Raw genomic sequence first — 72,089 nt, 5'->3', positions numbered from 1 at the left:
CTTTTTAAAAACTTATCATATCAAAACTTCTCATAGACAAACTTTTATTTTCCTATGAGAAATTTTCTTGCTTTCAAGTGTGTCTTATCAGAAGTTTTCCCATTGGCAAACTTAAAGTCTAAGGTTGCTCACAGTATGTCAATATGATAATGCAATGAAGTTGAACAAATATGACCATTGGAGCTACCAAAGCACCTCACTTCACATTTTAAGAACAAATTTCAACTGATATGGCAAAATGAAACTGACACCCAAAAAATTGAACAAGTTTTTTTTTAAATGATATTGAAAACAAAACATAGTAGAAGAAACCTTGGTTTAGGAAAACTGATTAAAGAGGAAACATTCTCAACATTAAACCAGACTTAAGAGTTAAAATCCAACTAAGCTTTTTTATTTCATTCAAAAGGAAGTTCATTCATACATAGTCTAGTTACAAAATATCAAAATTCATTACAAGTGAAAGTCCCAAAATACACAATGGTCCCAAGACTAGAATGGATCCATGATCCAACTCCAGAGATACTCAGGTTCACCGCATCCATCGCCACCAAAGCATGCCTACCTGTGGATACCTAAAAAAGAAATAGTAATCAGGGGTGAAACCAACACATGTCTTAGCAGGAAACTTGACCTCTCATCTCGCAATAGCTAACATGGATAGGTCAATGAGCCTAACTGAACTCCAACCAAATGAACAATTCAGCACGATTCCAATGCCCGACTCACCATGGGATCTGACTCGACTTAACTTCTAACTTAAAAGAGAAAATAACACATGCACAACCTAGATGCATGAATATTTTTTAAATACTTTCTTCATTTAAGTTATTCTTTTGCATTTTACATGATGCAAATACAAATACTTTGTTTCAATATTAATTATTGTTTTCATGAGGGCACTATTGTCTTGGGCTGCTATAGTCTCACCGGTTTACATGAAGTGTATTTTCAAATATTGATATTTTATATCTTTTATTAATCCCAAGAGCACTCGGTTACACCATCACCAAGGTTCAAAACCTTTTGTCAAGGAATTTCTTTTCCTGGACAACATCATAATACACTACTGCTTGTGTACATAGCAGAACCTCCAATACAAAGGTGTATGTGTCCTGTAAGCCATTGTAGTTAGGAACTAATCCACCCTAGTGACCAAGATGGAGCCCATAACAACAACACACCATCATCAGCTAAGGAATTCATCATCAACTAAACACATCCCATGGAGTTGGTGTAAAGTCGCTCACTAGACGAGTACAAAGTCACTCAAGGTGACAGGTTACCCCATCTTTCAGGGCATAACACATAGCACTGTGTAACTTGTTTCTCTTTATCTTTAGTACCTTGGGCCCTTGCCCAAGCTACATCATGAACTTAAATAAACATTATGTTCTATTGCACATATGAGGTCACTCTTGTATCCCAATCTACATCATGTCATGCATATATCTATGTATTGCTCATCCTTACAGTACAAAACAGAATTTATACCTATATCGGCACTACAGCTTCATATTGCCATATTTACAAATATGAACCACAACCAAACAAGATCAAACATGCTTAAACCATGCAATGTCATACTTTCATTGCCATAACAACTTTTAATCAATAATACTGAAAAGAAAAGATCATGAATTACATTCATATGCATTATTCCATGCATGCATACTTGCATATATGAGCATCTCAACACAAACTGGGTCCCTTCTTGGACTACCAAACACATATCAGTGCATCACATTTAAAAATATGGTAAAAGTAGGTCTTCCAGCATGTTTTTAGGGTTATTTACTTGAATCTCAAGCTTAACAACCCTTACCCAAGCTCAAAACATCAGCAAACCACAAATTGAAATGCAATAGTCGACTCTTTTGAACATAGGATTCAGCCCTTAGGACAAACATAACTTAAACCATACACAAGAGTCGACTCTCCCAATTCAAGAGTCGACTCTTAGGCCAAACATCTCATAGGAGTGGACTCTCCTGGTTCACGAATCGACCCTTCTATAGAAGAGGTCGACTCTTAGTCTGCAGAAGTCAACTCTGCAGAGAACAAGAGTCAACTCTTTTGAAAACAGGGGTCAATTCTGTTAAAAGGAGCAGACTCTTCCAAATAAGAGTCAACTCTTTTTAAAAGCAGGAGTTGACCCTCTTCAAAGAGAGGAGTTGACCCCCAGGAAGCAAGAGTCAACCGTCGGGTCTTCCCAACTTCTACAAAGCAACATGGGTTGACTCTTATGCTTTGCATTCTACCTCACACAACACTAAATAAGAAAAACAATGAGGAGTCGACTCTTGTTCTGCAGGGGTCGACCCTCAAGTCAAACAGAACCTGCAAAATACACAATACTTGACCCTAGAACTGTAGGAATCGACCCCTAAGATATTTTATCTCGATTCCACACTTTTAGAACACTAAAATCTCAAGGTTTGAAGCATCCAACTCATATAAACACATCTAGGGGTGTCTCAAATCGGTTATCCATATCAACAACCACAAACATCACCAACAATCAAAATTTTCCAACATATGAAAATATTTGAAACATGATATTTCACAAACATTACAACACAACTACATGTAGTGCTAGCATACTCACTACCTACAAGATAGAGAATCGACCACCTACCTTGCAATGATATATCTGACAAGAATAGGGCCACACAAACACACAATATGAACCACAAACTCTCTATGCACAACTCCCACATGACACGAGTTTCCTCTAGTTGTAACCCATGAGCTAGGAAAACCGTCTACACCAAAACGGAGCCCTCCTGGAGACTGGGATACCTTCACACGTCATTCCAACTGCAGCAATACTCCTACGTTGGGGTTGTAATATCAAAGAAATTTTGTGAATATTTTAATATATTATTGAGGGATTTACTAGTTCAAAATTGAATTGTTAAATTTATAAAGTTTAAAAAAGTGTTTGGGTTTAGATCTCGATAAAGGATCCAAAAGGACCAACCCAAGTAGACTTAAGTTCAGAAATATCCAAACAGAATACACATGATCCATTGATCTTAAGAGAGATTCAAATTGTTTGACCCACATAATTTGGATTTGGATCTAGGAGGAGATCCAAATTGATCAAACTTACATGACTAGGATTTGGATCCAATTGGTGGATTCAATCCAAAGTAGAATTTAGTTTCAGTTTAGATCTTGAGGGAGATCAAAACTAATCAACCCACATATTTTGGATTTGAAACTTGATCCATTTAATAAACTCCATTCAAAGTAATTAAATAATTAATATACATTAAATATGTATATAAATACTTAAATATATATAATATATATAGTTTGGGGATCAGATCCAAATGGATCTAACCCAAACTCCTCCCCTCATTTAAACCCTCACCTAATGGATTGGGGTTGGATCTAAGAGAATCTAACCCAAGACCCAAACTAAACTTAAACTTGGTTTTGAATCCAAGAACCAAATGATGGGTTGGGATTCGTTTGGATGCCATCACTAATCACTCATCACCACTCAACTCCCTTTTTTCTCCTCATTTTCCTTCCTTTTTTTCCACCCTATGGCCACCCTATAGCTGCACCCTACACCCCTTTTCCCCCTTTCTCTCACCAACCATGTACTACCCTCTCTCTCCCTTTCTATTTAAACCCCTTCTACTTCCTCACTCTCAATCCTCTCAAATTCCCTCTCTTTTCATTGGTGTCATTTTTTTGGACTAAAAGAGCTCATTCTTTTCATGATTTTGAGAGTAGTCTTTAATTACACTCTATCTAAATTCACAAAATTAGGGTAACTCTCAAGTGTGGGAGCTCACTATTGAAGAAGTTTCTCATTTTTTGAGGTTTTCATAATCTTTAAACAAGGTACGAGAAAACTTACACTAACTCTGATGTTTGTTCGATTCTAATGCATGCATGTGAGTATACGGTTTTATACCAATTACTTGATAACTATATAATATTAAAATACATATATATGTATATGCAAGATTTGAAACTACATAAAAAGTACATGTGCATGACTTGAATGGCATACATAAGAAATATGTATGCTTGAGGTTTAGATGTTTCATATTATAGAATATGCATGCATGAAATTATAGGATTTAATATGCATGCTTCGAGGTTAAATTTATGAACATATGAATAGTATGAAATACAATGTTATGATATAATATCAAATGTGATGCATGTATAAAATAATTGAATTACATCATAATAGAAATGAAATATGTAACAATTACTTTTAACATGAGATCAACTGATTGATCGAGCCCAGACAGGTGGTTCCTGACCTTGTGTATGGTCATCTGAATTGATGTGTGTTGGTGCTCCAAAGTGGCGGTTGATAATCTTATATTTGGTTAATTGAATATATATATATATATATATATATATATATATATATATATATATATATATATATATATATATATATATATGCATGTACCCGAGTTGATGGTCATTGACCTTGTGAGCCGTTAATTGTGTTTATGCATGTATGGCAATGGATCCACTGAAGAACGGCTTCAAAGTGAATCTTTATGCATGACCAAGATCGGGTGATCCAGCATTGGCGGTAAATCTCTGTGAGGAGGTACATTGTTCGATATCAAGAAATCCTCTAGAACGGTAAATCCCAAACTCCCTGTGAGGTTGTACATTTTTAAGACCAAGTGATCCAGAATGAAATTTGTTTTCATGATACGATGAATTTCTAAGGATGAATACTGAAAATAAATTCTGATATACTAGATTAAGGATGTATGTTTATGATTACTCATGTTGACTATGATAGAAGGTTTAATTTGATATATTGCATGTGCCCTTGAGGTTTCATATCCTTATAAACTATGAACCTTGGCATGAGATTATGATTGAACAGGTTAAACATGTTAGTGAATGATACATCACACCTACTTAATTACTTTGAAAATAAATGTATTATGTTTTCCTGATTGAAATATATCATATATGTATACCATGTTTGGTATATATCGTGGATATCTGATTAAATGAATTATGTTATCATTAATGTGATATATGTATCAGCTTTGTACACTCACTATGTGTTATGGTGTATACATACTAAGCTTTCATGAGTTTAACTCTTTTTATGGGATTTCAGGTGATGGGTAGCTACAGAGTGGATATAGAATATTTAGGCGGCATTGAGAGCCAATCATTTTTCTTTTTCGGATACTAAATTGTGGATATATGTTATTAAAAATGTTATTGCTTATTGGGTTGCAGTATTTTGAATGCAAAAAGTTATCTGCATTAAATTTGATATAATCATTACTGTGAAGAATGAAACCTGTCTGAGGTTTTGAACCAAAGTTAAAAATGTTTTTGTTGATGATCATTTCAATAAAATAAAAAGGTTTAATTTTTTATGTGTTTTACAAGTGGTTAAAAATCTTGAGGAGTTACAAGTGCAGCTCGACCACAAGATTGTGGTGAAGCAGGTGGGTCATTCACCAAGGCAAAGATGAAGGTGAGAGTGTATAGAGAAGGAGAGAGTGAGTGTGAGAGTGAAGGTGGGCGAGAGTTAGCCAAGAGAGAGAAAAAATAGAGGCATGGCCTGAGAGAGGTTCAAATAGATCTCCCAACATAAATGGGTATGGATCCAGATTTGATTGGGTCCCAACTAGATATCAACCATCAAGGGGCGTGGGTTCCTTGTTAGCCCACTAGTTGGGTTAACTAGGTCCCAAACTAGTTGGTCTAACCCAAAAAGGAAACAACCAAAACAAGGGCATGCCACTTGGCATGGGTCTAGCTCACTCGAGCAGGTCTAACCTGTTGAGGTTGGCTGAGCTAGGTGGCAGTTGCAGCTGCTGTCTCAGCCACAAAGATTGAAATGCCCTAAAAAATAAAACCTTGGCCACACAAGCACATTAAACCCACTTCTAGCCTTTCCAAGACCCAAAATTACACAAATTCCACTCAAACAACTTAAAGAATTTTGGATGTGTCCCCCATGCAGTTGACTGACATGATCAACTTTGGATTGGATGATTATATCCTTTGGGATGAAAATGCCCTCAGAATAGCTAAGAATTGACCAAAATACCTCTGAAACTTGTGAGACATACTCTGAATTCGTTATAACTCCGATTTCAATAAAATAAAGATCGTTCTTCTCAAAAAAACTATAAGAACATAACTAAACATGTCAATTGCATGAAAAAATTATCTATATAGCAAATTTCTAAAAATTACAAAATCCAAGAAAAATATCAAATATTACATAAACAAATTTGCTCAAAAGCTACCAATTATTCTACCTCACTCAAAGAAAAGTTAAATTAATCTTTGCATCAATTATTACATGAAAAAGGGTAGACAATTCAAAATCACCATATAACATGGAACCATTAATTATGTTCATACCTTGCCAATTGTAGATGTGGTGTTTCCATCAGCATCAAGGGCATTAGTTCTCTCACAGATCCTATGGCTCATTTCAGCCATCTTAGCAATACCACCAGCATTGTCACTAGTAGGACCATAAGCACAAATGGCCAACCCAACAAGAACAATAATAATAAACATTAAACTTTCTTGAGTTGTTGATAGTTGATTAGCCACACATAGGTAGTAGGAAGAAATAAGGAATCAGATTGATATAAAACTTTAAAGCCATCTTTCATTCATTCCACCTTAAGATTTTTCCACTAAATTTTAGCAGAGAATCTTATTAAAATAGTTGATGCCTTGTGTTGAACATGCAAATGATCAAAAGCACTACTATGTGCAGAATTATGAAAATATATGTGCAAAACTAGGAAAATAAGGGCCACCCAAAATAGAAACATCACCAACAACTCCATCACCATCATCCAAAAATGCACCCCACCAACCAAGTGAAAGAAAAGGGGCAAATACAAAATCCAATTCATCTCATAACACATACGTAGTCCAAGCATTAAAATCAAAGTCATTCAAACTTAAACAACTATACAAATTTAACATTCATAGTCTTAACATTACAATCATAGTTTCTCATAAGTATTTTTCTTATAAATCAAGTAATTGTAAGACGTTGGTATTTTCTCAAAAGCATGCTTGCAATTCTTAAGCGAAGAACTTTATTTCTTCCTCACGCAACACTTCGAGAGATGACTTCAGCTTCTTTATTAGGATGATGACTTAGGTTTCTTGTGACATCATCTAGTTGAAAGTGGTCAGCATTTGAGTTTTGGTCAAGTATAAAATTATCAAGCACGCATGTTTCAAGTATTATATTTACTTGTGTCGCATACTTGTATGTTTTAAGCAAAGGAAAATAACCTTTCGATAAACAAAATTTTTGCTCAAAAGCATTCCTCAATAATGCATGACGATAATTAAATATTTCTTCCTTCTTTTTAGGTGAATGAGTTTCAAGATTTATGTATTCTTACAAATGGTATCGAGCTTTTCTAAATGGTGCTAGGAATCCAATTATATTGGGATAACTTGCATATACATGGTAGTACTTTCCTATACATATGAAAATATGTAAATGAACATGTCAATATAACAATTTGAACATATAACAAAACTTTTTTTAGATTTTAAAATATACCTTGAGGTACTTGGAGTGAGTAATCTCTTCTATCAAATTCATCATACAAAATTCTTGAATCAGATGTTGAATCCTCTCATCCAGACAATACATAGTGGAACTTTAGATCAAATCCTACTACAACCATCACATTTTTTGTGAGTTGATTATTTTGATTATAAAATCGCACTTGTTCTTTTTTTGGTACACACACAAGTATATGAGTCATGTCAATGGCACCGATGCAATCATGCAAAACAAGAATATTATTTGAGACCTATAATTATTATTTATTCAGATGTCCTATGAAAAAAGCACAAAAAATGTGTTTACCTTGAAATATAGGTAGAACCAATGATCACCACTTATTGAACATCTTGATTGCAGTGAACAAATTATAGTGTCTGGCATTCGAATATACTTTGTCTAAGTGAACAAATTGCATCTAACACTTCATTAAAATATCTGCTAATAGTTTCACTAGAATGCTAAAATACATATTGAACATCTTGATTGCGTTCATCATGTCCGAATGTTAACAAAAAAAAATGACAACCAGACCCGGACCATAACCGGTAAAATAATATTTTTTATCATTTTTACATTGAAAATTTATGGGTCTTAATAAAAACTTGGGTCAGGCCTGAGTCTGGTATAAAATTTCACAAACTATACCTGAGTCCATTTATTAATCAGACCTAGGTCTTCTTATTTGTCACCATACCCGAACCCTATAAGGTTTGGCCCTGGTAAACTCAACCCATTGACACCCCTAATAATGACTGGTGGAGGTCTGTCTAACCCCAAATTGCCTTTTTAAAAACAATACATATCGTTGATCACATAACAAACCCTTTGTTTTTAATATATTACATAATTCTTGAAATGTCACAGGCTCCATGCATAGTTAATCAAAGCAATTTTGACGATTTGCATATAACAAGTCCCGTATAATATCCACTCCCTTATGAATGAGATCATGGACAACATTTTTCATATAATTTGTTTGGTAGTAGCTCACAAGGAAAAGTATCGTAATCTATAATAATAATACAAATATAATATCTTTATCTTCATCTTCATGTCTCATTTTTTTTAATGAGAGAGAATATAATTGTTTATGAGTCTATAATGATAATACAAGTACAATGTCATCATTTTCCCTAATGAAAAAAGAGCATACCCATACATTTTAAAGATTATAGTAAAGAAAGCATGTATAAATTGCATTGCATTAATCATGACATACACATAATGAGTCGTCAACAACTTAGGCATATCAAAAAATATATGATAAATGTTTTTCATCCCCACCTTAGCCAAAATAACAAAAAGATGAACAACTTAAAACTAATACAAAATGAGGAGAAGTGCCCTCCATCACACAAAATATATATAAAATTTTTCATCTCCACCTAGATAATATAAAAATTTTAAAAACTTCTTTCATCTTCATATCTAGGTACAAAATGAGGAGAATGTCTTCTAACTCATTCAAACAATGGGTTCACTAGCCTAACTTATTAAACAACAAAAAAAAAAACTACGCTCTTCCTTTATGGCAAGAAAAGCACGTACCTTCCCTTCATTTTCAAATAATCTAACTCCATTGCAAAATGTTACATTGTTAAGGTTTATAGTTTCAAAAAATTCAATGCATTTGTCCATCTTTGATGTCCTTTGCTCTCTAACTAACTCTCACACAACTTCACCAAAATTGTTCACTGCATCTATAATGAAATCTTCGAATTTTATTTTTCTTTTTTATCCTTCAACCCTCACATTCCTCTCAAGAATATCTAATCATCAACCTGAATTGCTGCCCTAAAAGATAAGGAAACAAGGTCATCATTGTCAAATGTGATATGAATATATTGTTCTACTTGATCTTTCATCGGATTTAACGATGGTCAAACTTTAGGAGCACTCACTATAAAAGATTGGTATTCGGTCATCGACGAAATAGCAAACCAAAGGGCTAAATCCTCATAGTCAGCAAATGATGCATACCTAAATTTCTTATGCTTGGGATATGCCTACATGTAAGTGCAAAAATCTATTAGTCAACCAAACTATAAATTAATACATAATATAAACCAAAATCAAATTATTTTTTCATTGCTTACCATCATATATTCAATCTATATAACATTAGTAACTTCACTTAGCTTTTGTGTTAGAGTGTGTACACACACTACTCAAGCTTATAATCTGTAGCTGAATCGTGTATTTGGCCTTCAAAGTCTTCAACTTATTTCTTATGCTATCTTTGTTGTACTTGAGACTAAAAATTCATATGCATTGGTTCTCTATATCGGTATGAATCCTTCACTTATGAATCCTTTGGGCATCTTCCTTCCATCAGCTACTTGGTCTTTTATTGATTGAATATGAACATTATCATGTGTTTTGCTCCATATAATATTTTCTTTTTTTTAGAGCAATGAGACTACTCTTGTGTCTCGAGTACGCTCTCATTAATGTTAATTGCATCTTCAACCATCCATAATTTCACATTTATCACATGCAAATCTATGAATAATCATGAGAACTTTTTATTATAACAAAAGCATATGATGACTACATAATAACCAATCAATATGCCATATAAGACAAATACTTTAAATTTGTTTTAGACCTACGTATGATTGGATGAAAACCAAGTTTACCAGTCTAATCAGAATTCTCAAAATTATTTGCATGTGATGTTGCCCCCTCTTTTTGTAACATGTTAAGATTAAAAAAAAAACAAGTTAACATGCTACAAGTAAATGAAAATTAAAATCCAAGCAAACTGATCAAAACTCATCTTAGTGAATAAAGTCCAAACAAGAAAGTAGAAGAATCAACAATTCAAACAGATAACAAGAATGAAACCCATCTTTTTGAATTAAAACATTGAGTTTTGTTTGAGGTTGCTTAGGGTTTGATAGACATTGAGTTTTTTTTGCACTGCACAATCCAACTAAAAAGAGGGAAAAATTGAAAAGCACAAACATGTCACAAATTTAACAAACTAATAGACATGTCCAAACATTATTATTAATAAATCACTACATTTAAAACACCAAAACAATGCCCTCCTTTTTATCACTAATACAAGCTCCTAACCTATATAATGGATTTCAGTAATTGAAATTTCATTAAGGGACAAATAAACATAATATCATACAAGCCATCACAAATTTCTTGTTTGCCACCTTGTTGAACCATTTAGTCGAGCAAGTAGTGTGCATACCCTTCCACACGCATACACACACATAGAGACAAAAGCATGCACCTACAGAGAGAGCCAATGTATGACTTTGCCAAACGGTGCAGAGCTCCGATAGTGTAGGTTGACACTGGGAAGGGAATAAGATGAAAAGGTCCCATTGGCGTTAGAGATAAAAGCAACAATATGGCCAAACCGTTTGGAGGATATAGCCAATCGGTTTGTCCATCCTCTTTTGTTTTGATTATTTCCCAATGTCCAACTAGTTTGCTCTGAAGGAAGAAAACATCAGCGTTGGCGATGAAATACCAGAGAGAGAGAGAGAGAGAGAGAGAGAGAGAGAGAGAGAGAGAGAGAGTCACAAGTTACCTAAAGCTTCAAGCCAAGATGAACAAGGTCGCCAGGTTGCAGAGTGGAGGAGGCGCCTCTCCCTGGTATGCAACAAATGAAAGGGCTTTGCCCTAAGTTTAGAAAGTTTTTGATATGAATGATTCCTCCACCCCCTTGGAGTTATCTTTTCTATCAAAAAGGTACTTTTTAGAAACACTTTCATAGAGAAACATTTTCTATAAATTGAAAAGGTAAAAAAAACCATACATTTTTTTTACCTTGCTTCACTTCTCGTAGATGTTTCTCGCTTCCAAACATGCCCATAGGCAAACTTTTCTTTTCCTATGAGAAATTTTCTCGCTTCCAAACATAGTAGATTTAGAAAAAGTGAAAGTAGAAAAGAAAAAATTATAATTTTTTCAACGGTTTTAAATGAGAATTTTTGAAAGAAAAGTTTTTCTAAAAAGTATGATTTTTGATAAAAAAATTCCTCCACCTTGGAGGATGAAAGGATTTTTCCTATCAAAACTTCTTTTTTTATTAGGGCAAGCAATCACCCATAACACGATGTTTCATGGGGGCTGCCACAACAAGAGCTTAGTCTTCATCTTCCTCCCACCCACCACCATATTGATGTTTCTCTCTCTGTCTTGGGTGTGGTTGACCCACCTCTCTCTCACATTTTTCTCATGCTATACAAATAAGTGAAAACTTTTCATTTGAAAAAGTTATCATATCAAAACTTCTCATAAGCAATTTTTTTTCCTATGATAATTTTCTTGCTTGCAAACGTGCCCTTAAGTAACTAAACAAAATCAAATTAATTTAACTTTAAACCAAAATTTGCATTTTCCCAAGCCTGATAATTTTTTAGGAGCCCTTTTTTTTCATTTTTTTCCAGAGAACATAGTATAGGGTTGTCAACATATTGGACCTTCACCAGGCCTCAATGGGTTCAGACCCAGATCTAACTCTGAGGTGTTGTACCAGGTCCAACCAGACCTATCCTAAGAATAACCAAACCCTGGTCCTATAAAGATAACATAAACCAGACCCATGCAATCCATTTATGGTAAAATAATATTTTTTATGTTTTTATATTAAAAATTGCAGATCTTAATAAAAATTCGTGCAATGCCCAGGTCTCGTATGAATTTTGATAAACCATACCTGGCTCTATATACTATTTTGATCTCATCGGTTCAACCCGGATTGTAATCGGACCTCTTTGTTTATTGCCGAGCCCCAATCTTATTGAATTTGGTATGGGTCAGCATTGGTTCATACCCAACCCACTACACCTCTAACTTAGTAGGAACCTTTATCTGATCCCCAGTTAACTAAGTAACCAAACCTAGTTTAATCAAATGTAGGCCATTAACATTTGGACTTGGCTTTGAGATAAGTAGATCCATGTCCATTATACAAAACACATACATGAATCGAGATCGGATCTTGGTATGAAACATCAAACATAGAAAAATAGATGCAATAAAGGATAGGATCCAATAACTACTTGATTTTTTATGTGGGTGGGGCGGGCGATTTAACCTAATGCAGGACAATGTCCAAATCCCATGACCAAATACCAAAAAACTGGACCTAAATTAGGGTCTACATTAAATAATATGGATTTAACTCCAAACAGACCCAGGTCAAACCCCTAACTCACTTTTAACCCCATCTAAGCAAACCTTATTAAAGAAACTTGGGTTGGCCAAGGACATCTGGTTCACACCAAGTCATCTATATCACTAAAACAATACAATATCCAAGCCAAAATCTGATCCTTTGACATCACTAAACCGGACTATCTGAGTCAAGCCCAAGCAATTTGCATCACTAAACTATATTCATCAACTTAGCCTAGATTAGAACATGACCATTCATATGGATTCTGTACCAAGTTAGACCGCGCGAAGACCCATATGAGCCATGCTTGGTCTGCGAAATCCTATAGAAATGTGAAGCTGTGCATTTTGAAGCTTAGTTCCTATGGATTGGGACACATATCCAATTTGATTTTCATACCGATCTCGACAATTTATATAAGCAAAAGGCAATCTACAGATGGATCGGGTTTGGTTGGACCACCGATCCAACATTAGTACTTTATTTCTGCATATGGATTTTTAAATAAGATCCAAAGTTGTTCAAATGGGATTAGGGTTAATAGAAAGAACATTTTTGGATTAGAATAGGATTCAGGTCAGTGTTTTGATAATGCTCAACTTCATTTCAATGATTTACAAAACCTTCGTATACATAAACCACTGCCCTAGATCCCTCAGTCGTGCTTTTCTTCAGCACATTGATTTTGAGCTCCTTTGCAGCAAACATATCCTTCAGTTGTCTAATCTTCGCCTGCGCAAGAGCCAACTGAGTATTTGATCCACTTGTTGGATACTTTTCTCCTTTTCCTTCCCGTTCTTCTCTTCTTTCACCTCAACTCTCCTTTCAGAGGGACATAGCTACATGATCGTCATCATTAGTAATTATCATGGAGGACAAACAAATGTCTTGGTCGCCCTTGCACTAGTCTACAAGTTTCAATTGAAATAGGGTGGGGTAATCCTTTGACTTATCCTTGATTGTCATGAAGACAATTTTGCTAACTACAGTAAGGTCGGTTCGTTGGTGAACATAGCCAAGTTGGTTTTTGGCCATTTTGCCAAAAAGGTGAGAACAATAAAAAAGTTCATTTTATCACTAGATTTTGGCTGCTGATATTTGGCCTAAACACACGTTTTGTCACTATGGTTGGTTCAGATAATGGCTATTTGGACCATCAACAATTCACACCGATAACCGATAATTTCATAACATCACCAATTTATATCGTTTTACACACCTAGCAGATATTTTGCTGTTCTTCAAACACATAAAATACCCTTAATAGGGATGGAGGACATGAGAATGAGATGGAGGCAGGGATGGAGGTTAAAGTCAAAACCCGTGAGGGGATGAACTTATGCTTTCTTGCCCTACTCCGATCCCCCGCTTTGCCCCGCCCCGTCCCCAATCTTTTTTTAGAGATGACAATGGATCGAGAAAAAATGAGGCTTCATCCCATTTGAATCGGGGATGGAAGACATGAAATGAGGATGAAGGTTAAAATCAAAACCCCTACAAGAATAGGGAAGCAGATCAGGTCATGCCGAACATGAGCGTTTTTGCTCATGCTAACATCGTGGCCGTCTGTTTGCATTTTGGATGAATGCCACGTAGTTTTGTTGACTTTTTATCTTTTCAAAATACAAATCGGATGGCCATGATGTTGGCATGATAAAAAATGCTCATGTTCAGCATGACCTGATCTACTTCCCAAGAATAGAGGCAAGGGTGGAGGGTAGAATTTTGAGACGGGATGAAGGTAGGGATCTTGTTTTCCGTTCCATCCCTAAAAGGTACCTTTGCATGTACCTGAACCCCTCTCCCAACAGGAATCGCTGAAAAGTGTCCAGCGTTTGTTTTTGGCTCCCTTTCCTCGCGGAAAGAGAACCCCATGTTCGTTTTGCCACTGTGGGCCCAGTGAAAATGAATCGACTGTCGTGCGTTTATTGTAAAGCCGGCATACGAACGGAACCTAAAACTTGTAGGACATTCAAAGTTTTTTCCTTCAATATATCTTTTATATATTTTAAACGTTACAATTCCGATATTATCGCAATAAAAAAATTATTTTATTTTATCGCTAGGCCTTGTCGCACCGATAAAATCCCGATACTGAATTTGTGAGATTAGCGGGGTTTTCGCCACAAATGAGACAAACAACGTCGTCCTTTTTTTTTAAAATAACGCTCGGCGGAGAGCGCGCCTCTTTCCTCCGAATCCGTTTCCTTTAGGGTTAGGGTTTCTTCTCTCTCTCTCTCTCTCTCTCTCTCTAAGGTTTCCTCTTCGCTGTAATCGCTTCTAGGGCTCTCCTCGTCTCCTTCGCCGGGATTTTGGACTTGGCATTTTTTCGGATCTGCAACCCTAGGGTTTTCCGGCGATGGAGAGCCATCACTACGGCTACGATCAGGGTTACGGAGGACCGGGGCGCTCTTCCGTCTACTCTTCGCGTTTGACAGGCGCCGGTTCCGTCGCCGACCCTTACGGATCGGACGCCTCGCGTCTGTCGTCCTCCCGGTTCCTCTCCTCCGACCGCCCTCTCCTCTCTTCCGACTCGAGTTACTCTGTGTTGGATAGGTCTTCGTTGTACGCTGATAGTTTGAGGTACTCCGGCAGCGAGATCTCCGGAGCCGGGAGCTACTCGGCGAGGCCGGTGACTCCGACTCTCTATTCGCATACGTCCTGGTATGGGTTGGACAGCCACAGTATGCTGCCGCCGCCCGGAGTGGAGCAGTCTGCGGCGGGCTTGAAGTGGCCCAATGAAGGTAGCAAACCTTTCTTTCTTCTTTTTTTTCGCTTGTGAATTCCTCGCTTTTCTATTCGGCGAATTGTTCTGCTACTTTGGAAGGTTTTGGTAATTTTTTACGCATTATGGTTGCAAATTCACGTATCTGTGTCGTTAGTTGCTATGGATTTGGCTATTCAGCATACTTCATGAAAATGTTACGGCTAACTCTCTTTCTCTTCGTTTCTTTCACATGGCTTGCTTGAGTTGGTTTCACTAATTCCTGGAAATTACATGAATGTTCATCAACCTAAACTATGTTTGTTTTCCAGTTTCTTGGCGTGATTGTGAATGCATTGGGTGATCTTTTTATGTTTTTTTCCCATAATCGTGCTTATTGAAGGCTATCACTATCTTTTGTTCCTTAATTTTTTGAAGACCCGCTTCCTTGATTAGTGGTGTTCCCACCCATTTTTTTGGAGTATCTTGAGTAAGAAAGCAACGAAACATTGTACTTGGAGCTTTCGTTACGTTAGTAGGGTTTCCTTTGCATGTTTGTGTACTATTAGTCGCATTAGGGGTACTAGAGTTACCAAGTTGCTCATTATACATTCTTTGCACTAGGCCATCAAATTGACCAAAAAGGTCCACGCCACAATATGCCTACATATCATTATTCTGCTTGAAAACAGAGTATTGGCTGTTAGCTGGTTTGTGATATTCTTTTCCCCTTATTGTTCGATTTGTAACTTTCTGTTTGATTTGTGATCATGATGCTTGTATAGCACCTCATTTTCTGAGTTCCATATGGGGAAAGGGCTAAGACAATGTGATTCACTCTCTCCTCTGCCCTTTGATATTGCTTGCGAAGGTTTGTGTGCACTTTGAAAAAGTGACCTTGAATGGATTTATTATGGGATGAGGTGCAGGGGCATCCCCACTCACTCACTCACTCACTTTTTGTCGACGATTTTGTTGGTCCTTGATGAGGCGGAGGAAGAAAAATTTTGGAGAATCTGGCTATTGCTTTGATGTTTTTCTTTAGCATTGGGACTGCATAATAATGAGCCCAAAAGTGAGCTGGTTATGTTGGAGGAATCTCTCTCTCTCTCTCAAAAAAAAAGCAGCCATCTTTGAAATACCTGGGAGTGATCCTTCAATTGTATCTGCAGGCCTAAGCATTGAGAGAATGTGGAAGATGAAATCCTGGATGTCTGGGTATGTCTCATTCGCTGGTGGACCTAGTATTATCAAACATATCTTAGGAAATATCCCTTCCTATCTGCGTACTATTTTTCAGTTACTTAAGAAGATGGAGAAGCGGCTATCCAATTTTTTTGCATCATTCTTATTGAAAGGATTTAGCAAAGGAAAGAAGCTACTCTTAGTGAAAAGGAGCAAGCCTTGGATTCAGAAGATTGGGAATGATGAATAAAGTTTTTTTTTTATGATGGTGGTGCAAACTTATGATGGACGATTGTTGGTGGACATGTTTCATTAAAAGTAGATATGGTGTTGGGCTTTCCTTCTAAGTGAAATGGGTCTCTCAAGGGGAGCAAATGCTCAGTCTTATGGAAGGGCTGGTGTACCCATGTAGAGGACTTTAAGGATAAGATCTCAATAATATTCAGAAATGGTTTGAAACTAGCTGTCCAATAGATCCACGGGCTTTTGATGGCTATTTGCGGATTTGATTTCATACACATCTCAGGTTTGCTATTGAAAAAGGTATTAAATAATTAAAGCTGGGAGTTACTGGTTGAGAATGGCGTTTAGGACATCATCTTTTGAAGTAACTTACCATTGAGTTAGCTGGATGAGTGAAAAGATTACAGCAGATCCTAGTTAATATTTGTTCTAAGACTGAGGGAGTTACGGTTGTTTGGAACTGTGCAAAGCGTAGGATATTCATAGTAAGATCTTGCTACAGGTTATTGCTGGAACCCTTGAATGCACCTTTGCAGGGAAAATATTATTGGGCCTCACCCTAATCAGGTAGCGGTGGCATTTGTGTGGTTACTCTCGTTGGATAGGGTATTAGCTCAGGAAAATTTTAAAAGAAGCAGCTTCTATCTTTCTACTATGTGCCACATGTGCAACACAAGTTAAAATAATTCTTTCTGCCTGTTTGGGTCACACACTTTCTTTTCTACTTTGATCCATTTGGTGTGTCTGGGCTGGAACCCCAAGCAGGACTGGTAGATCACCACCTTAAGACAAGCTTTCTTTTAACCATGGTTTAATGGCAAAGGAAGGAAATGAAAAGTGTTGTGGTGCTGTTGTATTTGCTTGGCCTGGTGGTATGCTTGGTGTGATAAATAAAAGAACTTTTACAGGAAAGGAATATTCACGGGAGTATTCAAGCACATATTCAACTTTTTGTTTCAGGGAAATGGAATAATACCAAGCTACGGGCATCTTGTGGATCAGATGTTCTAGATTAGGATATTGGTGCTAACTGTTTTGCCTATGGTTTCATTTTATATTCCTTTGCTCTTTATTTTCTTTGCATTGTTGCCTTTGGTTTGGTGATTTCTTGTCACTATTTTACTTTAACTTCCTTTCTTTCCATAAAAAAAGTATCTCGATCTCCCAGTTACTATTTCTCTTGGTTTATCTTATCTTTTTTGTTGCTAAGGATACTATTATAAAGATGCACATAGATGTGTTCACTTTGTGCTTGACTATTATGTTTCTTTAGGAAAGGGGTGTTGATTTTTTTCCTTTGTTTTCCTATGACACGTGTTTAGAACTTTTACAGAGAATTTGCTTGTAATTGTTCTTGTGTTAATTATTCTTCTGGGATTTAAGAAAACCACCTCTTTCCTTGTAGTCGATTTATTGAGACCTTGTATAAACTTCTGACTAATTTAGCCAAAATGTTTGAACCAGTAATATATAGATCAAGGTCTTCTTTCTAGGATATATCATGCATTTTCCAATGAAATACCCACGCTAACATATGATGCTATTATTTATGAAATTTAAAGTGTTAAAAGATTTTTAAACGCATCATAAAAAAAAGAATCTGCAACTAAAGTATAGGTAATTAAAAAGTATTATGAAACTAAGTAGTTCAAAAAAAAACAAAACATTATAAAAAATGATTTATAAAAGATACAGAATGTGACTTCATGTGCATTTTTTGATGTGGTGTGCAAACACTTTGTTGTAAGAAAACACGTTCATTCTTGAAATTAAAAGTTAATAAATTTTACTATTTTCTTAGTTATTAGTGAGTACTCTTGTTAAGTTACACAGAAAAATAAATAATTTAGGTATAGTTTGATAACCATAATAGGAGATTGACTTCATAATTTTCATACTCACAGGGAGGGGACTAACTTTGATTTTTTTCTTCGAAAAAAGGTATAAAAATGAAACCGAAGCCTAATGGAAAGATGCTTTTTCTAAATAAAACCAGCTGCAGTGTAGTCTTCAAAGGAATCTTAAAGACATGAATGGATAACTTGTTAGAATGTATGCAATTTATTGCTGAAATTAGACTATGTGAGACCAAATAAAATGTAACACAATGGTTTATTTGCAGATTGGGTAGCTTCACCGTCACATCCTTTTATAGATCTCTATTGGAGCCAGGCTGAAGTTATTCTGTATATATATATATATATATATATATATATATATATATATATATATATATATATATAGAGAGAGAGAGAGAGAGAGAGAGAGAGAGAGAGAGAGAGAGAGAGAGAGAGAGAGAGAGAGAGAGAGAGCTGCTAACCACTTATCTAGTAAACCACCGGCTAACTGGGCTTTTGATGGGTTTTTTCTTTGTTTTCCTTAAATCTGACCGTACAAATGTGTTCTACATGCTTGATTTTATAGGAATCGACTTTTGGATCATCTGATTTCGATACCCTGGTAGGTTTTTATAAGGTTTAAACATTGTCAGTATAAGATTTTCATAAATATTCAATGCTTAAAAAATCATGTTTTTTATTGAAAAAACCTGATCCAAGTGTCGTTTCCTAGCAAATTAAGCATGTTGAACACATCTGTATGGTCATATTTAAAGAAAACATGGAAAAACCCCTTAAAAATCCGGTTAACTAGAAAAGTGGTTAGCAGCTACCACCTTCTCGTATGTATATATGGGGTCCAGGTCATTCACCGAGCTAAGTCATTTCCGTGGTTATCTCCTTGGATAAGGTGAACACTCAAATAAGTTTGAGGAGGAAAGGAGTTCAAGGGGCAAGCCAATGCATTCTTTGTTTGTTGAGGAAGAATGTACATCCCTTTTGTTTTAGAGCTGTATTTTTTTTTCAGGGATTAGTGAGCTGGATATTCATTTGGAAATGTTGGTTGGTAGATGGCCCAAAACTGATCTGTCTTACTTGGGCCCTACTTTTCCTCTTAAACCAACAGCTTAGTAGGCTCTTATTGAGTGATTCCTTCTCACCTAAGTTCAAGGGACTGTGCATAGTTATATTTCTATTAATGATACAGTTTTCTTTTCTTTCAAAAGAGTAAAAAAAGCTGATTGCAGTCTCTTATTGACTTTGCTTGAATGCATGAATAGAGAACATCGTTGTAGAAGGTCAAACATGGCCTCACCATATGCTAGAAGTTTTTACTAAGTTGGATAAAATAAGGAACATGAATATCTTTGGCTTTTCCTTTTATGCATTTGTGGCTGAATTTGTATAACATGAATAACAACTATAGGGTGTAATCATCTATGTGAAAGTTAGAAACATGGCCAGTCTTGTGAAATATCTAATTAGAATACGTAATCAGGCAATAATGTGAAGTGGTAAGACCGTAAGAGTAATGTGATATAGCTCTTATCCATTTGATTAGGCATGTAGTTTGCCTGACCACAGTTGCTAGAGCAGGAAGTGGGTGCAATACTGCAATTAGTGATTCACAAATGAGGTGAAAGTGAGCGATTCAGATATGGCCTAATGTGCAAAACCTAAGAATTTGAGAAGCATTAAGAGAAGTGAGTAGGAAGTGACATGGTAGTGGTAATGGAAGCAATAAGCAACTTGGGAGAGATATTTTACTTAAGTGCATTTTCCAGCCTTTTTACCAAAAAAAGATCCTTGTACTTTCAGGTTTCATAGGGGATTGTGTGGTCTTAAAGGGGAAGTGTGATTCCTCCAGCGAGGGGTGTGCACTACCAATATCATGCTAGAGGAATCACGCTTGAGTGGGCCCTGCTTTCATGAGGTGTACACTTATTAATCAGAAGCATACTTGGACTGGTTCATGTAGTGCTTGTTTATCTGCCCCACCTCTTCCCAAAACACACCAACACACACACACACACGCACGTCATGGTGCTTCTGGTTTCTTTCTCTCCATATATCTTAGGGGTGCTTTTGTTTATATTATTGTGCTTCTTTTGATACTATGCGAATTCTTCAAATGAATGGAAAATGCTTGAGCTGCAAACTAGAAAGTTCCATTCATTGGTTCTCAAGCAGATCATCTTATCAGCGTTCAGGACCAATAGTAGCTGTGTAGGCATAATTTTATATTCTTGAAATATCTTTCAATTTATCAATTTAAAGAAAGATAAATACAACACAACCAGGACTCAGCCATAGCAAAGGTAACTGACATGGATGCGCCCTCTCCCTGTCAGATGTATATTTTCATATGCAAGTCATATTTTTTTACTGAAAAACATGATATTTTTATATATTCATGGTACCGATAAATGGCAATGAAATTGCTAATAAGAATTTTCTTTTGCTATGTTATTGCTTCTAATTTTTTAACTGGTTTCTGGTATTATATGGTATGTTGATTAGGGTTTAATGTTTGTACTTTCATTAAAGATAGAATCTGGAAACTAGTCAAATTTGAGTAAATAGTTCTATATATATTACTATATTATCAAATATATAAAATTCTTGTTTCTTATGATATTTTCTCTCTATTATCTACATATAGCTTTGTACCACCAGAATGTATTGGGAACTCATAACAGTATTGCACAAAGTGAAGCTCTGTTTTCTACAAATCCTTTGGCCAAGCGTCCTAGAATTGAAAGTGCAAGCAGTCTTCCTATTTATCCTCAGCGTCCAGGAGAGAAGGATTGTGCTCACTATATGTTGACCAGAACCTGTAAGTTTGGAGATACATGCAAGTTCGATCATCCTCTTTGGGTTCCTGAGGGTGGGATCCCAGATTGGAAAGAGGTGAACTTTATTTTGTTTGTATAATATATATTTTATCTTGTAGCCGGATCTTTTGAAAATTGTGATATAAATCAGTGTTTCTTTCCTATTATTTTAATTTAGTTTTAGTTGGCCTTGGTTTATGGCACCCTTGCACTTGTACAGTATGCCTTGTATCTCTCTAATATATCTTACATCATTAAATAGTTTGAGATTATACATTTCAGCTTTAGCTGTAAAACCTACAGAGCCATATCAATATATTGGCTGTCAACCTGATTTATGTATTATGTAGTATGTATGTACTATGTGAACAAGTTGGTTGGTATTCAACAGTATCTTGGATGTTCTTTCTTAGCCCAGTATAAGAGCTTGAATTGTTGTATCCTGCTCTTCTGTGTGTTCCAGTTTGTTCCTTTTCCAACTCTATTTTATTTTAAATGTAAATATATTATTTATATATCTTATTTCCCTTTTTTGTATGCTGATTTGTGTATGACCTTTTTCCCTGTGTGGCAAATCATGGAACTTTTCATGTTCTATCTATATCTGACCAAGATGTTAACCATTTGTGATTTTAATGAGGTACTTAGGTAAAATTGGAAAATGCGTTACTAGGAGATTGATCCTACACTTGTAACACAGACTCTTCTAACAAGACACCGCACCCGCACCCATGCATGTTCGACACTTGGACATGACTTCTTTTGTGTTAGGTGAAATCAACCACACTAAGGTCCATTTCTGTCCAAAATTAGATTCAATTAACCCTAACCAAGTACAGTTTCATATATATATATATATATATATAAATACAAAAATGCACACACATGCACGTAGTGTTAACTTAAAATTGTTAAAAAATATATATACCCTCCCCGCAGCCGCAGCCGCACCTGCACCTATATGACAGATCCTACATGGTTGATAGGTGTTTTAACTTTTAACATGCATACTGTACATTAACAAATATACTATGTTATTTTCCATCATTGTTGCTCATGTATGTTAGAAACAAAACAAGACAACCTGGTCATATGACTTGCATAAGCTTGAGTTACGGCTCGTCTTGGATTAATTTGCTGAATTGATCCATTATTGAAGAAAGTCAGTGTGTTGTTCTAGATATGGTAATCAGGGTGGAATAGCAATCCCATCTTAAATTGTAGGCTTGGTTTTTATAATTGTAGGTTATGAGTGGCAGTGTTCATGTTGTCAGCTCATGGTTATCGTCTATGTCACCTGGGTATGGGTACGGAGGGTACAACACAGAAATTTCAAAAAATGAGGGTACGGGGACACGGTGATATATATATATATATATATATATATATATATAGTAGGGGTCCAATGCAGTTTTTAGTAAAAGTGGAACAAGTTTTAGTAAAAGAGGGAATTGTGGGATGATATTTTGAATAAAAGAGGGGGTGTAGGTAAAAAATAAATAAAGGGGTGTCTATAAATGACATTTTGAATAAATAAGGGGGTGTAAGTAAAAAAATGAAAAAATGAATGGGGGGGGGGGGGTTCTGAAATTTTAAAGATGAAATACAATAAGGTTATTCATTTTTTACTTAACACCACCTCCCACAGTTTCACCGCTTCTCTCTCTCACTCTGCTCTCTCTCTCTGGGTGTACAAAGAAAGAGAACAATGAGGAAGAAGAAGACGGAGGAGGTTGGTACTTCTCCCACCATCTCTCTCTCTCTCTCTTGATCGTTATCGTCGATCTAGGGTTTACCGATCGGGATGGTGTCGAAGGAGCAGAAGAGTTTCTTCGCATCTAGCCTTTCAAATTTCGGCAACGAGATGCACAAATCCTTCAACGGGTACACACTCAGAGCACTCCTTCTTCTTCTTTTTCTCTATTGCTGTCGGGGTGGGGCGCCCCCTTTTGACCTGGGTCATATTAGGATTTCGGGTCTGCGTTGGACCCGAAACCACAGTGTAGTGCAGGACCCGACCCTCGGCGTACCCGCGCTCGTGTCGACACGACTACGACTACGACTACGACTACGACTACGACTACGACTACCCTTTTGTTGTGTTGCAGTTACATAGGTTATCGTGGTACCTAGAGACCTCCATTGTCTGCGTATGCAGGGATAGGAACTCTATCTTAGAACCTGAAGGCTATACTTCAATTTAATATTGTTAAATCTTTTATATTAATGTTAGCAGCAATCAACTGATTGACCATAACACCCTTAAAAGCAATGGTATTTTTGAAAATAGATTGTTAGTTTTTATGGCTAACAGTTACTTACACTTTTCAAATTCAAATTCAAATTCAAATTAGTAAACTGCACTGTCACTTTTTAAACAATGTTTTTTGACTTTTTTGTTTTTTCCAAACATGACTCATTTACCCCAAAAGATATCCATGTATTTTAAGAATGTTTTGGTTATTTTAATTAGTTGAATCTAACATACTTTTTCACAAAATACATGTTTAGAAATAAGGACACATTTCACCCCCAAATCCTAACATTGATACCCCTTGTATTCATCATCATAACATTAAACTGGCAAGCTTGCTCTTAGGAGCAAATTTATTTCTTTGCAAAGAATCAATATGCATGAAACACTTGCACCCAAATGTGCGTTATTGAGAATAATCAGGATGATCACATGAGTATCCCCATGCTATAATCAAACGAATGCAATTAATGAGGTGCACAACTATGTGAAATGGCTCAATAGAGAGACCTAGCCTTAGCATCTTTCATTGTAGTGAGTGCAATCTTTGTCGATGTCATTTTGGTTTTGTCCTAGGGCAAAATATATTGTGCAAAAAAATATTGTTATCATGCAAAAATTGGCATAGACATTGGATACATATTCACTTCCACCATTATTACTCCATAGAGTGAAAGAGTTTCCAGAAAATTGTGTTTGCCTAAGACTTAAACCTTTTAAAGATGAATATCACTTTGTCTAAGTGTTATTAGTATTGTATCTACAATATGATTGTTAAAATATATGTATACCATATGTGTATATATAATTTCCCTTTTGTCTTTTGTAATGCCCACTAGGGGCAATTTAGTCTTTTCCTTCAATCTAAAACATGCATGTCCATTAGGATTATTTTTTTATTTTTCTTATTTTTTGTTTTTATTGTTTAGTTAATCAATTTAAAGGGGCCCACATTAGAGCCATTGGGGGCTCCCAACGACTCTATGGGAGCCCCCTAGTGTCCCATTCTTTTTATAAATAGGGGTGAATACTCCCTTCATTCTTAATGTTTTTTCAAGCATTTCTTAATACATTGTTACTTATATTTTTAATTCTCTCTTCTCACTTTATCAGTGTTTGGTGTTTGCCCTTTGTGGTATATTATATTTGGTTCATTAGTGATTTCTTGCTTACGCATTTGTGCCATCTTGGAGTCACTTTGTGACATAGTTTTTGTCCCTTGTATTTCATTACATGGTATCATAGCTCCTAGGTGTTTGAACACAACTTCTTTCTTTTGTATTTGAGTGTGATTAAGCCTCACATTCTTGTTCTGCTTCCACTCTTTCCTTAATGGCCGACATAGATGCAAAGATTGATCTCTTATTCAAATTGAATGAGGCCAACTATAGAATGTGGGCGACTATTATGGAAAACAACCTTAAAGGCAATAAACTTTGGGGATATGTATGTGGTACCGTTTCAGAACTACAATTAAAGCTCACCAAGAAAGAAGGGAATGTAGAAAAAACTTTGGGTGATGAAGAAAAAGCCAAAGCTATTGAAGAATACCAATCTAAAGTTGAAGATTGGGAAAGTGAGCATGCCAAAATATTGGCATTGTTCATGAATAACGTGAAGCTCAAGATTTATGCTAATCTAGTCAAATCTAAGAAGGCAAATAGGATATTGCTAAACATTTATTTATATAAGAAAAAGTAAGAAGAACCAAGTAAGGGGATATGTGTATTAGAGACTATTATAATACTCTATCTCTTCTATGGGATGAGCTTGCTCTCCTTAACCTCAATGGGAAGGAAGGGCTATTGCCATGAGGCAGGAGCAAATAAAGGGAGACTGTTATAATACTCTATCTCCTTTATGGGATGAACTTGCTCTCATTGAAGCTCAATGGGAATGAAGTGCTATTGCGGTGAAGCAAGAGCAAATGGAGAGATTTTTTTTTCAATTTATTCATGGGCTTCGTCCCGAATTTGAACAACTAAGAAGATCCCTTCTTCATGGGGCTTCTACTCCTCTTAGTCAAGTTCTCGCTGATTTATGCCAAGAAGAAACTTGCTTGGCTCTTAAAAAAGACTTTGATGAGGTTCATGCGGTATTTAAACCGGGAAATAACATGAGGACATATAAACCTCCTCACTTTTGAAAAAAAAAACAATGGTGGCATAAGAAAAATTGTTTGTCACCATTGTAATGAACTGGGACATCCTAGACTTGATTGTCTTAAGCTTAAAAAGAATGTGACTTTCGTTTTAGATAGTTCAATCAATTCAAGTGAAGAATCAATAAGAGATGGAGACATAAAAGACTCCATTGCTCAACTTACAGAAACTCTCCAACAATTCATGAGAAACAACTCTTCCACACTTTCCACCTCCGGTGTTGCGGTTTCATCAACTCTTGGTATGTCCTCTTGGATCATTGATTCAGGTGCTTCTTTTATGACTCCAAATGTATCTCTTTTATCCAAACCAAACCTTAATTCTTTTAAATCATTCGTTTCCACGTCCGGTGAAACATTATTAGATGTTAAAGGAACGAGAAACCTTGAAAAAGCTTTAAGCAAAGACAAAGAATTTTATATTCTAAACATTAGAATCATTCTAAAACTTAACTTAAATCTTTTCTTTGTTTATCAAATAACCGATTTTAGATGTAGTGTCTCTTTTTGACCTACCAATTGCTATGTGCATGATCTTCGGTCCGGAAAGTGGATTGTGTAAGGCCACAAAAGAGACCTATATTATATGGATTTTTTGTCTTTGCCATCCAAATCATTTTGTAATCATGTCCAATCTAAAGATGTCACTTGGCACAAAAGGCTTGGTCATCTTAGTGTCCTTACGCTGTATCTTTTCCTTTTTCGGAAAAATTTTATGATGAAAAAGAATTTACATGCAATGATTGTATTTTTGAAAAAATGTATTATCTTCCTTATCCACGTAACAACTTTATTTCTAAGAGTCCATTTGAATTAGTGCATTCGGATGTATGAGAACCGACACTCGATATGTCTAAATGAGGATATTCATATTATGTTGTCTTTATTGATGTTTTCACTAGATACAATTGAGTTTACTTTATTAAAAACAAATTCGATGTGTTTTCTATTTTTAAAGAATTTTATATCCTTATCCAAAATCAATTTCAAAACAATATAGCAATTTTTAGATTCGATTTCGGAGGAGAATACATATCAAATGAATTTCAAAACTACCTTATACAAAACGACATTATTCTTTTAAGATCTTGTCCTAAAACTCCCGAACAAAATGGCCTTGCCGAAATAAAACATAGGCATCTTATTGAAACAACAAGAACTTTTATTATTTCTAAAAATGTTCCAAAGAACTTTTGGGCCGAAGCCGCTCTTTCCGCAATTTATCTTATAAATAGGAAGCCATCCTCATCTTTAAATAATGTCCCTCTGAAAAATTATTCAAAATTTCTCCAGATTTCAAAAGACTAAGAATTTTTTGTTGTAAATGCTTTGTTCTTTTTCAAGGACAAGATAAACTTTCATCAAGTGCTTTTATTTTCTATGGTAAAAATCAAAAAGGGATATAGGTGTTATGATGTTAAAAGTAACAAACTTTATATTTTAAGAAACATAACTTTTCTTGCAGAACAAAATGGATTTGAATATCAAAAACCAAATGAAGATATTGATTATTTTTTTAATCTTTGACTTATTACCTAGAAATGAGTCTAAAGATTCTAATGATACTATTTGTGATAATGTTTGTTTGGACAATTTTCATCAAAATGATGATTCTCTTAATGAGAATCCCAATGATATCTATGTGTATACTCGGCGAGAGGGAAATGAACATAAAAAATGCTTTGACATGTACTCAGAAAACATTTCCTTAGAAGACCAAGTAAAAGAATCCCTACCTAAGCGATCTTCTAGAAGTAGGAAACCTCCTCAAAAATTTGTGTCATGATTCTTGTTCCCTAAATTATAGAACTTGTCTAACGATGATTCACTCCTATCATGAGCATTCCAACTTTAAAGAAGCCAAGCAACATCCACATTTGATTTATAATATGAAACTTGAACTAGAAGCACTCAATAAAGCTAACACTTGGACAATCTCTTTAGAAAAAAAGTCTATTGGATGTAGATGGGTTTATAAAGTCAAAACAAAGAGTGATGGGTCATTAAAAAGATACAAAGCTAGATTAGTTAGTAAGGGGTACGAACAAGAATATGGTATTGATTATGAAGGAACCTTTGCTCTAGTTGCTAGGATGACTAGTGTAAGAACTTAATAGCCTTGGCATCTATTAAACAATGACCTATCTACCAATTAGACGTCAAAAATGCCTTTTTAAATAAGAACTTTTGTGAAGAAGTCTACATGGATCCTCTGTCGAGTCTTGAGAATGAGAAAGAAAAAAATTCTTAAACTTAATAAAGCTCTTTATGGTCTTAAACAAGCACTAAAAGCTTGGTATGATCGCTATAGTAACGTTGTTATTGATAGTGGTTTTACTTCTAGTTGTACTAATATTGTTCTTTTTGTTAAAAATGCATGTGATCACATAACTATTTTATTGTTTATATGTTGATATGATCATCACTGAGAATGATAAAAAGGGCATTGATATGTCTGACCTTGGATTTCTAAGGTATTTTTTAAGGATTGAAGTTGCATATTCTCCCCAGAGATATATTTTGTCTCAAATGAAGCTTGCATTGGATATTATTTCTAAGTTTGGCTTAACTGACGAAAAAAGAGTGGAGATTTCAGAAGTCATCAATGCTAAGATGAGAGTCAATGGTGGACCTCTTTTAAAAGATCTCACTCCTTATCGTCAATTAATCAGATCTCTAGCATATTTGTTTATTACCAAGTCAGACGTTTTTCCTGTTGTACACAATGCAAGTCAGTTCCAGAATGCTCCTACTACTATTCACATGGCAGCTGTCATGCGAATTATCAGATATCTGAAGGAAACTATAACAAAAAGGCTATTATTATCTTTTTCTTCATCTCCAAATTTAATTGCTTATACTGACTTTGATTCGGGTGGAAACTCCAATGGTAGTATTTCTATATCTGGTTATTGTGTTTTTCTTGGAGAATCGTTAATCTCTTGGAGATGTAAGAATCAATAAAAGGTTTCTCTATCTTTCACAAAAGCCGAGTATAGGGCAATGACCACCACTACAACTGAACTTGTTTGGTTAAGAAGTTTGCTCAAAGATATGGGAGTTATCATCTCTATTCCTTTGAAGCTATGCTTCGACAACAAAGGTGCCATCTACATTGCTAGCAATCATACATTTCATGAACGGACAAAGCATATTGAGATGAACTGTCATTATATTTGAGATGTGTTTTTATGGGGCACTATTGATCTTTCATACGTCACTTCTGAATTCTAGCTTGCCGATTTCTTTAGCATCTCCTAGGTTCTCCTTTATTCTAATCCAACTTTCGGTGATCTCACTGTCCGTTTGAAGGGGGGTGTTAAAATATATGTATACCATATATGTATACCATATATGTATATATGTTATTTTTCTTTTATCTTTTGTAATGCCCGCTAAGGAAAATTTAGTCTTTTCCTTCAATGTAAAACATGTATGTCCATTAGGATTGTTTCTTTAGTTTCATTTTTTATTTTTCTTATTTCTTATTTTTATTATTTAGTTAATCAATGTAAAGGGGCCCACATTAGAGCCGTTGGGGGGCTCCCAACGACTCTATGGGAGCCCCTTAGGGTCCCATTCTTTGTATAAATAGGGTTGAATACCCCCTTCATTCTTAATGCTTTTTCAAGCATGTCTTAATACATTGTTATTTATATTTTTAATTCTCTCTTCTCACTTTGTGAGTGTTTGGTGTTTGCCCTTTGTGGCACATTATATTTGGTTCATTAGTGACATCTTATGCATTTGTGCCCTCTTGTAGTCACTTTGTGACATTGTTTTTGGCATTTGTATTTCATTACAATGATATGGTGTATTGTATTATTGCTTAGCTCATGTACACCCCCTTGAATAAGAAAATGCAGTGTATCGGTACATATCAAGCATGTCTTAATACAGTGTTATTTATATTTTTAATGCAGTGTATAGGTACATATCAAGCATGTCTTAATACCTTTTTCTGTTTGAAAATATATCAATCAGATCGTCTGATGATATCGGTGATTGAATGGACCTTTTTGGGGGAAATGTATATTTGTTTGGAGGGGAATCAAGTGTGATAATAATTCTGGTTTTTTTCTTTGGAGAAACTTAATGTGAGATTGATAGGAACAATGAAAGGAGAAGGAGCAAAAGAGGCAAAATGTTTGAAAGAGGAATAAGAAGAAGAAATTTAACAAGTGAAAATGAAGGAAAAAAAATAAGGGAAATGCTAAAAGACAACAAATATAGAAAGAATTCAGCAGTCTTGACGTGATTTGGGACTTGCCGCTTGTACTAGAGATGAAAAAGAAGAGAAAGAAGAGAGGAAGGAACAACGAGAATCAACGTGGACATCCTCTGGGCCTCCTAGGGCTGTTATCTCCGGTTAACATTAGAATAAAAAGATAATTTACAGAAGTGTTCTTGTAGTTGTATACAATGATGAAGTGTATATGTATCCCAATATAACTTAAAAGACAAAAATACCCCTGCATTATATACATAATGCAACTTATTCTCAACAGATTTTGGAGTCAAAACACTCTGTGCAAATAATTAAATATGTAAAAGTATGCCTGTTGCGACTTCCATAATGCTGCCTTTTCCTTTTCCTTGTCAAATATGCCTGCCGGAATCATGTCCTTCTATGTGTTTAGGCAGATGAATTGGACAAGGTGGTGGTATGTTTCTTAATAAGCAGGTGCCTCTTGTTTACAAGATTGCAGCAAGACTGATTCTGTATGCTTGTTGATGGGTAATGGAGAAGTGAAAGAGGGAGTGCATACAATTAAGATGCATATCTGGATGGATATTTTGGAACATATATATCAGAGAATACTTGGCTAATAATGAATACAAATGCATTACAGAATATTTGGAACTAACATCAATGGAATGGCAGGGAGTTAATGGCTTGAGTTTCGATCTGAGCTATTTGTTTTTAAGAACTGGGAAATGGAGGAAATCAATGAAGACTTGTAAGCAGACAACAAGGAGAAATATGAAGGTTGTGAGGAGATCCAGTTTTAAGCTTTCAGTCAAAGTGTGACTTACATGCACATACATCACTTTATTATAAGTGCTGTTTCAAAAATATCGTAAAAGGAAAATATCATAAATATATACATACCACAATATTATTGCTATATCTTCAGTTTTTTTGAATTATCTTAATTTTTTATATTGTCGATACAATTTTATACATACAATCAAGTAGAAGACACCACTTTTGTCAACTTTTTTTGCTATGTTTCGGTGGATAGATCCTTATATATGTGAATAGAAAATAGGTTTTTGGTCATGTATTTGCACCATGCAAGCAGTTTTTTCAAGGGCTTAAAAAATCAATGGTCCACTCAAAAGTCATATTTTTGTGTCAATCAAATAGGATCCAAGTTATGTTTTCTAGCAAACAAAATATGTTGAACACAGCTATAATGCCAGATTGAGTGAATACAACTTGCACCTATGATTTTCCCACTAGATTACATACTGTAGAGTGTATACAGTATGTATATGTATAGGTAGATAGAGAGAGAGAGAGAGAGAGAGAGATTGTTACTGCAGTAATTATCCCTGTGTTAACTTTTTTATTATGGTTCGACGTCATCATAACTCTACTTTATTTTGGACTATCTGTACATCTATGTCACAGGGATTCGGCTAACCAGGTGCCGCACCCGTGTCGACGCGACACGGGTGCGCGTGCGGCACCTGGTACAGTCAACCCGACCCTATGTAAAAAAATGAAAAAAGAAGAAGAAGACCCAGGAAAGAGAGAGGCGAGAGGGAGCTCACCTGAAAGGGGGCCGGAGACCGGCGTCGGGTGGCTCACTGGACGTGGGGCTTGCCAGCGTCAGGTGACCGGAAAACGAACGGGATCCTGCAGCGGGGGGAGAAGGCGAGCGAGGAGAGAGAGTGAGCAGCATGGGGAGGGGGAAGCAGATTAGGTTATGCTGCGTGGCCATCCAATTTGTATTTTAAAAAGCTAAAAAGTCAACAAACTACATGGCATTCATCCAAAATGCAAACAGACGGCCATGATGTGTGCATGAGAAAAAACACTCATGTTCACGCTCATGTTCAGCATGACCTGATCTGCTTCCGCGTGGGAGAGGACCCTACCTGCGTGCTTTAAATAAGCACGGGTTTGGATCTGGGTTGGATCCGAATCCGACCCGGGTCCATTTTTTTGCTGCACCCCGCACCCATGTTTTTTAAAGTGCCGCACCCGCACCCGCACCCGCACCCATGTGACATAGCTGTACATCATGTATTTGTTCTTTGATCTTTCTTTTCTTTTTTTTTTTCCTTCCAATTTTCATCTGAAGATTCTCCCAATTCTTCAACATGCTGTATGTGAATAAATTCTTTTTCCTGGAATACAAGTGGCTTTCATCTCTTTGATCTGCTTACAAGCATTTAAACAGTTAATGTGTATGTGTTGGCTAACAATCTTATTGCATTTGCAGGTTCCTTTTGTTCCCAGTGATACACTACCAGAGAGGCCTGGAGAACCTGATTGTCCTGTAATATATAAAACTTCCTGCATTATCTTTTTGTTATCTTTTCCTCTGTTTTGGTAGTATTGAAATTTATCCATATATGTATAGATTGTTGATCATTAGAATTTATAAGTTACTAAAATATTTGTTCATCTGAATGGATGACTCTAATAGAGCAAAAAATAAATGAAATAGAAATAATGTCAATCTGGATTTCTGAGATTAGCTTAATTATATCGGCAAGATAGAAAGAAAAGGGTGATTGCCTGATTTTAGAAAATAAAAGGTAACTGCTTTGTTGACTATCAATTTGATGGGAGAGACAGAATATATGAAGGAAATGCCAATGGAATTGCCTCTGATATTAATATTTTTTAATTAGATAGGACTAATTGGTTCCTTTTTCACTGAAATGTGAGCTATTCTCCCCTTGATGAGAAAAGGGAAGCTATCTTATTCATCTCTCTCTCTCTCTCTCTCCAGTTCTGTAAGCAATAATACTCAAAGATGTAACAACTTATGCTTGAGGGGTGACTTATCTTTCTTTAGTAGAAATAGGTAATAATTCTTTATTAAGGGAAATATATTCCAACTATATCATACAAATATAGAAGATTTTATATTGAATGCTAGTACTTATCTTTTATGAAACCAAAAAAGTTTATTTGACACCTTGCTGATATGAAAAAAAGATGGAGTTTCTTTCAATTTAAAGGTTCTCATCATAAATTTCTTATAACAAATAAGATAATACATCTCTCTTGTAAATTAAGAACCAAAGTTAATATATTTGAAAAATATGATAAAAAATTAGATTGATGAAAAAATAAGAAAAGTAGAAACTTTTGAAGGCTTAGATGCTGATAATGCTTGACATCAAGTTCTTTAGGTCTTGAAAATTAGTTGAAACCATTGCACTTGTTTTTATGGATTTAAGTGGAGATGAAAAAGTAACACTTTTTTTGTTGCTAGTTCTCAACAGCTAGCTTTTTCATTGAATAATGCTGTCCGGAATTCTGTGAAAAGCATATTGTAGTGTGTTGGAAGGCTCCAAGAGATGACTTTATCTTACTATGTTGTAAGCTATGTCACATGGGTGTGGGTGCGGCGATGCGGCACTTGAAAAAAACTTGGGTGCGGGCGTGCGAAAGGGCAAAAATATAAAAAATTATATATATATAATTTTTAAGTTTTAATAGTTAACATTAATGCAACTTGATAACAATAACATTAATGCAACTTGATATATCTAAGTATTTAACTATTTACAAAATTTTAACAAATTTTAGGTAGTAGACTAGTATGTTACTAAAATTTTAACTAGTAACAATAACAAATTTTAAAAATATATAAGCATTTAACAATAACAATAGTAGACTAGTAGTAAGTTAGTAATAAAAATATGAGCATTCAACCAAATTTTAAGTAACAAAATCAGTAATAACAATCAAATTACCTAACATCAAGTCATCAACAAATAATACACATTATAAGCAACCATTTGTCATAGAAAAAACTCAATTTGGCTTGGATGGGCTTGTGAAAACTGAGTTCGGGCTTGGCTGGGCTTGTGAAAACTGAGTTCGGCTTGTTTGGGCTTGTGAAAACTCAGTTCGGCTCATTAATTGGGTTTGGTGAGCTGAGATAGCCGGCATGTTTTGCAAAATGGTTGCTTAAGGCAGCAAAATATTTTTTGACAGACCCCCATACGGGCCATACAATTAGGATTCGAATTTGCAATGCCCCAAGAGATATATTATGTATAATGTTTATATTACATAGGTTTTACATGTAAAAATTCTTAAAAGATAGAAGTGAGTTTTCCCTAAAATGGATATAATATTTTTTTTTTAAAAATAGGCAACAACGGTGTTTAGCCGAGATTGAGAGAGAGAGGTACACATTAAGGGGAAATAGATTGAGTTGAGAGAGAGAGGCACAGTTTGAAAATGGGGAACATATAGAGAGGTAGCCGAGTGATTGAGATTGAGAGAGAGAGAGAGAGAGAGAGATTGAAGGAAAGAATGAGAGAGAAAATGTGTATTTTGGAGATGGAGAGGAGGCGTCGCCGGACGGTGGCAGCTCGTAGGCGTCGCAGACTTGCAGGCTCGCAGCATCGGAGTTGGGAGACAGAGGAGAGGGCAAAAATGTTTTGCCTTAATCCTCAAAAGCCCATTTCATCGGGCTCTTTTTTTTAAAGTCCAAAATTTGGACATATATGACTGTGTGCATTGATCGCACCCAGGGTCGGGTTGACCGCACTGGGTGCCGCACCCGCGTCGACGCGGGTGCGGCATCTGGTTGGCCGAATCCCTGTGACATAGGTTGTAAAGTGCAAACAAAAGGGATTAGTAATTTAAAACCATTATTTTCTAGAAATTTTAAAAAGTTTTAAATTTATTTATTTTTGGATATAACTAAAAGTTAAGATCTTGTGACAAAATATATGAACATTAGTTAGAGGATAAAGAGAATGATACAGTATTTAATAAGACAAAATATCAACGGTGTAAACAAGCATTATTTGTAAACATACTATTAGTAAGACTGCTTAATAACGTATTCACAAAGATGCAAAGAGCAAATCAGCCTGATCAGGACAGTAGTGAAACATAGTATAAATAATTGCAAATAAAGGTTTTTTTTGTCAATTTTTAGTACATATGAAGCACAACATTTTAATTAATGATAGGAGATTTTCTTGGCATCTCTTATTAATCACTTTCACCAATCATGACAATGACAAGAAAAATAATGGTTCTTAAATTTGTTTTCTTCCTCTCCTCTTCCTCATGCATATTCACTATAATAAGCAATGACCATGGTCCATGAATTTAGTCAATACTTATGGAACATTAATAAAGTCACATTTGTTATTGAACTGTCTTGTTATTATAAATTGCAAGGTATTTTTTTTGAAACATTTTAGATTCTAAAGCCAAAAAGGAGCCTTATCTTACAATATGTGATATCATGCCTTGTTGTGGGATATGGTACCGTAGCATCTCTTCTTTTGGGTGAAGGGTGTATTGCTATGTTACCGGGATACTCCTGGAGTTCTAGCATCTCCCTGTTAGCCGTGTTTGATGCAAATACTTCTTGAAAATGGCTTGGATGTGTATTTTCGAACTTCAAAGTGTCCAACACTATTGGACATGCTGGGCATGGTGCATTTAGTGTTTGGCACTTCATTTGTGGGTGTATAAGCACTTAAAAAATAAAGAAGTGTCAGATATTTTATAAACTACTTTTTGTTTTCTCAAGTATTGACTATATGATAAACAATAATCACCTCCAGCACCAATAGCTTTCTAACTTTCATCTTCTAAAAGACCATATCAATTTTCCATCTAAATTTCATGGATTTCACAACTTAGATATTTTTGTTTTCTCTTGCATATGTTTTTTCTATTTTTCTTGGGTTTCAAGTTCAACATGACTCTCTCTCACTTCGTGTCATGACGTGGGGTTCCTATAATTGAGAATTATTGACCTCTTTTTCTCTTGTCTCACATTTTTCTCTCTCTCTCTATGTATGTACATCTTTTCTCTCTCTTTTCTCTCCCTTTGGCTATAAGGTGAGAGTTTATTGCCATTTTTTTCTTTTATGTGTGTGTCCGTAATACCTAACTTTTCAAAGTTCAACATGCCTAACGCTTCATGTCCATGTCCAGCACCGACACTTGTATTAGTGTCCAGGAATATAGGTGTATTGTATTATGTGGAGTTATGGTTCTATTACTTGCGGTATTGTATCATACATATGATGTCTTGTTTACAACAGTGAATGAAATACCAAATCTGGATAATGCAAAATGATACATGGTTCATACTTCATTGCACACACACACACACAGGTGCATGATTGTGCATTTGTATATCTTCATCTGAAAGGGTGACAGAATCTCAATTTATGTACTTCAATGTTTTTAGTGGTAATTAGTCTTGTATTCTTTTCCTTGGAAAAATGTTTATGCTCTAAATGTTTTGATCCTGTTTGATTGGCATTTCAGTATTTCTTGAAGACACAAAAATGCATGTATGGGTTCAGGTGCAAGTTCAACCATCCAAAACAGATAGTGGAAGCCCCAGTTTCATCAAGTGTAAGTTCAACCATCCAAAATGTGTTCTCTGTGCTTCACTTGTGAACTGTTTGTTAAAATTTTGAAGTTCATTTAATTTGAATTTTTTGTGGATTATATGTAGATTGACACAATTGATAAAACCTTGCTTCCGGAAAGACCATCCGAGCCTACATGCGCGGTATAAGACATTAGAGTTTATTTTGGTGTTCCTTCTTTAATGTGGTTAATTTTGTTTCCTTTATATGTTATCTCTTTGTGATATTGTTAATATCTCCTTGTGCACTGCAGTTCTATATGAAGACTGGAACATGTAGATTTGGAGCTACTTGCAAATTTCATCATCCAAAAGATCACACCGTACCTACAGCTGAAAATGATCTTAATGCCGAGAAAACTGAGCCGCTGAAACAAACTGAGAAGGCAGTACAGCCTGTTGCTTCTTTTGCTCCTGCACTTATGAACAACTCCAAGGGGCTGCCGATTCGACCAGTAAAACTCGTGTTATCTGATGATTTTTTTGTACACTTTGTTATTTATTTAGGTTATGAATGTTCACACGCGTACACATTTAAATTTCTTAACCCGAGTTATGCCATATATTTAGGGCTGGTAAACGAGCCGAACGAGCCAACTTGGGTTGTTCGGGCTTGGCTCGTCAGGGGTACACCCAAGCTCAAGCTTGTCACAAGCCCAACTGAGCTTGACCAGCTGGCTCGTTTTCTTTAAAAAATTATTTTTAGTTTTTTTTTTGAGCTTGATAATGTATAACATATATATCTAATGTATATAAAATACATATAATATTTATAATAAATGTACAAAACACATATAATATGTATATTATATATAATATATGTGTAAAATATATAATATATAAGTATTTAATATGTAAAATGAGCTGAGTCGAGCTTGCCATGTTCTTGCTCGACTCATTTACCTAAACGAGCTAGCTCAGAGCTCAGCGAACTCAATTTTCGAGCCTAGCTGAGCCGAGCAGCGAACTGCTTGTCTCGTTTCCCCGCCTTACATATATTAGTGTCCGTCAAGTCAGTTTTTTAGTGTGTCCCAAGGTAACTCTAATTGGGGTATGGTTTGTTTTGTGCAAATTTGTCATGTGATTCTGCATGTTGACATCTGATCTACATGTTGCCCTTTTTCATAAAAGCATAGGGCATTAAAGTGGCATATTTTGAACTTGCTTTATTCTGTTTTTTTATCAATTAAAATTCTGTTAATTCTCAAAGGCACAGAATTTTAAAAAGTTAGGTGGATTTTGATTGCAGCTATTTCTTATTTACCTGCTAATTCACCATTTGTGGCCTTTTAAACAGGATTCATTAGGTTGTTGACTTGGACATGCTTTTTTCTGTGTTGGTCATGTAACAGCATTGGACCTCTTTGTTAAGACCTGGCATATTTTATTATATGCATTGCACACCTGATTTATGCAATGGATTAGTGTGTAATATCAAGTTTATTTTGTAGGTTAATATCAAGGGCAGCATTTAAATGAAACAGAAGAAAAACATGTTAAAAGTAATATCTTTTTGGACTTGGCCCCTTCTAAATTTCCTAAAGTAATCTCCATAGATTATGACTTCTCAGGAAACACAGAACATTCATAAGTTATGTAGGTTATAGTTCCACATTTTTTAATTATTTATCTGCTAATTCTTCATTTCTGAAATTTAAACAGGATTAGTTGAGCTGTTGACTTAGCATTTAGTCTATTAGTTGAGATTTAATGTGTTTGTTATGTTTAAATGATTTTTGAATGATCAAAGAATACTATACCAAACCTTTTCTTTTGAAGTGTTCTGTTGGTATTTGTTATTAAAATTGATGTATTCAAGCACCATTCTTGCACCTTTAAGTTGGTCTCTGCTCAGCTTGAAATTATTAGTGCTTATGGTTGGTGTTTGATGTATTAATTGTTGTCAGAGGTTGCTTTCATCAAGACTTGAACATGAAGGTTGTGATCCACCAATCACCTAAGCGATCATGAAGTGAAGAAGAAAAAAATGAAATGGAACTAAATGCTGTTGACTTAGCATTTAGTCTTTGAGACTAGTTGCATATGGAAATGCAAATGCACGTGTCTTAGCTGTAGTGGTGGATGTGCACATTTTAAACATTATTGTTTTGTTTTTCTTTAAGCACGTAGAGTTCCTGAAGCTAAAAATGTTCATTATTTGTATTAAAATGCTGTCTGTGGTAATGGTGATTAAACTGCTCTTATAATCTTATTTTATTTTCTGTTGTAGGGTGAAGCGGATTGCCCGTTCTACCTCAAGACTGGCAGGTTCAGGCCTTTTCTCGCTTGTGTTCTACTCTTTTTTATTTTTCATTCCAGTTTTAGCTGGAACTGCCATTTGCAAGCATAATGTTGCATTGAAACGTGCATGTTTGTGTGTTTGTGGTTCAGCTGCAAATTTGGCGCAACGTGCCGGTTTAACCATCCTGACAGGAAAGGTCAGAATTTTACTGGAATATCTTAAAGAAGTTGCTTTCCTTATTCATGCTTGACCTTGTCATTTTTGTGGAACGTTATGCAGCTATCAATCCTCCAGCGACTGCTCTCACCCAAGCAATTATCAATTCTTCCGTTCCCTTGGGAGTTGTGAATCCTGTTGCTGCTACCCTGCCTCAGGCAAATCTTGACCCTTGGTTGGCTCAATCAGCGGTAACTAAACTGAGCCTTCATTTTGCTTTGATCTAGCTTCACGCTATGTTGTTGGTCATGTCCATTGATGTTCAAACTGTCGAGGACCTTTAGAGACCCATGGGGCAGGCTGAGCCTTGTATTAATACGGCATTTGGCTCATATGGTTGAATGCCTCTTTCTCAAAATTCATGGACTTACATGAGTTTGTCTACTTCAAACTTGCCAATAGTTGACAAATTTCATGAACTTACATGAGTTTGTCTAATTCAAACTTGCCAATAGTAGCTGGATTCCTTGTATTTTGACTTGAACACTGAATCCTTTTAAACTCAAAGGGTTTGGTCTTCATGTTCACCTGCATAAATTAACTAGAAAACTCTTGCTAATAATCCTGGAATTTATCTATATGCCATCTATGTGATGGATAAATCTCACATTTTATGAGGTCTTGGCCATTATGAGACAGCTTCATTTTTTAACCCATTATGTTGGTGCAGGTGAATTTGGGTGCTACTGTTTATCCCCAGAGGCCAGGACAGCTTGAATGTGATGTAAGTATCGTGTCTTTATGTATATGTATGAACAGCTAGCTTTAAGGTAGTTTTATCGCGTTTTCAAGGTTCATCACCCAGAGGCTTTGATGCTAGTAAAGTCCTCGGTAGGGTAGGCAGGTGTTCCACCATTTAACATTTAAAAATCATATTGATCCAGAAAGCACTTTCCATTTTTATGAATGATGTGGGGCTTACCTGGATGTTTGTGATGCCAATCCTATACCCCACATTACCTGGCTATGTTTGGATGCACCCAGTTCTCCACTAAAATAGGATGATCTGGGATATTTCATTGTGGAGAAGAATCAAATACCCGAACAGTGTTGTGAAAAGCTAGCGAGGCGCTCCACCAAAAACCGAGGCGAGGTGTAAGCCTAGAGGCATAAATCGTAAGCCTCAATTTTTTTTTTGAAAACTTTAAAAAAATTATATAAAATATCTAAAAATACAAATAAATAAAGAACTGCTTTATTGATGAAATAACGACCAATAAGAAACAGAAAATCTCAAATAAGTACTAAAAAATATGAGATTAACATATAAAAGTAACTAAAAACTGATTATATAACTGGAAAATATATGAGATTAACCAAAAAAGTTAAAATTTACTAAGAAACTGATTACATAACTGAAATAACTGGAAAATATATAAGATTATTCTAAAAAATATGAGATTAACATATAAAAGTAACTAAAAAATGATTACATAACTGGAAAATTTATGAGATTAACCAACAAAAGATAAAATATACTAAGAAACCGATTACATTACTGGAAAATGTATGAGATTAACCAACAAAAGTTAAAATATACTAAGAAACCGATTACATAACTGGAAAATATATGAGATTAACCCACAAAAGTTAAAATATATGCGATTATTCTAAAAAATATGAGATTAACATATAAAAGTAACTAAAAAAACTGATTACATAATTGGAAAATATATGAGATTAACCAAAAAAAAGTTAAAATATACTAAGAAACTGATTACATAACTGAAATAACTGGAAAATATATAAGATTAACCTACAAAAGTTAAAATATATGAGATCATTCTAAAAAATGTGAGATTACCATATAAAAGTAACTAAAAACTGATTACATAACTGAAAATATATGAGATTAACCAATAAAAGTTAAAATATACTAAGAAACTGATTACATAACTGAAATAACTGAAAAATATATGAGATTAACCTACAAAAGTTAAAATATATGAGATTAACATATAAAATTAACTAAAAACTGATTACATAACTGAAAAATATATGAGATTAACCAACAAAAGTTAAAATATATTAAGAAACTAATTACATGACTGAAATAAGTGAAAATATATGAGATTAACCAACAAAAGTTAAAATATAGTAATATACTAATAAACTTATTACATATCTGAAATAAGAGGAAAATATATGAGATTAAGCTACAATAACTTTGTTGATTATGTCTCTGAAATCTTGTTGTAAAATTATTATTTTTTTGCGCCTCAGGCTTGCGCCTTGAGGCACAGAGGGCCGCGCCTTTTGCGCCTCAGGGCGAGGCGCGCCTTTTGCGCCTCAAGGCACATTTTTGATAACACTGTACCCGAACATTATCCTTGGTTTTTTTAGGTGTATGGCTGCCTGTAGCAGCCTTTTCATCTGACAAGGGCTCCCAATTTGCATAGATATGGCGTCTCATTGTTCTGTACATCAGTCATGATTGGCAGTAGAACAAGTCACCACTTTCTTTTATATGCATGTGATATCTCATATTTTGCTTGTGAACTGTCAATGTAGTACTACATGAAAACTGGAGGGTGCAAGTTCGGGGAGAGGTGCATGTTCCATCACCCTATTGATAGGACGGCGCCATCTATTGCAGCAGTAAAGGCTGCTGAAGCGCCTGTGAAGTTGACTCTTGCTGGGTTCCCAAGAAGAGAGGTACTTGTCTTGCACACATATTTAAAAGCAATAGTATTTTTGAAAATACATTATTACTTTTTGAGATTAGAAAAATGTAAAAAAATGTACAAATTCAAATGTGAAAATTGAGTAATTTTTTAACTTAAAAAACCAGCCATATATTTTGATAAATCATTTGCATGTGTGTGTTTTGGTCATTTCAATCTTTCAATACAACTAAATATTAAACAGAACTAGTTTAGTGTTATATGCATGTGTGTGTACGTTCGCTATACAGAGTCAAATGTGATTGACTGGAAATTGCAGGGTGAAGTTGCTTGTGCCTTCTACATGAAGACTGGGACCTGCAAATTTGGACAAACGTGCCGATTTGATCATCCACCTCCAGGAGAGGCTGTAGCAAAGGCAGTTGCTTCTATTGGAGGGAATGAAGGGCAAGCCTCTTACGCCGAGGAAGATGATAAAGATGCTCAAGATTAAATACGTGGAGAACGGACCTCCATAGTTTTGTTTGTGATCTTGTGAAACTTGTTGCTTCAATTTCAGAGATTATTTTAAGTTGGTTTTTCTTGCTCAGATGAGGTGGATGGCCTGATGGTTAGTGTCTGAATACAAATGGTTCGTAAGTTTTGGATTATGAAGAGTACAAGAATTTACCTTTTTAATTAATGTGTGTGCAGGTGACAGGGGATACTGAATAGGGCTTCGATAGACTTCTTTTTAAAACACGTGTCATTTTTTTTCTGTAGAAGACCCCCACAAACTTTTGGAGCACCTCAATATGTCAAAAGCGTCACAAGGCCCCTAATACTGTAGGGCTCTCTTCTTTGCCTCTTTCCCCTATATCACATCCAACGGCTTCACCAAATGATATTGTTGAAACTAGCATGGTCACCCAAAAAACCAACGTTGCCCCTGCCTTCTTTTCCGTAATCTACCTTGAATAATAACAAATCAACCTGCCTAAAAATATTTTCTACGATTCTTCTCGGCCTGCACTTTCTTTTTGATATTTGAAAGATTGTTTTTAAGTTGTATTTGTGGCTTGTCAATCTTATGGTCTCTGGTTACCTGTGATTTTCCTTGCTCCCATCTAAAGATTGTTTGTATGTACAAGACATCGATATTTGATGAGACATCCAAGACGTAGAGTAATAAGATTTGCGTGACGTGCTCCCTGTCTCTCCTTGTCCCGCTTTCTTGTCTCTAATGTTGCACTTAGGGATATAAAAATATCTTGTAGGCCCATTTTCTGCTAATCTGATAGACCTTTCTCTTCAATAAAGGTTTTTTCATTTCCTATGAATTGCAATTTTGTTATTACTGGCTCCTATCTTAGTATTGTAATATTGAATTCAAAAGCGTTTAATTTGCATATTGTCGTTTATATTTCAATGTGGAAACATAAAATGTAATTTCTAAACTCTCAAAGCCTTCAAATCTCTTTGTAGTTACCATCTTTCTATTTTGTGATTATTGATCAAGCCATTTTTGCTTCCATTGAACCTGAACAAATATTAAATATCTGGGTAATGTTTCATCTGGCCAACTTTTTTTCCTTTCTAGGTTGCTGCAACGTTTGCGAAGCTTTATGGTTTTTCTCACGAGTAGAAAATTTTAATTTTGCTGACAGTGTTTTTGGTTTTTGTATCTTATATTTTTATTTGGCTTTAGAAAGATTAGGTTTCAATATATTGTATGTGGTCAATCGATGACAAATCATAATTATTGTTTTTATTTTTTAAATGAAAACGAGATTCATTAACATAAATAAAAAATACTTGAAAAAACTCATGATGATCTATAAGAAATGGTAGCGTTAAAAATAGGATTTAAGACTAATGGTTAAATCCGTAGTTGATGTGGAAGAGTAAGGTAACGAAAAGGATTTTTTCCATATTGATTCTTGACTTGTTTGCCAAAGACGAATCCATCCCTGCCTTACCCCCATTTTCCTAATCATCCTAGGTTATAAAAATTATCTCAAAACCGTGTTTCTTCATAATTCTTTTTAATACTTTCTGTTAATTCAGGCTACTGAAACTTTCATCCTTTAGTTAAATGACCAATTTACCTTGAAAGACAATCATAAAGAATGAGGCTTTAGATCTCAAAACCTTGCTTCAATCAAAGTTTCCCTAACCTACCAAAAAAGTCCCAAGGGGTTAGTTTTTTTTTTTTTTAATTTAGTTACACGGAGAAACTCACAGGCTGGCAACGGGTAGATCATAGATTAACCCCCATGGAAGAAAACTTAGGCTTATGCAAGGAGGTGACGCCCACAAGAATTGAACCTTGACCACCCGTAAGATAACCAAGGCCCAATCCCAACCCCCTTTGGGGCAAGTCCTAAAGGTTAATTACTGTCAATGCAGGCGACGGAAACTTTCATCCTTTAATTAAATGACCAATTTACCTTCAATGGCTCCCTGTTTGTAATAGATTAGGGAAACTTTGATCGAAGCAAGGTTTTGAGATCTAAAGTCCTATTCTTTATGCTTGTCTTTCTCGTACTAATTGTGTACTCACAGCCTATGTTTGGGCCACACTGATGTCGATTTGCAGTAATAGTTTTCGAAAGTAGCTTTCCGAGCTAGGTTCTATTTTAACCTAGAGTGATTTGCTTGCTTTCTAGGATATGGCTTTGTTATTTGTCGAGTATTTTTTTATGAATTAATTAAATATAACTTTATGATAAAAAAATAAAGTAGGTTATGACGATTTTTTGTTTATTGACCATGCATCTTGCAACATCATCTTCCCATGAACAGAAAGGTTCAAATTGATGATTCACATTCTCATTTAACACCAACATTATATTCGGTTATATGTGACCCCTGGACAGCAAACATTCCAGTTCATGTGTGTGTAGGGTGGCTGGGTCCTTGCCTGTGTGGGTGTGTGTGATTGTGTTTGTAGGTATTCCAACTGATCGGATGTTGTTTGATGTCTGACCTGAATCCAACACCAAACTCCAATCTGTGAAGCAAACCTAGGGGTGGCCCTCGGACCAAGTACCCGACGGCTGTCGGTGCTCACCTTGTTAAGGGTCAGGCCTGGGATGCAAATGCAGCCCATGCCCGATTGAACTTGGGCCCAAAACGGGCCAAGCCCATGTGTAAAATACACAGCCCGACAGACCCAGCCTGTTAAGTGGGCCAGGCCTAAGCGCAAGCATGATTATATCCGTGTCAGGCCAAGCTCGGGCCAGGATATGTGTAGGGCCTGTCGAGCTTGATGGCCACCCCTATGCAAATAATCTGATTAATAATTGGATTCGGTTTCGCATAGGGATTTGCCATCCAAATCTGATGGTGTCCATACCTAAATACATATAATGAGCTATATTAGACTTTCACTTTTTCCGATCAAAATCTAAGTCTGGCTGACTTTTTGTGGATGATCCAAGGGAAACTACCTCCTTCACTGACCGCACATTGGCTGGCCTCCAGTTGGTAAAACCCTTGAGGTCCCGTGCCCACCGGGGAGTACACCCAGCTTCGACCTTACGGCAAGGGATGCCACCCATGTGTCTCAAACTTGTGACGTTCCGTCAACTTGGTGACATTCACAGGGGCGGAGCCCTTGTGAGCCTGACTCTGGCTTTTTGTTACACTATGTAACATTGTTTTTCTAAATATAAATTGTCCGAAGCTTGAGCATCTTTTTAATTAAGGGTTATTTACAAAAGCAGGCTCAGTTTTTTTTTCATAATTTAGATTCATACATACAAACAAATTTGGTAATTCAAATGCATACTCATAATCTTTGTCATGCATGAAAGGTCAAGGGCGATTGAAGAATTGTCAAAATGCAGGGGTGGCTTTTGAAAAATGCAGGCCACGATAGAATCACAGATCATATGAGATAACCATGGCAACTTGCATCAACCTGACCATATATATATATATATATATATTTCTTTGTTTAGCTAGACCAAGGAAAAACTTCCATCACTGACTGCACATTGATAGGCCTCTGATTACTAAAACCCTGGAGGTTCCCCTGCCCACTGGAGAGTAAACCCAGTTTTGACTATAAACGCTTTCATGGGTGTCAAAACTACATTCACAAGTAACCTCTACTAGATGAACGGAGCCTTTGTGAGCACATATTTAGCTTTCCAGCAACCCTGATGCAAGTGGAAATACCTATGCAAGGGGGTTGGCATATCCTTTTCAACATTGTCACCGTCACCCAGAGAATATTACTTCTTTTACCAATAAAGAAGCCAAAAGGCCTTGTTTTTTTGAAGAAATTCATGCCTAAAAAAAAAAAAAAAATCGTCATCAAACCATGATTGGTGGACACACAGATAAGAGAGAGATGTGAGTATATTTTCCTCCAACTTCATGTTACTTCCTCTCTACACTTTTTGACTTTTTACACGCAGCAACAATACCAACGGTCTGTAGAATCTCCCAGTGCTCAGGCCATCACTAGTCATACATTTACAGTTCATCAGGACCTTAATCAAGTACTTAAGAAATCAAATCAGTTGATAGTGTTTCATGATAGACACATTGAGAAGCCTTCACAGCATCACATCCAAACTGTTACCAAACTAAAAAGCTGAAATCCGAGTCTTCCAAATCCCACCAGAAACAAACATACTGCAGCAGCATCTGAGCAATAACCCAGTTTTTCCTCCAAAATGAACCCCAACTGTCTCAACCACACTTCTTACTCCACCAAAACCTAACATAATACACCAACAGTTTATCACCAAACAGGAACCATAACTAATAGGCCTTAACTGTACTTCAATGCGTTTATCAAAAAAAGAGATCACCACCACCTTGGTAGAAAGAAAGAATAAAGAGAGAGCCAGCTTTCAACCAACATGTAGACTACGGTTGTGAGAATCTGCATGAACATTAGTAGCCCACAATCGAGTAAAACTGAAATGCTAGCGTAGCATTTGCTGTAGCTGAAGCACTTGTTGCCTCTGCTCTAGTGGTAGTAGATTGATCTGTTCTGGTGTGAGGCTCATTACTTGCTGGAGCAATGCCTTTTCTATCTCAGGTGATAACTGCGGTCCATAAAATGAAGTGAAAGAGCATTAGAGAAGTGGTCATGGCGCACAACATGCACCCTATGCATAAAACCAAATCAATGGACAGAAAACCTGTGCAGGACGAGGAGCTTGACCGACTGAGCCAATTTGATTTGTCATTACTGTTGGTGGTCCTGGTAGCTGAATACCACTTGCAGAACTGTCTGGAAGAGCAGTCATCCAAGGAACTCCATGCCCTCTTTCTACTTGCATTGAACTAGCACCCTGACTGCCCAAGTCTCCACCCATACGTGATCCCACCTGAGAACAACACCATAAGAGACTTCCAGAAGAAGAAAGAGCACTAGTCCCTGTTGAACAAAGGCATGTTATGCATTGCCTAGCCTCACTCCCTAAGTGGATACTATAGTAAAGGGCCCTAGCACATCATTATGCCACCCAGAAAGACAAGCAAATTACTTTGGGAAAGAACATGTTGATACCTGATGCTGCTTCATAAGTGGTGGTTGACTTGGCAGAGGGGGCGCCCCTTGTGGGAATGAACCCCCAAGGCTAGCTGAAGGGTTGACACCAGGCTGTGAAAGTCATAAAAATTAACAAGAAATCAAATATTTCCTCATCCACAACACATCATTCAGACAAGGTTTAGATGTTACCTGATATATGGGTTGTGATGCAAGCTGATGAGAAGCATTTGAAGATTGAAAGCCATAGCTGGAAGGCATGGGAGGCTGCAGTTGGTGAGAAAATGGCAGAATGGCTGGCCTTGGTTGCTGTGGTATGGGTGGTTGGTGCAAAACACCTGGGTTCATCAGTGCCGGCTGTAATTGGCTAGAAATGATTGGAACTTGAGGTTGAAGAACGGTTGACTGTGGAGCAGAGTAATGTGGCACTATTAGCACATTAGGAACCTGGGAGAGTTGTGGAAGAGACATCGAGCTTGCTTGGACATTTAGGCTGCCCTGAGCTTGCTGAGCTGCCGGCACTGGAAGTATGCCCTGTGATTGCTGGATTGGTGGTGGCATAAAAGCAGATGACGCTAGAACAGATGATTGCATTATAGACTGTTGTCTATTCTGAATCTGTGGCTGAGATGAGCTGGCCGGATCCTGTACTCCAGGATTAGCAAGAATGGAAGGCATGGCTTGAGCATTTGGTTGCAGTCCCAATGATGAAGATTGTTGGGGTTGCTGAGATGGTGCCTGCGGGATATTTGGCATCTGAAAACATACAAGCCTGATTAGATGTACCAAAACAAAGGAGGGAAAAAATCACAAAGAAAGACAATGATGAAGCAATATGAAGAAGATACCACTTGCGGAGGTTGCACCATACCAAGCATAATTTGAGCCTGCAAGAAACACAAATAACAACATAAACCTAACCTCATAGGCTTAGATCATAAAAAACAATAACATACAAAATATAACACTAATACATGTAAAACCAAGAAAATGTATCCAGCGCAGGATGACGTGAATGAATGCATGCAACTAAAACTAACAGATCCAACAATCAAATGGTTTTTTTATAAGCAATCAAATGTTTATCACAATGATACTAGAGAATGCATATTTCCACGACATTGTCTATGTTAACCCTTCCATCATATGTATATTTGGGGAAGATTGGTCGGCATCCGCTTTATGTCTTTTCCATTGTTACTTTGTGTCTTAAAGCCTCCAATTATTCATGAGAATTCTAGAAAACTTTGGTTGTGGGGTCAGCTATACAACTATGACAGCACACAATACTCTCATCCCATGTAATATAGGTACTTCAAAGTGTATTACATACACTCGTTGAAGTCAGTATCACTGGTTGCTGACTGGTATGTATTGATGCTTCTATACCTTGTTGTACTCTTGTATCCTTCTTTTGCTAAAGTTGTATCGGTTTACCATTTCATACTTTGCACCTGTGACCATATCCTTGTGACATAGCACAATGTGCCAGAAAACAAGGGAAGGGCATGAAGAGAATGAGGGCTTTGACTCTTTGGGGCTAAATCCTGAATATGTGATCATTAAAGCTATCATGGGGGGTAATTATGAGTCACCTCCCCCTTGAACCTTGCAACTCCTTTTACAAAGAGATACAGAAAAGCAGGAAACCTAGTGGGATTTCAAGAGATGAACATTGCAAGATTTGGAGTCCCTCTCTGTCTTTGACTCTTTGAGGCTAAATCCAGAGTATGTGATCATTAAAGCTAGCATGGGAATTAGTGATAAGTCACCTCCCCTTTGAATGTTGCAGCTCCTATAAAGAGATACAGGAAAAAGCAGGAAACTTGTGGAATTTCAAGAGATGAACATGGAAAGATTGGGACTCTCTCTCGCTTTGTGTGTGATATATATATATATATATATATATATATATATATATATATATATATATATATGTCCTAGAAAATGGCCCATCCTTGCTCAGATAAAAGAGGAGAAAAATCTCTGTTACCAAATTGTATAGTAGTTTCTTTCAATGTTAACACACAAAAAAATAAAGAAATAGCACAAAATAGAATTTTTACTAACAAAACCTATGGTGCAAGAAATTGCCAATTCTCACAAAGTGTTCCATCTATATCAACAGGTGACCCATCTTTTACTTCTGAGCCAAATCCCCAAATGTAACAGTGTTCTGAACAGAAAACTCCATAAGAGCCATGTATCCTCTATCCCACAGCCATATCCATATGACTTGGGCGCTCCATTAAGAAGACTATATGGAGACACCTTACAGGAGTACAATGAAGTAGCCTTGTCATGCTTATCAAACAGATAAAAGAGGGCATAGCAATTAATCAATACCCACAGTCATTACTTTTACGATATTTTGGGTAGCACAATGTAACATTAGCTACTTCACAAGACATTCCGAGAAGATAATTGTTATCCAAAAAAAATACTAAAGATGCAGAGAAGATGCTTAAAATAAAATGATCTACAAATTATAGGTGGTGCTTGATGCAAATCTTGGGCATAACAACAGAAAAGATGATGAAGTAGGCCACAATTTTGACTAGTAATATTCAAGGAAAATATAGCATAAGATGCCAAGAGATGCAAAAAATGACTCATCCCCAAGCATCATGAGAACATAGCATAGAGATAAATAAAACTGAAATGTTGCCATATTTTAATTCATCTGACATCTAATTAGCATATCTCTATTAAAAAAATCATCAGAAGAATTGACAATGAATCATAAATTGGCATTATGGTGAAACAAGGACTAATAACATATACATGCTCCAAACAGAAGAATGTGATTCACAACAATAGAACCAATCAAGGAATACCTGAAACAAAGCCTTTGTCAGTGAAGGATTTGCAACTAAAATTTGACGAGCTTGAGACGGGTTCTGCTCAATTAGAGTCTGTAGAAAAAAAAAAACAAATATCATTTCATAATTTTTGAACATTCGGGCTTAATGATTTTTAAACCTGAAGGATGGAGCTACCTTCATCTGGGACATGACATCATAAAGCTGGTTCTTAGACATGCCCGCAAGATGAGATGTAAAACTAGCACCAGGATTTTGCTTGTGAGAAGCAGTGAAGTTCCCAACATTGGCAGCCATTACTATTACCCTGATTTAAGATTATAACATGAAACTGCAGCTGCAATCAAGAAACAACAAATTAAAAGAGACATAGATCGTAGGATTATGATCCTTCCAAGCACTTAAACAGGTAAACATTTCTCTAAATCATCTAATTTTTCCGGTTTTGAAGTTCTATGGATTTTAGAACCATGTTTCTTTTTCTTTAATGATCAAATTTATAGTGTTATGATATACCTAAGAATTAGTAAAAAATATCCAGTGATAACTCTCTGCATATTATGGAACAAACAACAAAGGGTGTCTTTGAATACCATGGTTCTCACCCTGACATCTATGGACATGCCAATCAAGGTTGGATCAATGTTACTACAATAATTCTCAGTCAGGGACAGCCTTCTAATTCGTAACATTGTTTTTCATATTAAGTCTTTTTTTTAACCACTTACTGGAGGCATTGATGAAATTTTCTATATTCGGTATTTTGTTTTTGGCATGTCACTTAATGTGGTAGCATTGTAATTTTGCAAAAGAATCAACATTGCCAATGCTCCTTTTTTTTTCTCAAAAATTTCCAACGATGGCCTAGGATCCAGAACATTCAAATAGATCCTAACAAAGTTACAATGAGCAAAAAGTCCACCAAAATGCCCTAGGTTAAGGTTTTTTTTCTTTTCTTTTTTATTTTCTCCTTCTTCTAGTTGTCTCCATGCATAAACATGCCCCCTTTTTTCCCTTTTTTTGTTACTTTTGGTTTTGATTGTATAGAACTTGTAAATTCTTGTGTTGTTTGATGTGTTTGTGGGGATGACGCCTTGTTGTTATAAGTTGTCGTCTTTGTGTTCCTTTATTATGAAGACAGTAGCTGTTGGTTACAGCTTTTGAATACAAAGAATTACCACGAGTCATAAGAATTGTGATATTCCCAATTGTTGTTATGTTTTTTGCCTGCAGTTATTTGAAAATATTTGTTGAATTTATAATAAGTAATTTCAGATATCCCAGATTTGCTGAGAACATTGAAGTTCACAGGCTACAAAGATCGCTAGGCAGCAACATGTCCGTGTTTGCCAAATATGAATAAAGAACATAAACAAATTTAAGATCGGTTTAAGCGTTAAAGTATGTGTTTTAGATCTCGTTATGGTTTGGATGTGTTGCATTGTACATGGGTCATGTTAAGGCTAACTTAAAATAATTTTACTTGGCATGATTTCCTGATGGATGCATATTCCCGCGCCTTCCGGGTACGCATACTCCCTTTCTGTTGGTCACCGCCTCTTTGAGGCATTCTGTCGAATAGTTGGTGTGCATGATTCTCTTTACACATTTGCCCTCAAGCAGACAAGGTCGAGGCTAGAAGTTAGTCCCCTCCATGACAAATAGTCAAACAGGTGGTCTGCAGATAGAAATCTGCACAGCAAAACCCCTTCCCACACCCTCTCTTTAAAGGTGGTATCAAAAAACAAATACACGCATCTGTTACAGAGCGCCAGCGTCCTCTTTTTGTGGTCTGATCCCTTGTTCTTAGACTAGGGTTAATCGTTCAGACTCACCTGCAGTGAGACCCCTACTTGGTCTGATTCTCAGAGTGAGAAACAAAGAGAGAGGCCGGCAATTCATGGATAAGCCAGAAACGTAGAGCCGGATGCCGAGCACCACGCTGGTTCCAGTCAACATTTCCGGCGATTAGGCTGAACCAGAGAGAGAGAGAGAGAGAGAGAGAGAGAGAGAGAGAGAGAGAGAGCTCCCGTTACTGCTGGTTTGTTCGGCCACAGGTTGCCGACCGGACGCCGGGCTCCGACCGCCGTCCTTCCTTCGTTAGAGTTTCCGGGATGAGAGAGGGTCGGGATTCGGGAGTAGAGATAACTACAAGAAAGGGATTTCGGTTTCACATGCATAAAATAAAACCAAACAAGAAAAATGAGAAATTGAGGGAAATTGGATTCCAATTCCCTGAATCCAAACAGGAAAGCAACAAAAGTTGAAAACAACTAATAAAAAGTCGTCCACAAGTCCCAATTTCAAAAGGTGGAGGCAACAAGTGATGCGATCTTTGGTGGGTTTGTATTTGGTACTAATGAAGGTACAAAACTAATGTACTGAAAATCATAGGTTTAACCAATATTGATTCAATCAGACCACATAGATTGTTCCACATGGTTTTGAGTGCTAAGCATATCAAACCTTGGATCAAGTTTTTTCAACATAAAAATATGATTTTTTGAGCCTTGAAATCAAAGGAGCGGATAAGTGTCATATATAGACAATCACATGACAGCATTGTATGGGGCCCACAGCTACATAGTGCAGGCCCCCACATGAAATGCTGTCATGTGATTGGCTGTGTCGAATAGTCATGGCACTAATTAGCCGCTCTATCAATCCCTGCTCGTGAAACTTTGGTTACATTCTAGCTAGGCTGCTGATTTTTAGAACTCTTACGCTTATATGTCACAATCACATGACTCAAAGCTCATTTTCTACTAAACAAACCTTATAGTTCACATCCATAAGGTTCAATCTGCAAAAAATCTAAAAAATATGAAAAGAAACTTTGGATCATTAAAAATTGAAAAACCGGAAGAAATATCCAAAAAAAATAAAAAATGAAAAGCTATTTTGAGTTACAATCTTTTCAAGTCATTGGCTTAGCTCACATTGGCTGCTTTCTAATTCCTGACACCATTTGGGTGTGTTTGAATTCTTCATATTACATCCGAGGGATCAGGATGATTCAAATGTTGAATCTTATGCTTTAACTTATAAAACACTATTTTTATTAAAATATTTTTAAAAAGCATTAAAATTTATAATATAAAACTAATATCTGCACATGTCAAAGTGTTTGGTGTGTCCGGTTGGTGCGCTCATGACACGCACTCTAAATGGCAAGTCATTGTGGCATAGATCCAATCCAATAAAAACATTCATAGGTAGCTTTTGTATCCAACCCATGGCAAATATCACAACGTTATGCACTATTTTCACAGGCTCCTATATTACTTTAAACAATATGATAATTTTAAACAATATTGCCTATTTTAAAAATATCATCTTTTATCATGATAAAATAATATTAAATATTTTGATATATATATATATATATTATATATATATATATATATATATATATATATATATCTGTGTGTGTGTGTTACACCAAAATGGTTGTTACTCATGAAGGTATAGAAGAAAATTATTGATACAAGCCGTATTGAGTCAATCTGACCACATAGATGTCTTCACCATGTCAGACATTGGATCGTCTCATTTGAGTTAGTGCTTTTTGGTGCATTATGGGACATTGGTTTTTGAAGCCTTTGATAATCCTGCTTACACTCCTAATTTAAATCTTCTTTTGTACTATTTATCTCACATCCTTAGGATCCAAACTACCAAAAAAATGAGAACAAGTGATTTTTAAACAATAGTTTTATGTATTTTTCAACTAAAAACTGGATTGGAACCAATCAATTTATGAAAACCAGTGTGACAGATTTTCAAACCTGAGCCCTTTTCGATTTTTACTGAGTCACGTAGTTGGTACTCTGTTTGCAATGACAAATTGCTCGATTCATTTTTCACATGATGAGTTGCGCCCGAGTTGGGTACTATGTGTCGCATTGGCTGATGGATTGATTACATCTTTGTGATTCTCTTGTTTCAGAATTTATGAGAGTGGGTTGAGTTGAGAGTGATGTTCTAAAAGCTTTGTATTCATCAGATAACCCTCTAAGGAGTTGCATTACCATCCTCCTCCGACACTGGTCTTGAAGCGATTGCAAGCTGATGCACAAGCAGTTTTTTTGCTTTTTGAAAGTATTCGTCAATGGTATTGTTTCATTTCCTAAGATCTTGCATTTGACCTTTCAACTGCATAATTTTTGTTTAAGAATTCCAAGCATTTGAGAGTAGATGGCTTCAATGAGAGAAGAAATCAGCCAACTTAATAGAAGTTGGCCATGTTTTCATCATGAAATATATTTGGAGTTCAATTCATTTTTCTTGGTTCCTTAATACTTGTTGGCATGGGTTTTGACCCATAGACTAACCCCATTACAGCGTACTTATTAAGCAAGGAAAGAAATTGAGATTCTCATAAGAGATAATTGTCACTTGACAATTTCATAAACAAGAAGTAATGTCAATTTGATGAGGCAACAAAGAGTGATTCAATGGGTCAGTCCTGTCATTCTTTCGTGACGATGAGTCCATTGGAAAACAATCTCACAGGAAGTTGGTCATATTTTCACCATGAAATATATTCTGGGTTCAATTCGATTTTTAATGGTTTCTTATACTTTGCTGGCATGGGTTTTGACCTATGTCACAGGGACTCGGCCAACCGGGTGCCGCACCCGCGTCGACGTGACTCAATGTGATGCAGGTGTGACACCCAGTGCAGTCAACCAGACCCTGGGTGCGGTCAATGTACCCAGGTAGAGTCGAGGGAAGGAGGATTAGGGTACCCGAGTTTTTATCCTGCCCGAGTATAATTCCTTCTGAAGCCGACAACGACCCCGACCCCAAAGCCGACGATGACTCCTTCCGACCCCTCCTCCTCAGGTACTCGCTCTCTCTCTTCTCTCTCACTGCCTCTCTTCTCTCTCTCTCTCTCTCACTCACTTTTTGTCTCTCACTCTCACTGTCTCTCTCACTCGGCAGACATATTTTCAGTAATATATTTTAGTGATTATATGTTTACTGAAGTGTATTGTGAACTATTTAATTCTGTTGCCATTGGTCAAGAATCTAGTTTTGGATAGTGTAGTTTTGACCAAAAAATGCGACTTTTGTATGCTTCAATATTTATGAGAATTTTGAGCCATCGATTTTTAAGCCTTATAAGATCTTGCTTGTGCAATGTAATCGACCAATCCAGCAGCTGGTCCCCGTAAAACCGAACACATACATTGCATTTGTATGGTCAGATTTAAGAAAAAAAAATATGAAAATCTTGGTTCATACACAGGTAAACGTATTTCTAGTAAGTGTTCTAGAATAGGTTTACTTGAAATACGTTTTCCAAAGAGTGAATTAGGTACCTCCAATGCTTTTCTTTTTGAAAATTCAATGAATTGATTTGATGATATTGTGATAATTGTTTTTTATTTCATTAGTGTTAACGTTGTTAACGGTTAAAACTTAAAAATTATATATATATATATATATATATATATATATATATATATATATATATATATATATATATATATATATATATATATAGCCGCACCCAAGTTTTTTGAAAGTGCCGCACCCCGCACCCACACCCATGTGACATAGGTTTTGACCCATCCCCATTAAATCATACATATTCAGTAAGGAAAGGAATTGAGATTCTCATGAGAGATAATTGTCACTTTATAATTTAGTAGACAAGAAATATTGTAAATTCGATGGAGGCAACCAAGAGTGATTCAATGGGCCAATCCTGTCATTTTTTCTTGATGATGAATCTATTGGAAAGCAATCTCATAGAAAACAGACACCAAATATTCTAGCACAACAATCACTTACCAACTAGCTGCCAAATACACTCTGTGATGGCTGCAACAGCAAAAAAACAACACGATCTGCAGGCACCCATAACCACTTAAACCTGCAACACTACTTGAACAGGACTGGCAAAGGCAAAATCATCTATGAAAGACTCAATAGATGATGGCACCCTGGTACGACTCTGATACTATATCAGAAGAGCGCACACATAGTAAGATCGACACACATTTGTGTGGTTAGGCCGTTACAGCAGCCTACATCCATGGTGGAAATACTCTCCTCCCTCTCTCTCTTTCTCTTCAATATCATCAAGATGATGTTCAATTTATATAGGTTTAGAGCACATCATGATAAATGAGAGATTTAACGTAGGAGTTATCTTTACATATGATTCCTTGAGGGATAGTCTTTCCCTCTTCATGGAAGTTGCCATCTTCACAGGAACTCTTTCCTCTCTCATTCATCTTACCATCTTCACAAGGGGCGGGATTATCTTGGAGTTCTCCTTGATATGCGTTGGGTTGGACCTTGGAGATGGATCAGACCCTTGAGCTCCAATACCCTCCCCCTCAAGGTGAAGGGTCGAGAGCTGATGTGAGAGGCTTGGTAAAAAATATCGACAAGCTGATCGTAATTAAGTAAAAATATACCGAACAATAAGCTCATGCTTGGCCATTCTGTCACGAACGAAACAAATGTCAATTTCAATGTACTTGCTGCAGTGATGGAAAACGAGATTAGCGGACATGTATGTGGCGCTCAAATTATCACACCATAGAACAAGGATCTCACGATAAAAATGAAAAAGCTCAAACATCAATTATTGGACCCAAAAAACTCAGCACAAGAACACGATATTCAGCTTCCGTGCTCGATCTGGCCATGTTGTTTTTGAGCACTCCAAGAAAGAAGGTTTGAGCCAAGGTAGAAGTGAAACAATTTGAACCAAGCTTAAGCTTGCTCATAAAAAAACACTGTTCCAAAGCCTGAAGAAATAAGATTTTATCTCTAAAAAACTATCGCTTGGAAGCCAAATACTTCAAACTGTTTATTCACCACTACACTATCTGATGTAAAATAGATCTCAATTGTTACTACTTAACGAGCCTATACGACTCATATACGGTGGAGGGCCAACTAGCCATGGGTTGGGTCCCACAGTTTTTTAAGTATGAATTGCATCAAAGGCACCTAATCATGACAAAGTTAACTTACTTGAACATCTCTGTTAATTGAGGGCTCTTGAATTGGAATTTCAACATAAGTTGTCACCCAACCTTCTACATGAGAGAGAGTTTCTTTTTGAAAGGCCAAGCTGGGGTTAAGCAGACCCCTACCAGTTATACAACTATATCATTGGGTTTTGAAACTGCAATGTCCCAACACACGGTAGCGTGCACTAGCTGCTCCTACCAGACAACCGGAGGCCTCATTGGTAAAAGAGAGAGAAAGAGAGCTTTGAATGACAAGCAAATTGCAGTAAAAGTGTTTGTTGGGATGGGCTGCACCGGGGGTTTCTTTTTGGTGCTATGTAATGAACTGTAATTGTATTACTTTTTGGCACTCTCTTTTCTGTAGCTGCAGGTGATTCTTCTTCACTAGATGCAGCAGCTCTGTAATGTTTTCTATATTTGAATTAAATCTATTTTCCTTCAAGAAAAAAGAATGGCATGCATATTATTTAGAGCCATCAGGTATATCCATCCAAATTCATGTAAGATGTTATCCCTGAAAGATGAATGTGCTCATACTTTTATGCAAGATGGATTTGTAAGAACTCTTTAATATTTGATATACTGATAATTTAAAATAAATGTAGCAGGATAAAACTATTGATGACTTACAAGACAGGATAGAACTCTCCAATGGGCTAAATAATCAACTTCTTAATGTACTCAATAAAAAGTAAGGGTTGCACATTAATAGCATATAAAAAAGCACTTAATGAGCCAAATATCAAGCTCAAGCTTGGTTTGTCTAAATGAATTTAAGGTTAAAACCAATGTTATCAAAATCGAATTGATTTGGCCTGAATCGGCTGATTTTAATAGAAATGGGCCCAAATCAATGTGCTTCAATGTCAAATCAGACCCTAACTCAAAAATCCATTTTTCCCCGGATCAGTAGAATCATGCTCAATCTGCCCAATTCGAGCTGAATCAGCTTTAATTTACTTATTTTTTTAGTTTTTATCTTGTTTAATTTTATGATTTTTTGAATTTTAAATCGACCGATTCAGCTCGACCCAATTAGGGCATGAATGGGCCCATTTCTGAATCTTTTTGAAAATTGATCCGGTTCAGAAACTGTTTTGCACAACATTTATTAGAACTTTGATGTGCATAAGAATTTTGAGTAAAAGAATGGTGCACCTTTCATCTAGAAGTGCTAAACATGGTGATCCAACCAAAGTGACCACAACACAAGTGACCTTTCATGGTTCCTGTCCTTCACCCATAAAATATATCCCAAAGATAATTCGTTTGACTTGAATCCTAACTAATCCAAGTCCAATTCGATAAGGCTTAAGGCCAGATCAAGAGTCATCTGGTAGGACCGGGTCTGGCGGATTTAGTGCATCGGACCTAGGGCTGCAATTGCATCAAACTCGGGTAAGGTTAACATATCTCCTCGTCTTACCATAAGGCACCACTTTTGATCCGTACTCCACAACAGACCGGATCCACTGAAGTTGGTAACATTATGGATGTCAACTGATATCACTGAATCCAGATCCAATTAGTTGGCGGTAAAGCAAAAAAGGATCCAAGTAATAATTGGATTCAGATTCAGTATTTAGATTCCCATTTGAATCATGAGTTTGAGCCCAAAGTGAATTAAAATCCGATAGACTATATCCGACCCAATTACATATAAATGTATATATGATTAGCTAATCGGATTTGGATTCAGTATTACCTTTTCCCCACCTGACTCTCAATCTGATTAAGCTAAATCCCATAGGGTCGGACTCGGTAACGCCGAGTCTGACCTGTTTACATCCTTAGATAACATGCACCAGATTGCGCATTAGTTATGAAAACCACAAAAAAATCATCAATACTTCATCATGATCATGCATTCTATGCAGATTTGGAAGGCCTTCCCGGAGAGCTCATAATTGTGAATGCACTGCTACATGCACCAAATGTATGTAACTATATATGATAGGCCAATTGGTGTCTATGCCAATAGAGAGGCCACCTGGTATATACCGATTCTTCTGTTATATTCAATCCCCACCACACATCTCACCTGAAGGAGATGGCACAATTTCCAATTGAGATGCGCAGTGAAGATTGCCAAGTGAGATGTGCGGTGGGGATTGAATACAACTGTTGATCAGTTATATACAGGATGACCTAATCTGTTCCAACATGCCACATTTTTTTGACATTCATCGAGGGGAACTGGTGGAGCTGGGGCGGGATCGAAGCTCTGTTGTATAGCCCACCCAGAGACGGCCTGTGTTTTATGGGGCCTGAGGCGGAGGGAAAAAATGGCCCCCCTATTAATAGTAGGAGTTTATGGGCTCTGGATTTTTTTTAAAGAATTAAAATAACAATAAAATTTGCATTCACATTAAACAAATATAATATTCTAAATATTTACATTATATTAAATAAAAATTGAAGAAGACGAGGGGGCATATGGGTTTTTAATGTTTAATCGGATCCGGGTTGGGTAAAGGATCCGAGTCTAATCCTTTAACCGAACATTTTCTAAACAAATGGGAAGCTCAGGCCTTAAAAATGGGCCCCTAAATTTTTTTTTGGGCCAGGGGCCCTGAGGCCCAAGCCTCATTGGCCTCTTTACAGGTCCGGCTCTGAGCCCACCCCCAAGCACTTAAAACCCCACGGCCGGGCCCTTGCCCACCAGGGAACCTATTGCGCCAACATGTAACAACTTTGGTTAAAATTGTGCATAAACGATGTGTGTGTGTGTGTGTTCTACCATTCTTCCTTCTTCATGCATTGGCATACTCAGAGTTGGTTAGGTTTGTTAGAAAGTCATCTTAATAAAAAAAAAGGTTTTACTGACACAACTTTTGTGTCAATAAGTCTTTACTAGCGCAATCGCTGCAGCAGTAAAAGCTTCCGCGGTAAAGGTTTTACTGGTGCAATTTACGTTCACAGTGAAAATGTTTTTCACTGACGCAAAATTAGCGCCAGTAAAGTCTTACTGGCATTAATTTAGTGCAAGTAAATAACGTACTGATGCACTTGTTTAGTGCGCCAGTAAAAGTGGGGAAAAAAATAGTGTACACCTGAGATTGAGGCGCACCTCCCCTTGAGATGCACGCCTCATAGCGTACGAGGCGTACGACTTAGGGTTCATGAACTCCGTACTAGAAGCTTTTACATTAATGTAGAGTTCAAGAATACAGAGAGAGCAGACTTGCAGAGAACAGATTTCTGTTGTAAATCCCTCATAAAACCAGTTCTAGCATTGTCATGGATAGTTCAAATTTTATGCCTGAACCTATAGTATTCAAGAAAATTCGTGCCAAGAACTTGCATAAACTATGCCATAAGGAAGGATCTAATGCATACACAAAGGAGAGAAAGTCGGTGTATAGCACAATATCATAGCTCCAAAAGAAGGTTTCATGACACAGATATCAGAGCATATCTGGAGAGAGGTAATAGCCCACATTATTCTCCTCCAAGTGAACTTGCCTCAACTTTTTGTAGTAGCATAATTCATATGACCACATGTAAAACACGTGTATGCACAACAATTAATGCATTTCTTTTATTTCTTCCATCTTGAAAGGAAAAAAAAAAAAAAACAGATATCCAATGGCTAGTTTCTTCATTGAAAAAAACCTATCATCCAAGATCTTGAGCAAAAAGATAAAAGCATCCATGTGAGAGACAAGGATAATAAAAACACAGAATGATTTGAGCTTTGCCATTGGGTAATGAATGATCAAAATATACTTGAACTTTGCCATTGGGTAATGAATGATCGAAACATACTTGGAACTTTTCCATTGGGTTCTCCACCAAAGCATGGTGGCATACAATGAAAGCAACAGCGTCCCAGCCATGATAACTGCTAGGCCATTTTCTAGCAAAAACCGAACTGCAGACGCATAAAAAGGTCAAAATTTTAGTGGGCACTATATTACAACAGTCTTATAAATCAAGCTATTTAAGGAGTATAAACATAGCAGATGATGCAGAATAATTAGAAATTCTCATGCTGATGAAATTGCCAAAGAAAATCCTCATTACACACACGCACACAAAATTGCAGGAACTCCCATGCTTCAGAAAGAGAGGGGAAAAGAAACTTTCAAACCATTCACATGCAACATATCGGACAATTCCAAACCTAGAGTGAGAAGACCTGCAGCATAAACATAGCTATAACATGCAGAACAAGACATTGAGCGAATGTTGTTGCACAAAGACCTATTATGGCACCGATAAGGAAGGTTGACATGACACAAATGGAAGGAATTATGAAAGAGGAACATAATTGAAGACTTGGAAGAAGGCAGTTAGAGGCGATATGAAGGATTATAAAAAGATTGAAGTAATTGAAGGATTACAACGCTTGCCAGTCAATCATGTAAATCTCCAGTACACATTTTGATTATGCTTTCTTAGAACTCAATATAGATGAGAATAAGAGCATTCACAGGCAGTAATCTGCTGATTTTAGTGATTCATTTTCATCACCAAGTAGCCATAAATATTAGATCAAACAACAAACAGTTATAAGCCTAAACAACAGGCATAAGTAATCAAAAGGAATGCACTCTAGACCAACAACAGATCTCATAGCAGAAAGTTATAAAATAGGACTTGACAATCTGTTGAAATGTTCTTTGAGAAATGGTGAATCAACAACCAAAAATCTAAAAACTGAACTTCTTAGTGTGAAATTTGATATCACAAAACTGTTGTGTCAATACACATTTCCAAAGTAATTTGCTCCAGATTACTTAACCATGATTGTGGTTAAAATATTGGTACTTTTCATGTACATCTTGATGTATAGGCTAATGTCGTTTTTATTGCCTTGTGTACAACAGGTTTCAAAATTGTCACAACCTTGTAACAAAACTCCAAATTAGAAAAGCTAACTGAAAAGGCTTCCTACAATACCATGCTAATGCAATCCCTGCAGAATGCATCACAAGCCATTGCCTGCATTTCATAGTTGCACCTAATAACAGAGACAAACACAAACAATTCCAAATACTCAAAATAGCTTCACTCAGGAAACAAGTTAAAACACACTTTTTTTTGAAGAATTATAGCCTTGGAAGAAGGCAGTCAAAGGCGATATGAATGATTATAAAATGACTGAAGTAATTGATCAATAATCAATAGCACATGGTGAGATAAAAAAATTCTGACAGAGATCCACCTGAGTTTAGAAAGCCCAGACAGACAGGGGTATGTGGTTTCTCAATGAGGATAATCAAAAACCAATTAATACTGCATGAAAGAATTTCACAATAAATGAAACTCAGGGAAAAAGTTTCTGATTTTTTGTTGGAGTACAATCAGGAATCCCTCATGCCATTGAAAGGAGGCAGTATGTGTAATGACATGTTCTGTCAAATTTGCAGCTACTTTATCCCTTTAAACATTAAGAATCTATACCATTCGAAATTAAACCATTTGACATTCTGCAAAACATATAAACCATCTTAATAGAACAAGAAACAAAAAATAAAAAAATAGAAATAAAATTCAAATTTGTACCTTTTGCATCAAAGAGAAGAGTTTCAACTCACTTTTGGGAACTCCATATGCCAAGTAAGCCTCCAACAAGCCCAAAAAATAAAAATAGAACAAGAACTAAAATTCAGCTAGTAGTTCATCATGAATAGAAACAGCTAGTAGATAATCTCATAATAGAACAAGAACTAAAATTCAGTTGCCAATAGCATCATAGACAGTTCACATCAAACTAACGCAGTTATTAGAACAGAAAATGTTTATTCGTGTGTCTTGGATATGCAACTTACAGTTCTCCTCACATTAATCTTCACCCAATCTTCACTAGGCCCAATATCAACAACTGTTGTGTCCATTTAGCATTTACGACCAAATATCTGGGTCAGTCCAGATGAGACATCACTAGCAAACATAACATTAGCAATTTTTCGAAAAAAGAATTCCTTTCAAGTATTCTGGCTGTCATGACCAGAAAAGAAAAGAAAATACAGAGAAATCTCAGCCTTTTCTTCTTTCTTCCCCTTCTTCATTTCTCGCTCTCTCCCCCTTCCTTTTTCCCCCCATCTCTACAAGAACAACCTAAACCATTTACAAAAAATTTCAGTCACTTATTATGTGGATGACTTTCACCCGACTTTCACAAGGATGAAAATCTAGCATCCCCGTAACTTATAAAATTTAAACCCAATCCCAAATTTCAGGCCTAACCATAATCCTACCATTTCATTCAGATCAGGAAAATGAATCGATGCATCAAAAACATTAAATACCAACTATTTCAATTTATGCAGATTGCCCCCTTTTTTCCGAATAAAACTAAGCACTGTGAGTGTCACGCGCTTCCTTTTTTTCAATAAGCTAGTACGACGCGATGGTCCTTCTTTACCGCCGCAAGCCTTTCTATCGCTCTGTCACAGTCATAGAATGCTTTGCAAACCCGCGATGTGTCAAGCTGCCCAAACTGGCCAGCCTAACAGCCAAAAGCTGCGTACCAACACCTTTCCATGTGCTGAATCGTTTTCATTGGCCCTGCGCACAACCCAGTGCGCAGTTGCCTAACGGAAGCTGATCAAGCGCATTTTCAAATGGATATTCTATGTAGTCCATGCCATTCAGTGCATAGTCATCTTATACCAGCTATCACTTTCGAAAGAGGCACAAACTTTGCCTTAGCCTTGCATGCCATGGAGCGTATTGCAACTCCATGCGCACAACACAACAAAACCTCACCACCAAAAGAACAAGACCTTGTGGCCCCCAATCCGAAGACCAGTTGATGATTGAACACCATAGCGAAGAGCACCACTCAGACTCATTCGTCGATGCCTAAGCATTCACTTGCCTAGCCCCAAGTTACCGTACTCGGTTGAAACCACCTAAGGTGATTCTTGGGAGAATTAGTCCTAACCCATATGGTCCCCCGTGCGTCCAACCGTTACGTGTGGGACATCTCTTGCAAGTTGAGTGGTCCTTAACCAAATCTCCAAAAGCAACATCATCTGATCTGCTGGCACTGCTTAACCAAACAACGCTCCACGTCTGTGTTGCCACACAACGATGCACTAACGACGATACCGATACTTATCGCATGCCGTGCTACCACCGCATGTCATCGATCAAGCGAACACACATGTTGCACGTTCCTACACTCGATGCATTTTCCACTAAGTAGAGCTACTCACTGGACACACTCAGACAACATCCCCATCATTTAGAAAAATGAGAACCCCAAGACAACAACCCAAGTTTTCAAATCTAACCATACGTTCAAGAAAAAAAGAGGGGAAGGAGAAGGAGAGGAAGAAAGGTCACCAGCTTGTGGGCAATGGCGGAATCATTGTCCTCAATCTCAACCATGCGAGTGCAGGGGGCTTCCCCTTCTTGCATTTCTCCTTCTTCCCAGCGGACGTTTCCAACTTGCACATGGCGACGATCCGAGAGTACTTGCTGTGGAGCCCCTTGATCTCGACCGTCCATTTCTGCTTGTGATCCAGCCCCTTCCTCCCCTAGGAGACGTCTCGCCCTCCACTTCCCTCGTGGACGAGCCTGGGTTCGGAGGATAAAATCTTTCTCTTCTGAACCCCAGTTTGAGGGCGAAGATGTGATCGCTCAAGCACATTAGTACCGCGTCCATGTCGAGCTCGACCGGCAGCAGAGGTTGAATGCGAAGAAAAGAGACGATGGTGAAGATGGTAAGGACAAGTGGTGACACTCCTTCCTGTACCTCCTGAGGAGGAGGGTGTCCTGGATTTCACTGCCGCAAATAAAAAAAAACTGATTTTTTCTGGCGCACTTCTTCAGCGTGCCAGAAAAATTAGTACTACAAGAAAAACAAGTTTTACTGGCGCACCCGCAGCGCGTAAAGTTGCTTTTACTACTGTAGAAATTAACTGCGCTAAGAAAAAGTTTTTTTAGGCGCAAAAATTATGGAGCAAGTGGTTTCTCCGGCGCAGCTCCAGCCTGTGCCAGTAAATCCCCAAAAAAAAAACGTTTTGGATGGCGCACACTGACATTGCATCAGCAAAAACTTGGTTCTGCCACAGCTCCAGCCTGCGCCAGTAAATCCCAAAAAAGTTTTCGCGAGGGGAAAACATTTTTCATTTCTTCCTTTTCCCCTCTCCCGTCAGGCGTCTCTCCTCCTGAGCAGCAGTGAGCTCCCTCATCGTCGCCCGCCATTAACGACAAGAGGGGAGGTTCCCTCTCTCGTCATGATCTCTCTCTCTCTCTCGTCCGCCATTAACAACAAGAGAGGAGGTTCCCCCCTCTCTCTCTCCATTAGGGTATGGGCTTGGGGATTCCTCTTCTCTGCGCCACTACCCTGCACCAACACCTAAATCCCGCGGCCATTGCCTCCAGCGTCCACCTCCCTCTTCTTTGTCCCTCACCGCTGCTTTGTTGCCGCCTCCCACACCTCTTCGTTGTTACCTTCCTCACCATCAACCCACACAAGGTTTTTGCTTGGGATCCCTCTTCTCTGCGCCATTACCCTGCACCAACACGTATTGCTGCAGCCATTGCTTCCATCCCACTGCTGCCATTGCCCAACCCCAGTGGAGCACTGAACCTCCTGCGGCCCCTCTACATTCATATTCGAATCACACAGGCAAGCAAGAGATCAAACCCATTCGTCTCCGTCTTTATTTCAGGTAGAAAAAACCCCCTCTTCGTCGGTTTTTTCTTCTTCTTTTTTGTTGCATCTCTGAAGATCTGTAACTCGACTTTTCTGAGAAAAAGAGTAATTGACAAAGATTTTGTTGGCATTTATCTGTTTTTCTTTAGGTTTCCTTTTATAAATTTGATGGATTTTGTTAGATATTTTTTAGGTAATTTCTTTCTTTTTCTTAATTAGGGCTTCAGTTTATTTTCATTTTATAGGCCTATGATTTATGAAGGCGGATCTTGTAGTGCTTGTTCAGGAAATTGTGATCACAGTATTCTATTCTCGTTTGGGTTCATTCCTGTATGCTCCTTGGACAATTTTGATGTGTATGGTTACTGGATTTCAAAAGGAATTGATTCTCTTTCATTTTTTCTTTTTTTTATTTCATGAGTTTCCATGGGCTGTATGCTCCTTGGACAATTTTTTTTATAGATAATGTAGTTGAGGTCCGTAGGAAGGGTGATAGAATTTTACTTATTAAATTAGTATTAGGTACGGATATTATTAATATTATTAGTGTTTATGCACCTCAAGTAGGTTTAGATGATTCCATTAAGCATCAATTTTGGGAAGATTTAGATGGAGTAGTACAAGAGACATCTTATGGAGAAAAGCTTTTCATCGGCGGTGACCTTAATGGACATGTAGGCATTAGTAGGGATGGATTTGAGAATATCCATGGAGGCTATGGTATAGGAGAAAGAAATGAAAGTGGAGAAAGGATTTTAGATTTTTGTTTGTCCTATGATATGATCTTAGCAAACACTTGGTTTAGGAAGAGGGAGTCTCACCTAGTAACATTTAAAAGTGGGGTTAATACGAGTCAGATAGATTTTTTCCTACTTAGAAAGAGAGATAGGGGTTGTTGTATCGATTGTAAGGTTATACCAGGAGAAAGTGTAGCTACACAACATAGAGTCTTAATTTTAGATCTTAGAATTAGACAATGCCGCAAAAGGGATAGACATAGGATAGATCCTAGAATTAAGTGGTGGGCACTGAAAGGAGCTAAACAAGGAATGTTTGTAGAGCAGGTAGTTAAGGAAGTTGATTGGTGTCTCGAGGAGGATTCAGAATCAATGTGGAATAAGATAGCGGGTGGTATGAGAAAAGTAGCTAAGGAGGTATTGGGTGAGTCTAAAGGCGGTGCACCACTAGGTAAGGATACATCATGGTGGAACGAGGATGTCAAATTAGCTATTAAGGTTAAAAGAGAGTGTTATAGAAATCTAAGTAAGAGTCGTGATAATGAGAATTTGGAGAAGTATATGATAGCAAAGAAGGAAGCTAAAAAAGTTGTTCGAAACGCGAGGGCTAAGGTATATAAGGAGGTTTATGACAAGTTGGATACCAAAGAAGGCGAGAAGGATATTTATAGGCTTGCAAAGATGAGAGATAGGAAATCGAAGGATTTGGGTATGGTTAGATGTATCAAAGATGAAACGCAAAGGGTTTTAGTCAAAGATGAGGAGATTAAGGAGAGATGGAAAGATTATTTTGATAAGCTATTTAATGATAGTCATGCTCAAGATCTTGGAGACTTCTCCATTCTTTTTCATGAGATAAATCGTGACTTCATGCGCAAGATTCAAAAGAAAGAAATTGCAGAGGCTTTGAAGAAAATAAAATCAAGAAGGGCAGTTGGCCCAAATGGTATACCTATCGAGGCTTGGAAATGCTTGTGAGAGAAAGGTTTAGAATGGTTGACAAATCTTTTTAACTTGATTTGGCGAACAAATAAGATGCCTAATGAGTGGAGGAAGAGTACTTTGGTGCCTTTATATAAGAATAAGGGTGATATACAAGATTGCACAAACTATCGTGGTATAAAACTCATGAGTCATACTATGAAACTTTGGGAGAGGGTGATTGAGTCTAGGTTGAGGAAGGTTGTCATGATATCGGAGAATCAATTTGGTTTTATGCCTGGAAGATCAACTATGGAAGCTATACATCTTCTTAGACAACTTATTGAAAGATATAGAGAGAGGAACAAAGATTTGCATATGGTTTTTATTGATTTAGAGAAGGCATACGATAGAGTACCTAGGGACGTTCTCTGGTGGACAATGATGAAGAAAGGTGTTTCTCTCAAGTACATTAGTATAATTAAAGATATGTATGAAGGAGTAGTAACCAATGTCCGCACTTGTGGAGGGGTGACAACCAATTTCCCGATAACGGTTGGGTTACATCAAGGATCTGCTTTAAGCCCTTTCCTATTTGCAATAGTGATGGATGAGCTTACGAGATCAATTCAAGAAAATGTACCGTGGTGTATGTTGTTTGCTGATGATATTGTTTTGATTGATGAGTCTAGAGCTGGGGTTAATGCTAAGTTAGAATTATGGAGACAGACATTGGAAGCTAGAGGTTTTAAGTTGAGTAAGAGTAAGACTGAATATATGGAATGTCGGTTTAGTAAGCAACGAAGTAGTGATGGGAGTGTAGTGAAGCTTGGTGAGCAAGATATACCGGTGAATGATTATTTCAAATATTTGAGATCCATCATTCAAAAGTATGGAGAAATTGATGGAGATGTAAATCATAGGATAAAGGTTGGGTGGATGAAATGGAAAAGTGCTACTGGAGTGCTGTGCGATCGTAGAATGCCATTGCGGTTGAAGGGAAAGTTTTATAGGACGACTATTAGACCCGCTTTACTATATGGTACGGAATGTTGGGCTGCCAAGAGACATCATATTCAAAAAATGAGTGTAGCTGAGATGCGGATGCTTAGATGGATGTGTGGAAATACAATAAAAGATAAGATTCGGAACGAAGAGATACGTAAGAAGGTAGGTGTTGCACCCATTGAAAATAAGATGCGAGAGAATCGTTTACGGTGGTTTGGACATATTCGGCGAAGGCCTAATGATGCTCCAGTTAGAAGGTTGGAGAAATGGGAAAATATATTAGTTAAAAGAGGTCGGGGTAGGCCTAGGAAGACTTGGATGGAGATGATAGGAAAGGATATGAATGCTTTGAACCTCACCGAGGACATGGCGTTGGATAGAAATGATTGGAGGAAAAGGATTCATGTGGAAGACCCAAAATGAATTTCTTTTTTGGTTCATATCGCTGACCCCAATTGTTTTGGGATGAAGGCGTAGTTGTTGTTGTTGTTGTTGTTGTTGTTGTTGTTGTTGAGTTTCCATGGGCTGTTAGGACTAATTAAACTAGAACAAGAACATTCATCCAAGCCCATGGCTATGTTAACCAAAAACAGATGCATATGCCATGGCTATGTAAACCAAATGCAAAAACCAACATAGTATTACATCAAATTGGAAGTTAAACCAATACCCACATTCACTAATTTTCATCCCCATCACAATAACCTACAAACCACCATATTTTAGTGCAGATTCAGAGAGAACATATGAAAGAATCAAATGTAACTTCATTAGATAACCAGATCCCACATCAATGTATATTTCACCACTTCTTATAAAGCCAAAACCTAAAAAAGGAAAATTTCTCAACATTCTCATTTTGTTCAAACCTGCACAGTAATAGACATATCTATACTCCAAGTTTCATTATTGTAAACCTCTAATTCAAATAAAAATAATTCAATTAATAAACTATCAAAAACTTCATTACAACTCCTCAGGACCTTACAAAAAAAATTGCATAGGTGCATCTTGTTGGCCTTCTTTCTAATGAATTGCCATGGATCCTTTTCCAAGAAATTGATGATAGTGACTGCAAGGTGGAAGCTGGGTGTACTCCCCCCCCCCCCCCCGGTGGGTAGGGGGACCTCAAGAGAAAATTGAATGTCCTTATGATCATTGAGTCATGCAATATTCAAATCAAAATAATTGCTAAAAAATATATTGGGAGGTCATAAAGTGTCTTTTATTGGTCAATTAAATTGATCAAGTCAGTGCACTAGTGTGGCGCAGTCCATTCCTGTTAGTGCATTTGTTTTTTTTTTTATTGCTTATTCTTCGCTAATTCCACTCCTGTTAGTGCATTTGAATTCATGTTCTACTTGTGTTAGACAACGTACTCGTGTTGATTCCTTTGGTGACACATTTGGGAATTAATTGTCTTGAGGCATAATGTAAATTTTATTTGCATATTGTTACTGCGTATGTCATTTTTGTGATGGTGAATGATTTACTTTTGGACAAACATGATTTTGCATTTATGAGAATTGTTTATGACATGCTTACAAGCACATGGAGGTAGATCTTTTTTTTTTCTTTCTGCCTCTACAATTTTAGCTTACAAACGCATGGAAAAACATGATTTTGCATTTATGAGAAATGTTATTTTATTATTAACTACTTTCTTGATTTTGTTAATAGATATAAAGATGTGGGGACATGAAGTTTCATTCAGAAAATATTGCATATACATAAAAGTAAAATTTCTAAAGTGCAACTATTGTGGTGTCTGTTTTATGGATGGCATCATTCCTTTCAAACACCACTTGGCAATGAAGTGTCCCTTACCTCACCTTCAAACATATGTTAGAGATGACGCTAATGACACGTTTAACACACTAATTGTTTCGGATTTTGAAGAAGAAGAACAAGAACAAGGAAATAATGATGGTCCACCATCACATGAAGCACAAGAACCACAATTGTCCAAAGATGACATACCGATAGCAGACTTTGAATAAAAATAAATAATTATCCAGGATACTAATGACCAAAATGAATTAATTGTCCCATATACTAAGAATAAAGAGGAAGTAATCGTTGCAAAATGTGAAGAAGGAGAAGAACATGGAAATCCACTGACACGGGTAGATTCGAAAGATGATAGGCTCTTGGGTAAAGAATATTTGGATACCAGTTATAAAAAAAATTGTACTAGTGTGCTATAATTTTTTTTTGGAAACCCTTCTAATCAGGTAAACTTCTAATGTTTTCATATTCTTTAATGATAAAAGGCTTATATATATGTGTTGCTATTGTAGGTTATGGAGGGCATGGACATGGTAGTGGATCGACATTGAGCTTTAACATTGATACTAGTGTCCTTTTTTTGTTACAGTTGTGCAGCAACAGGGATTTTGGATCATTATTCAGAACGATTGGTTCTATTTGAATGGTTTGTCAAAAACATTGGGTCGTTAGTTGTTTGCATTGTTGACATACTTTGTCACATATACTGGGTTGTACATGCTATGGTTTGAGTACTTTTTTGCTAGCTATAATATTAGCTTTTCTAACTTTTGCTAATGGATACCTATCTGCTGCAATTTTGTCATCATTTTCTGAGACATCTGAGTTGTCTACAATGTCATTAATCCAAAGCCTAGTGGTTGAATTGCATTATAGTGGAGATGTTCTTGCAGATGAAGTCAACAGGCTTACAGAAGCATTTTAGTTCAACATTAAACTTTTTTCAGGATATTAAATCTAAGCAAAGGATTTAATTCATTTTCTGTTCCGATAACTACGTTTGAGTTTGATGTGAACTGTCTATGATGCTTTTGGCTGCTGAATTTTAGTTCTTGTTCTATTATGAGATTATCTACTAGTTGTTTCTTCTATTCATGATGAACTACTAGCTGGCAATTGGGTACACAATTGAAGCATCCATTAGTATGATGTGAGTGTTAAAATGTACTCTTATATATATATATATATATATATATATATATATATATATATATATATATATATATATATATATATATATATATATACATATATATATATATATATCAAACCCGATAAGGGTATTTATGTAAATTCATGTATTTTATGCATATTTTCACTGGAGAATATGTTTGTACCTTTTTATTTTTCAATTCCTTTTTGTATTTTTCTTTTTACCTTTTTTATTTTTTTTTGTTTGATGTGACATGAGGGGGCCACCCAATACACATGTTGGAGCCCCCTTCAACGGTTACATTTCTAACCGTTGGAGGGGCTCCAATGTATGTATTGGAGCCCCCCCCCATGCCTCCAATACTTATAAATAAGGGTGATCCACTTTAGGTTTTGTTATGCTTTTGTAAAGCCCCTCTTGGGAACCAATATATTAAAGTTGATATTTTTTATGCTCTTGTGCATTTGTATCCGTGCCTTTGTGCACTTGTGAGAGTTTTCCTTTGTGCATTTCGTGCTTCTAGCTTTGTGTTTATACAGAAAATCTTTTTTTATAGAGATTTTCACATGGTATCAGAGCAAGGTTGCTTGAGAAAGAAAATCTTGTAATTTTTTACAATATTAAGTACCTCAAAAAGCGTGCCTTTAATTTTTTTGTGATTGGCGTGAAGACTTCTCTTCATCAAATATTTTAGAAGATTACTACAACAAGAGTGAGTTAAAATCTCTTCGTGTTGCATATTTTTTTATTCGTCTTATCTCTCTAATGGGTGAAAAAGACTTTCATTTCTCTCTTGGCTTTAAGCTCAATGACTTCAATTATCACGTATGAGCCTTTAATATGGAAGCCCATATTAAAGGAAAAGGGCTTTGGGGTTATGTTCAAGGATCGATTTCGGAACCGGAGCCTAAAATTACT

At 36.6% G+C, this 72,089-nt stretch overlaps 2 protein-coding genes and 1 long non-coding RNA gene across 4 annotated transcripts; 1 reads left to right on the top strand and 2 right to left on the bottom strand.

Moving 5' to 3' along the window:
• Positions 1-435: 435 nt before the first annotated feature.
• On the bottom strand, positions 436-11,208 carry LOC149843509 (uncharacterized). The gene is made up of 3 exons (XR_016431143.1): positions 11,133-11,208; positions 6,394-6,499; positions 436-575 (listed from the first exon to the last, which is right to left on the bottom strand). It is a non-coding gene; the product is annotated as an uncharacterized LOC149843509 (long non-coding RNA).
• Positions 11,209-14,861: 3,653 nt separating this feature from the next.
• LOC149843508 (zinc finger CCCH domain-containing protein 8-like) lies at positions 14,862-42,315 on the top strand. The gene is made up of 12 exons (XM_089999871.1): positions 14,862-15,469; positions 21,358-21,605; positions 32,400-32,456; positions 36,446-36,535; positions 36,639-36,695; positions 36,806-37,006; positions 38,782-38,819; positions 38,943-38,989; positions 39,073-39,200; positions 39,680-39,733; positions 41,521-41,664; positions 41,953-42,315. Exons 1-12 carry the CDS (start codon positions 15,085-15,087, stop codon positions 42,124-42,126), a joined length of 1,623 nt encoding a protein of 540 aa, XP_089855997.1. The 5' UTR covers positions 14,862-15,084; the 3' UTR covers positions 42,127-42,315.
• Positions 42,316-45,960: 3,645 nt separating this feature from the next.
• On the bottom strand, positions 45,961-52,113 carry LOC149843507 (cleavage stimulating factor 64-like). Of its 2 annotated transcripts, XR_016431142.1 has the most exons (9): positions 51,986-52,113; positions 50,127-50,286; positions 49,965-50,042; positions 47,976-48,014; positions 47,320-47,883; positions 47,146-47,238; positions 46,775-46,963; positions 46,445-46,678; positions 45,961-46,344 (listed from the first exon to the last, which is right to left on the bottom strand). XR_016431142.1 is itself a non-coding variant. In XM_090001856.1 (8 exons), the coding sequence occupies exons 2-8, from the start codon at positions 50,244-50,246 to the stop codon at positions 46,556-46,558; spliced, it is 1,206 nt and encodes a 401-aa protein (XP_089857982.1). In that variant the 5' UTR covers positions 50,247-50,286; positions 51,986-52,113; the 3' UTR covers positions 45,961-46,555. The 2 variants fall into 2 exon arrangements, 1 of the variants encoding a protein (XP_089857982.1); XM_090001856.1 differs by having other exon boundaries at positions 45,961-46,678.
• Between the last annotated feature and the right edge of the window lie 19,976 nt (positions 52,114-72,089).

This window comes from Nuphar pumila, chromosome 3 (genome assembly GCF_984573655.1).
Source record: "Nuphar pumila chromosome 3, dmNupPumi1.hap1.1, whole genome shotgun sequence".
Taxonomy (NCBI): Eukaryota; Viridiplantae; Streptophyta; class Magnoliopsida; order Nymphaeales; family Nymphaeaceae; genus Nuphar; species Nuphar pumila.
The sequence above is the reverse complement of the archived record's forward strand: the minus strand, read 5'-3'. Positions and strand labels throughout refer to the sequence as shown.

Excerpts from the sequence above, each read along its gene's own strand:
- LOC149843508 (XM_089999871.1), top strand. The coding sequence starts at position 15,085 with ATGGAGAGCCATCACTACGGCTACGATCAGGGTTACGGAGGACCGGGG. Across the intron at positions 15,470-21,357 it reads CTTGAAGTGGCCCAATGAAG|CTTTGTACCACCAGAATGTA; the intron begins GTAGCAAACCTT and ends ATCTACATATAG. Across the intron at positions 21,606-32,399 it reads GGATCCCAGATTGGAAAGAG|GTTCCTTTTGTTCCCAGTGA; the intron begins GTGAACTTTATT and ends TTGCATTTGCAG.
- LOC149843507 (XM_090001856.1), bottom strand. The coding sequence starts at position 50,246 with ATGGCTGCCAATGTTGGGAACTTCACTGCTTCTCACAAGCAAAATCCT. Across the intron at positions 50,043-50,126 it reads ATGTCATGTCCCAGATGAAG|ACTCTAATTGAGCAGAACCC; the intron begins GTAGCTCCATCC and ends TTTTTTCTACAG. Across the intron at positions 48,015-49,964 it reads TGACAAAGGCTTTGTTTCAG|GCTCAAATTATGCTTGGTAT; the intron begins GTATTCCTTGAT and ends TGTTTCTTGCAG.